The sequence below is a fragment of the Phascolarctos cinereus genome, unplaced genomic scaffold (genome assembly GCF_003287225.1).
Source record: "Phascolarctos cinereus isolate Bilbo 61053 unplaced genomic scaffold, phaCin_HiC Scaffold_5;HRSCAF=322, whole genome shotgun sequence".
Classification (NCBI taxonomy): domain Eukaryota; kingdom Metazoa; phylum Chordata; class Mammalia; order Diprotodontia; family Phascolarctidae; genus Phascolarctos; species Phascolarctos cinereus.
Window position 1 is genome coordinate 25,220,617 of NW_027555958.1, and position 72,089 is coordinate 25,292,705.

Genomic DNA, 72,089 nt, shown 5'->3' on the forward strand with positions numbered 1-72,089 from the left:
AAAGAGAAAAAAAGTCTTAAGTACAGACAGTTGTTTCTAATGAGAAGAGAGATCTATTTTAGTAGTAAACTGAAGGTTTAGTTGTGAGGTTCAGGTTTGTGAATTCCAGATGTTGTGCAGTGTTTTTTTTTTTCAAGAATAACAGCAACAGGAAAAAAAAAACTCCCGATGAATATGTACACTGGAAATGTAGTGGTAGTTTTCAGTATTGTAAAGAGATTGTTCTATGCCAACCTTTTTGGTGTTTATCCTGTATGTAATAAAGTCCTTTCTAGACCCTATGTGAAAAAGAAAAATGAAGCGGCAGGTTCTTCAGCATGTTCCTCATCAGCGGAGACTTCTTGTGTAATGTAAAGTGTGCCATGTTATTAAAAAATGTGAACTAAACGCCCCCCCGCTGATTTTTTGTGTGCAACGGCCATCTTTGCTCGAGGGGGAAGAGCCGTGCTTTTGTCGAGACTGGGCAGTCTGGGCTGTCGAAAAAGAATATTCAGAGCCAAGCCTGCCGAAAGAGAAGGTTGGCTGGCTGAGTCTATGTGCCCTAGAGCCCATGAGGGATGTGATTCTTAGCGGAGAGCCTGGGAAAGACCATGTTTCCATTAAAACCAGGTGGGGTGGGGGGGGGTTATATGCCTTACATTAAATATACAGCGCCAGAAGGTGGGGTTTTTGGTGTCTCGTAGGTGAATCTCTGTTCAATCAAGAACCCAGCAGCACTGTCTCTGTGTCATTGACTTCTTCCTTAAAGTCCCCGGTTTGATTTACAGTCCTTTAATAGAAAATTCATTTTGGCCCTTTGGCCGTGTTCCTCGCTGTTCATGGCTCTTTGGGTTTTAAGTGCTCCTGCATGAGCTGGCACCTCCCTCCTGGTTTTTTAAGTATGCTGATTTCTGTGTCTCTTGGCTTCCGTGGCAAACCCAGGTCTTGGCAAACTCCTTCCCTGCCCACCCCCTCCCCCCTCTTCCACAAGAGTCTGTCTGTCTGTTTCTGAGCTGTACCATGTTCACTTTCCCTTGTGTTGGCTTGATGGAGTGGGTGGGTGGGTGGAAGACGCTGTTTTTGGTCTGGTGTCTGTACATCCCTGGAAAGGCCTCCAGTGTCCAGTGGGACATGTGGGTGTTGACAAAAGAGACAGAGAATGGGGTAGATGAAAGAGATACTGCTGACTCTGAAACATGTGGGAGTCCTGGAAAGACTATCTTGGCTGTAACTGGTTTTAAAAAAAAAGTGGAAGAACAGAACGAGAAATCGCCTCATCTCCATGGTTTGGTTTGGTTTAGAAAGTTCCATTCATTCAACAAATGCGTTTGTAGCATAACCCCCTTTTTTTTTTGTTAGAAAGGCAACATGATATAGTGGACCATCTACTGGCCATGGAGTTGGGAGGACCAGAGTTCCAATCCTAAGCCATTATTGGGTGTGCGAACATGGACAAACCACTTAACTTTTGGGGGGAACCTCTATGAAATCAAGCCATTGACCTAGATGATCTTAGAGGTCCTTTGCGTACTTAAATCCCATGGTCTGGAAAGAGTGTTGATGAGTCAGGAGCTGGGGAAAGTCAACCTCTCTGGGCCTATTTCATCATCTGTTAAAAAAAAAAAAGGAGGGAGGGGATTAGACTAGATGATCCCTGAGGGTCCCATCTAGCACTGGATGGATGAGCCTGTATGGTCCAGAGAGACTTTTGATAATTCCAAACCACCCACTCTATGTCTGGCACTTGGGATCCAGAGACAAAACATGAAATAATCCCTGCTCTCAGGGAAAAACTAGGGAGTTGGAAAACAGCAAAACCTGGTACTATCAAATTGATCTGTGTCGTGCAAGCCCAGGATCTAAACGCTGCCTTGATGTCACGTTTCCAAACAAACCCTCCTGTCTCTTGTACTAATTTCCCCAGCACCATCTGTGGTGTCAGGAGCGAGGCAAAGAAAGCAGTCCAAACTCATGAAAATCGGTCACCGTTTTAGGAATCAGGTATCCCTTCCAGTCCCTGTGGATCTCAGCTCAGCTTTTGCATATTCTGCCTCTAATTATGCTTACTGCCTTTGCATCTGCAGAGAGAGAGCCAGACCCAATTTGATTTTCCCCTAACCTATAGATACCGTAATTATCTCCTGGATCTTTGGCTGACAATGATCTTGTTACCCCTTAATGGTACATGACAAGTGAAGTGGTGAGGATAATGATGCCGTAATTATAATTTGGATGGGTGTTCTCGGCTTTTGCTATTATCCCCTCCTCCTCTTGCCTCAATCAGGGTAGGATGATAAGTAATAAGATGCCATTGTTGGCATCCGAGAGGATTTATTTTAAGGAGAAATGACGACCTTAGATTTCAAAGTGGTTTTCGCTATAGGCTTGCAAGAAGCTGGAGACTCTTGTGTATTGGTATTTATAAATGTCCATCCACCAGCAATAAGCAATCTATGCTTTTTTGCAATATTATTATATTTATCATATTATACCAGCAGTTCTTAGCTTCTGAATGACCTTTCATCTCTCCTTCCCTTTGGAAAGGCACTCCTCCCTTTGGAAGTGTTTGGGAGTATCACAAGTGTAAGCAGAGACCTCTTTATAGCTGTCCTTTCCAACACTCCAGATTAGGGAAGCTGTTTAGACTCAGATTGTGAGACAGAATAAACTCCAGCAGAGACTGTCCACTGGGCATCCTGTAGGTGCTGATGGCAGCCGCAGGAGACAAGGCCGTTGGGAAGCCAACAGGGAAGAGGCCGAACATAAGGCACAAAAATAAAAAATAAACCCCACCACAAAACTCGTACATCTTAATGGACACAGGGGCTAATAAGGGTTTTGGGGAGAGCCTTACCGTCATTGGTGAAGGCCTACCAACATACATGGAGTGTATTCAAGCCTGTGGGGCTTAGCCTGGGAAAGCATCATAGATGAGGCGAGTTAATTCCATAGGAGAGACAAGAGCCTCTCCAAGTGCCCCCTGGGAGACTGAAAAAGGGTCAGAGTTTGAAATCCGGTGCTACCATTTACAGCCTGTGTGGCCCTGGACAAGTCACTGCCCTCTCTGGGCCTTGGGTCCCTCATGTGTGAAGTGAAGGGGTGGAGTTAGATGCCCCTGATGGCCCTTCCCAGCTCAGCTGTCATTATCCCTGCCTCTGGGATGGCTCCAGTGCCAGGCAGGCTGAGCCGACTTGGTTGGCTGATGGCTGTTGGGATTCTTGGCCTGTCTGACCTGTTGCTTCCGTGCCAGGCTGGCTGGGGCTTGAGAAATGGGAAGAATGAATGCTCCACTCTGGATATGCCAAGCGTGGGCCAAGCACCGCCAGCCACTCTTGTGACACAGGCATGGGTACCCGTTGGGTGTGGATGCCTTTGCACTGTTGTGCCCAGGGCTCTGGCAATGACTCCTACCCCAAAGCAGCTGTTTTCTCTGCTCTTTTCCTTCTCCAAGAAGGAAGGTAAAGGGACGGATTAACTAAAAGGAGTAGAAATTCAATTTACTGTTTCCTGGTAGCTTTGACTGGGGGGTGGGAGGAAGGGAATAAGCATTTCTATAGCACCCGCTATGTGCCATGCATTGTGCTATGTGCTTTCTACAAAAACCTCATTTAACCTTCATAACCCTGTGAGATGGGTGCTCTTATCCCCATTTTACATTTGAGGTAGCTGAGGCAGACAGAGGCTAAGGGTCGTTATTTTTCCTTCATTTTCTGAAAAGGACCAGCAGCATCACAAGGGGACGTCTTGACTCAAGCATGAGTTGGATTTAAGTGAGGCAGGGTTGCACAAAGTAGCCCTCACTCTCACTTCCCGAGCCTTCAAAGGCTAATGTCCAGGGTCACAAGCTAGTAAACATCGTAAGCTAAATTTGAACTCGGGTCTTCCTGAGCTCCAGGCTCAGTGCTCTATCTACTATGTCTCCTTACCAGCATGAAGCTGTCATTTCAGTTCAATTTAATTCAATTTGTGAAGCTCCATTTGGATTCAGTTTAAGAAACATTAAGTGCCTTTCACGTGAGACTGTGTACCAGTTGATGAAAGATGAACAGCCACTGACCTTAAGGCTACAGCATGTACATCCGTAAGTAACTACCCAGTCTAACATTATAGCACAAAGAGCGCTGGGCCCACTCTGCCTGAATCCCGGCTCTGCCGGATGCTACTTGTGTGACTGGACAAGTCACTCAGCCCCTCTAGGCCTCACTTTGCTCACCTGTAAAATGAGGGGATGGAACCGAGGCAATTCTAAAGCCTCATCCTGGTCTAGGTCAGTGATCCCATCCAAACAGCACTGGAAAGGCTTCACATAGGAGGTGGTAACTGAGCTGTCTAATAACCTCCCAGCTTTTAGATGATGTTCTCTAGTGATGAGAGGCTTTGTGGTGGATGGAGAACTGGTCCGGAAGCCAGGAAGGCTTGAGTCCAAGTGCCCTCTGACACACACACTCACTCTGAGACTAGGGGCATAGCATTTTACTCTCAGCTGGGAGTTCCCCAAGCCAATGAAATTGGGGTCGTGTCCCTACCCCACTAAAATGGTGCTGGCGTATGATGACAGTGAGTTCTATTAATGCTTACAAACCCTTTGACGTATTTATTCCAGGCAGGAACTCATGAGACAGGGAGTGTTAGTATTGTTGAAACTATCTTACAGTTACATCAGTCAGGAAGCTAACATTTATTAAGCAACTACTATGTGCTAAGCCCTGGAAATACAAAGAAAGGTAAAAGAAAGACCCTGTTCTCAAATGTTTTTTCCGGCCATGTCTGACTTTTCATGCCCCCATTTGTTTTTGGTTTTTTGGCAAAGATACTGAAGTGGTTTGCCATTTCCTTCTCCAGCTCATTTTTACAGGTGAGGAGGCTGAGGCAAACAGGGTTAAGGGACTCATCCAGAGTCACACAGCTAATAAGTGCCTGAGGCCAGATTTTAACTCAGGAAGATGGGTTTTGCTGACTCTAAATCTATCCACTGACTCTATTCTCAAAGAGCTTACAATCTAAAGGATAGCCAGCATTTACATAGTGCCTTAAGGTTTGCACAATGAACTCATTGATCCTCACAACATCCCTAGGAGGTAGGTGCTGCTATTATCATCCCTATTTTACAGATGAGGAAACTGAGGTTGAAGGAAGTTAAGTGATTTGCCTGGAGTCGAACTTCTAGCAATCATCTGAGCCAATATTTGAACTCAAGCCTGCCTGACTCCAAGTCTAGCTCTATCCATTGTACCATGTTACTAACCTAGAAGTTTAGTGATTTGCCCACAGTCACATAAATGGTAGAGTCAGGACTAAAACCCAGGTCTCTGTGGTTCCAAATCCAGTGTACTGTGGTAGAAAGGCCATCTGCCCAGCAGTCACCTTAGCAGGTATCATTCCTTCTTGGTAGCCATGGTACCAGTGCCATTCTTAAGATGCAAAGGTCCATGTCTTAACCATTAAAAGGATGGTCTGGTGGGTTGTCGGTTTTTCCCCAGTAGATTTTCTGTCTACTATGTCTCATATTTGTCACTCTCCATTCCCATAGTCACCATCCTATTTTATCCCACATGATTTCTCACCTGGATTACTATAAAATCCTTCCCTCTGGCCTCTCTGACTCTAACCTCCTTCCCCTTCTAGTCCATCCCATGTGTTACAGTCAAAATAAACTCCCTCAAATTCAGATATCATCGTACCATTCCTCTGCTCCAAAATCTTTGGCAACTTGCCATTTCCCACTACGTCTCAGTGAAACTCTCCTGGACATTGAAAACTCGCCATTCGTCTGGCCACCTGTATGTCCACCGTATTTCCCCTTGAGCCCTGACATATAACCTCCTCTAGGATATGGCCAGTTCCTCCTCCAACCCCAAATTCGCCCATGTTCCTTGTTAGCTCGGTCTTCAGGCCTGTTCACCTGGAATGTGCCCTCTACTTCCCCATCTTAAGTCCTGCCCCATGTGTTACCCAATTCAAGCACCAATTGCCCTGACTACTCTGGCTGTCAATGATCACCCTCAACTTGGGAGTTTTCTACAGCCTTTAAAATTCTGCCCAGTACAATTAGCAATTGTGCAGTATTTTCCATCATTGCCTATTGTTTTTCCTGAGATTGTCTTGTATCCCCACCTAGTCTGTAAGCTCCTTGAGGGCAGGGACTCCGTCTTGTATTTATTCCATATCTTCCAAGCCCAGAGCGCACAGTGAATGCTCAGTAAATACAAGTTAGTTTGAATGATTAGCAGGTCAGCAAGAAGTGGGTTGGCTGTGGTTGGCATGGAGCTTCACTGGCTGCCCACATCCTGCTTGTTACTCTCAGCCTAGTTTTCTCAGATTTCTCTGGTAGGGTTTTTCCACACCGGCCAGGGCACCCTCTTCATGGAATCCTCTTTCTTTAAACAGAATGATCATACTTGGAGCATTGGACCTGATGCAGCTGGAGCCCTCGGAGACTGATGGAAGCTCTAAACAGGATTCTCACAGGAAAATCAAATCAAAGAGCACACACCCCACCTTCCTGAGCCCTCTAATGTTCCAGCCAGGATGTCTGAATCAGCATTTGTGAGGCTCTGGAAAAAGGGAAAGGATGGGGTTGTGCTTTCTGGTGCTCATTCCGACTAGCCAGAGAACAACAGTAGCCCAAGGTTTTAGCTACTGCCTAAAATCCATTCTTAGGAACCTGTCAGAGTACAGGACGGTTAGTGGGCTTCAAATCCACTGGTTTGGAATGGCTGTAATAATAAGTTTTGGTGCATGAGATCTTGTTTTAGATTCAATGGTACTGATATAATTTTCTTTATTTGGAAGAGACAAGAAAAGTGTCTGAGCAACTTCGTTTGGCTGAGATTAAAGGCTGATTTCAATGGAAATCCCAACTGCCTTCTGCAACCTAGGGTAGAGAATGAGCCCTAGTTAGACTAACAGCTCTCCTGTGGACAATCTCTAGCCTTGTATGCCTGGATTCCATGAAGTGCCAACTGCCCTGAGCTTCTGCAGACCATATGAGCAGTGAGGACTTGGAGCCAGAGTAACTGGGTAACCCAGCTTCCCTGAATGTGGGAGAACAATAGTTTTCAAGATATCCCCATCATTAAATCCAAGAACTACTAAGTACCCGTTGTCCACAAGACTCTGTGCTAAGAACAAAGGTAGATGCAAACATTAGATCTCACATGGTCCCTATGCTCCTGGGGCTTACAGTCTAATAGGGTGCTATGATACAAATAGCAATAATATAAAATGAGACAGAAGTGCATCAGAAAAAAAAATCTAACTAAAGTATTATGTAAGGTCCAAGTGGAGAAGAGTTGTTACTGACAGGTCATCCTGGAAGAGGCACCATTTGAGTTCAATTCATAAGCATTATTAAGCACTTACTGTGCTTAATACTACGGTGCAAGAGTTAACAAGCATTTATTAAGCACTTACTGTGTTCCAGGCAATAGGCTAGGGACCAGGAATACAAGGACAAAAGTCAAACATCCTTTTTCTTCAAGGAGTTTACATTCTACTTTAGGGGGGCATTAATCAATCAACAAGCATAAATTAAGTGCCTACTATATACCAGGTGTTCATGATGCAAAGACAAAGCTGAACAGTCCTTATCCTGAAGGAGTTTACATTCTAATTGGAGATACTTTTTTTATATACATACTAGGAGGATGTAATGTATTGGGGTGGGGGGAGGGGATGACTAGTAGCTGAGGAGATCAGGACAAGCTTCACACAGGGAAGATGGTGCTAGAGCTGAGTCTTGAAGGGAACCAGGTGGAGGTAAGAAGGGGGAACATTCCAGGCATGAGAGACAATGCAAAGGCAAATGGTGATGAGTGATCAGGGTTAGAGCACTAGATCAGGGAGTCATCTGCAGAGAAGCTCAGGTATACTTGTTGTTAGGGGTTGAACATAGATGAAGACTCAAAAAAGGAGACAGTGAAGGACTAGTCGGACAAGGTAGAGGAGAAAGCCAGGTCATCAAAACCTGAGGGGAAGGGAGTATCCAGGATGAGAGGGTGACCAAGAGTATCCAGTGTTTCAGAGAAGTCAGGAAGGATGGAGATTGAGAATAGACCATTAGATTTGGTGATTAAGAGTTGGATGGTACATTGGAACGAGCATTGTCAGTTGAATGATTAAGTTGGAAGCCATATTACTAAGGGTTTAGAAGAGAGGCAGGGAAGGTAGTGAGTGTTGGCAGGGTTTTCTAAGACTTTGGGTTAGAAAAGGAGGAGAAATATAGGACAATAGCTTTCAGGGACGGTAGGATCTGGTGAAGGTTTTATTGTAAGGATGAAAGATACTTTGTCCTCTTTGTAGGCAGTGGGAAGGAATGAGTAGATGTGGAGCATAGAACAGGGGGACATAGTATGATAGAAGACTGGAAGGATAAGGTAGAAGTCTGCCACACTGTAGGGTCCTTGATTGTCAGGCGAAGGAGTTTCAGTTTTATAATAAGGACTCCCTGAAGGATTTAAAGCCAAGGAACATTACCCTACCTGTTCATAAGGATGATGTTTGCTAGCCATGGGAAAGATGGTCTGGAGGGTGAGAAAAGAGGAGGAAAGATACGCAGATCCAATGACATAAGTCTAGCAGGTGGTAATGAGTGCTTATATGAGGGTGGTGAGAAGAGGAATAGAGAAAAAAGGATAGATAGAAAAGATGTTGCCAAGAGAGGATGGCATCCCTATTTATTCTGCATAAGAATGTGATCGCCTGGCAAGCATGGTTTGCTCCATTCTTTGTATTTGTTATCCCAAGGCTTAATCTGTAGCCCCTGGCACATAGTAGACGCTAAATAAACACTTGCCGATTGATCGAAACACCTTGGTATTGACCTCACCCCAAGATCTCTACAGCACCTCTCTCTTTCATCTCCACCACCAGGGCTTTCTCAGATATGACGCAGTCACTATCGGCATAGACTGCAGGGGTAGCGGCTGCCCCTGGCTGCACCCATGCTTGCTGGGAGGCCACGTGGTCCTCCTCAAAGTGCTCCATTTCAGAGAAATAGCGAAAACTGCCAGGATCACCCTTTGCCCTTGAGATTCAGTCTTTTTCACCATCCAGGCAGCAGCCAATTGTCAGAGCTGTGGTACTGAGAGTGAAGGGGAATTATGGGATTCACCCAAGTCAGCTTTGCTCTGTCCTCTTGCATGAAACACTGTAAGGAATAATAATAAAAAAAAAAAAAAGCCCAAACAGACAGAATAGGAGCAGAGGCATTCATGTGCTACCCTCCAGAAAGGAACCAAGATCAGATTTATATGTACATTTATATAGTGCTTAAATGCTTGCCAAGTCCTTCACATATAATATTTCATTCAAGCTTCATAACAACTCTGTGAGGTGGATGCTATTATTATCCCCATTTTATATATGATGAAACTAAGGCTGAGAGAGGTTAAGTGACTTGCCCAGAGTCACTCTGGGCTAGTTAAGTGGCTGAAGTTGTATTTGGACACAGGTCTTCTCCACTCCAATCTATGTGCTCTATCTTTCTAGATATAGAGGAAGATAGTGTGCTATCCAGTTCTTTTCTGTGGAGAAAAGATGGGCGCTGATTACTGTATCTGACAAGATAAAGCTGGAAAAGAAAATTTTTGTCTAATATTATTAGTGAATACCAAATCAAAAATATAGGACAAAATACTGAGAAATAGGATACAGCTATATATTTTAATAATTCTCAAGTATGAGTGAGTAGAATTTATATCTGGAATCAAATACCTCATTTAATATTTCATTGGGTGACTGGGTAGCACAGTGAATAGAGTGCAAAACTTTATGAGTTCAAATGTGACCTCAGACACTTACTAGCTGTGTGACCCTGGGCAAGTCACTTCACCCTGTTTGCCTCAGTTTCCTCATCTGTAAAATAAGCTGGAGAAGGAAATGACAAACCACTGTAGTATCTCTGCCAAGAAAACTCCAGGTGGGGTCATGGAGTCAGACAGGACTGAACTGACTGAGCAACATGAAATATTTCATCAGTCTGTGTTGTCATTAATCTATGCCTTCCCTCCATTGGTAATGTCTAAACTGTCTGATCCGATGTAATTTTTGTCCATGTTCTTCCACAGAGAATCCACCCCATGATGCTGGAGGTCTTTCTCTAGAACAGGAGTTCTTAGACTCTTTTGGGTCCTGGACCCCTTTGCCCATCTAGTGAAGCCTGTGGATTCTTTCTCAGAATAATGTTAAGTGCACAAAATAAAACACACAGAAACACAGGGGAGAACAATTCCACTGAAATACAATATTCTTTTGACAAATCAAAGGAGAAATGAACAGACGGAGAGATATTCCCTGCAAATCATAACGTAGCAATAGAATGGAATGCTACTACCGTGAGATAAAAATCACAAATATGAAGAACCAAAGAATTGTGAATAGGCGTGTGAAATGATGAAAGGCAAGGTCTGCATAATCATTAGGTCAAAGCAATGTAATAAAAAATGCCGATATTTCCAGAGCAGTGTGTTGATTCCATGCATACTAACCAAAGTACCAATCAGCTGCTTTATCGAATTAGATCAATGACAAGTTTCATAGAGAAAAATAAACAGACAAGAGGAATTGTGTAGATTTGCTTGCTTTCCCTGCCTGTCCCTCCAACCTCATCTCTCATGAGACTTTGGGATTACCTTGTACAGGGTCCTAGAGGTTCTCTCAGGCGTGTAAATCACAGATGCCTGAGTAGGAGAATCTTTTCAAGGTAAAGGGCAAAGGAATGACAGGGACGAGGAGAAAGTCTCTCTCGATGACTTGATCTGTCTGTACAACTAGCCGTGACATTTCCAGTCTCACTGGTGGAGAAGAGAATGAGAGTGAGCAGTGCAGAATGAACCAAGCAGGCAGGCAGAAGCAGAGAAGCAGCCTGGGTGGGATCTCAGTTCCTTCAACCCTTAGAGTAACAAATTAGAAATTGAGATTTCCAGTGGTGCCCACTATTGCCTCCTTCTCATGCCAAGAGCTAGAACATTTATAACTCCATAGTTATTCCTTTTTTTAAGACATCAACTCTTTTTTCCCTCCCTAACCAAGGGGAGAGAGGGAGAGAGGAAGGTAGGAAGGAAGGAAGGAAGGAAGGAAGGAAGGAAGGAAGGAAGGAAGGAAGGAAGGAAGGAAGGAGGAAGGAAGGAAGGTAGGAAGGGAGGAAGGAAGGAAGGAAGGAGGGAAGGAAGGAAGGTAGGAAGGGAGGAAGGAAGGAAGGAAGGAGGAAGGAAGGAAGGAAGGAAAGAAGGAAGGGAGGAAGGAAGGGAGGAAGGAGGGAAGGAAGGAAGGAAGGAAGGAAGGAAGGGAGGAAGGAAGGAAAGAAGGAAGGGAGGAAGGAAGGAAGGGAGGAGGGAAGGAAGGAAGGAGGGAAGGAAGGAAGGAAGGAAGGAAGGAAGGAAGGAAGGAAGGAAAGAAGGGAGGAAGGAAGGAAGGAAGGAAGGAAGGAAGGAAAGAAGGGAGGAAGGAAGGAAGGAAGGGAGGAAGGAAGGAAAGAAGGAAGGGAGGAAGGAAGGAAGGGAGGAGGGAAGGAAGGAAGGAGGAAGGAAGGAAGGAAGGAAGGAAGGAGGGAAGGAAGGAAGGAAGGAAGGAAGGAAGGAAGGAAGGGAGGAAGGAAGGAAGGAAGGGAGGAAGGAAGGAAAGAAGGAAGGGAGGAAGGAAGGAAGGGAGGGAGGGAGGGAGGGAGAGACAGAGAGAAGAATGGCTAAATATTTTTTAAGCATTTACTACATTACTTTAGAACATAAGCCCCTTGTGTATGGAAGCTATCTCATTTGCTTGTGTGACTACCACTTAGTAAGTGATTAATGAATGCTTTATCATTCATCATGAATTACAATATTATGAAATAGTAATTATAAAAAAACTCCCTGATTTTGAAATTTTCCCAATGTAATGTAATGAGTTCTAGTCATTAAACTCAACGTTTTAACCAACATTTATTAACCCATCCAGGAAACCATACTAGGTGTTGGAGAGACAATGAGTGAATGAATGAAAGGATTCTTCCTGTGAAATCTAGCAGTGGACATGAGTCATATACATGTAACAGCCCTTCAGGGCTTACTTACTCAGATCACGGGTTGGTCTCCAGAGCTGTTACTATTCCAAAGTAACCCTGTGGGTGACTACCCTCCCAAACTCTAGCTCATGAGCCCACATTATTGTGTATACAGTGCATGAGACAAATAGTATGGTATATTGGATAGAAAGCTGTCCTCTGAATGAAGATCAAGTCCCAACTCTGATATCTCCTGGATATGTGACCTTAGGCAAGTCACTTAAACCCCAGTACCCTCAGGAATTTCTTTAAGACTATAAATTGCAAATAAGATACCAATATGCATTGGTAGGAGAAGTTCCTCACCAGGAGAAAGCTCCTTATACCAATAAAATCACAGGCCCAAATCAGAAAAATAAATAGAATGCTTGATAGGGAGTGCCATGACATAAGGCTAGCAAGGTTGAATAGAACCCCAAAATGCAAGACACTGAATGCCAGACTAAAGAATTTGTATTTTATTTAATAGGCAATAGGGAGTCACTGAAAATTTTTGAATAGGGGAGCAACATGATCAAGCCTGTAAACTACAAAAGTGCTTTGGCAGCTGTGTGGAGAATGAGTTGGAGAAGGTAAGACTAGAAGTAGAGAGGCTAGTCAGGAAGGCTACCAGGCTAGAGGTAAGAGAAGCCTCAACTAAGTGGTGGTTGTGTGAGAGCTGAAAGGGAGGGATGACTTGGCAAGAGTGTTCAGAGATGGAACGGAGAGGACTTATGAAGAAATTGGACGTGAAGGGGAGAGAAGGAAAGAGCCAAGAATGGCTGAGGTCTCAACTTGGGGTGACTGGGTGGTGACATCAATAGAAAAGGGGGATTATTGAAGGATTCCTCAAAAAATTTAAAAAGGAAATACATTTTCATTCCCTTTCATTAAAAAATGGATACAGTAGATCCCCTTTGCAGAACATATAATCAGACAGTTGGGCTCAGGGCTTATACCATACTTTTAAAAACACCGTATATGAAGTGATAGTTTTTCTCTTTTTTGACTGGCAATGCTCTACTGCAAAGAGGCTAAAGGTTAGGAGGTTTAGTTTCTAGTCCTGACCACACCAGAGAGCTATATCACTTTGGGCAAATCATGTCTTTTATTGATGGACATCAATTTCATCTTCATCTTCTACCAGTGGAAGATCATATTAATTCTAATCACTTCACGGGATTATGGCTGAAAAATAGATGCAGAATCACTTTGCAAAGTTCAAAGTGTCATATAAAAACCAAGGGAGGAAGAGGATTGATTGTTAGCATCATCCTTCAAATTCCTGTAATGGTGGGTGATTATATATAATTTTATTTATATATTTGCATATATGCATGTGCATGTGTATGTATATGCATGGAATGTATGGGGTGTTCAAGGAGCACCAGCACTTTTGCTGTGAGGGCTTGCTAAGCCCTTTTCAGGCTGATTATCACCCTTTGGTGCCCACCTTCACTCAACTCTTACCTGCGCCTCCAAGAAGCTGTAGCATGTGCAGCGCCCACATCCCAGTTAACGGTCTGATGGGCTAAACCAGGTTGATGGAAACCAACAGGGCTCAGACCCATCAGTGAATTAGGGTGATGTGTGTCCCATGTGAAGACTTCTCCCAGCACAATGGACAGATGAGAACAATTTGTTCCAATGAATGTGAAGGTGGCTGAAGCAGGCGCTGTGGGGCACTTAGAGCTCGGTCAGACTCTGAAGACGCTGCGTCTTGGGCCATCGTTAGTCATCCTGACTTCTTCCTGCCACTGGACTGTGAGGTCTAGATGAACGAGTGAGGCTAATGACTGTGTGCAGCTCTGCCTCACTTAAATCCAACTCAAGTAAGTCAAGGTATCACCCCAAGATGTCACTGGTCTTCTTTGAAAATGGAAAAATAACAGCATGTATATGCATGTGTGTGTGTATGTATATTTACATACATACATGCATACATGCATACATACGGGTGTGTGGTATGTGTGTATGTGTGTGTATGCCAAGCAGCCCTTAGCATCTGTAATGGGTCCCTGTAATTCTAAAGATTAACCACTAGATGGCAACCTGAGAACACAGATCAGAACCCATACCTGTAGAAACTCCCCAGACCTGGAGGAAATGTTGAATCTTAAATTTTAGAGTTGGAAAGAACTTTAGAGGCTACACAGCCCATCCTCCTCATTTTCTACAGATCAGGAAAATTAAGCCAAAGAGGAGAAACGATTTGTCCAAGTAGGAAATGGTAGGGTTTGAACTCAGGGCCTAGAATTTCCGGTTGAGTGTCTTTCCCATTGTGCCCCACTGCCTCCCTTTCCTCTTCTATATGAGGACACTGAAGGCCAGCAGGATTAAGGGACTTGTCCAAGGTCACACAGATAGTAAATGGCAAAGCCAAGATTCTAACCCAGGTCTTACAAATCGAAACCTTGGAATCTTTCCACTATACCACAGAAACTTGGGGTGTTGTTCCCTAGGGACAAACAAACAAAAAGTGGAGGTGTAGCCACATAATTTAGGAAAGACTTTGATAAATAAGAGACAAACCTGAGAAGGGCAACCAGGATGCCGAAGAGCCCTCCAACCATGCTGTGCGATATATTGGTTGAAGGAACACAGGGAATTTAGCCCAAAGAATAAAAATTGGAAGGGATCTCTTGAATGGATGAGAGATTAGGACTCCTCACTCCCTCCCCCCCACCCCCGCCCAATTTGACAGAGGAGAAAACTGAGGTCCAGAGAAGGGAGGGTCTCTTCTGAGGTTACTTAGATCATTAGTGGCAGAATTGGGTCTAGAAACCAGGTATTCTGGCCCCCTGGTCGGCGTGATTTCCATCGTTTTACTCTGACCTCCTGTAGGCTTGGGAAAGTCTGATTTCAACAATGCCCAAGGCAGTAAGACAGATTTCTGGGCTTTCCTGAATTGGCTTGCTGCTGCCCTGGCTGGTTCTCCTGTAAGTCCATGACCTCGCCTGTTCCAGTGCTACCATCCCTAGATTCCTCCCACAGCCTGGTCAGATGCATCTTAGCACATGCAGCATCATCCATCTGGACTTGTCAGGGTCTGAAAAAGAAAGCAATGGCTGCTCTTGTTCCATTCCAGGAATGTTTCTTTCAAATGGGTTTTCTTGCTGTGTTTCATTCATGACTTTCCATAGCTAACCTCAGGGTCTTTGCCCAGGCTGTGTCCCAGGTCTGGAATGTCCTTTCTCTTCATCTTCTCTTAGAATCCTATTTCCTTCAAAACTTAGTTCAAAGTACTGTCTACTACAGCAAATCTTTTTTAATCCCCTTAAAATTTATTTTGCATGAGAGGCAATGTGACCAGGTGGATCGAAAGCTGGCTTTAGGGCCAGGAAGACCTGGATTCAAATCCTGCCTCTGACACATACTGGCTGTGTAACCCTGAGCAAATCAGTTAACATCTTAGTGCCCCCAGTCAATTGTCTAATGGCAGAAAATGTCCTAGTCTTCATTGGTAGAAGGAATTTCGTTACTGAGAGCATTCCCTATAGCAATAAAATCAATCGATAAGCATTTATTACGCATCTAATATTCACTTTATCAGATGACAGAATATAAATAAATCAATCATCATTTATTAAGCTCCATTGTGCTAAATGCTGGGAATACAAAATAAGGCAAAAGACAGTCCCTGACCTCAAGAAGCTTACAGTATACTGGAGAAACAACATGCAAACAAATTCCTACAAACAAGTTATGTACAGAATAAATAGGAAATAAATTAATGGAGAGAAAGCATTGAGATCAAGAGGGGTTTGGGAAGGCTTCCAGTAGAAGGTGGGATTTTGGTTGGGACTTAAAAGAAGCCAGGGAGGGCAGTGGTCAGAGTGGAGTTAGGAAGAACATTCCAGGCATAGAGGACAGCCAGAGAACATGCCCGGAACTGAGAGGTACTGTGTTGTTTGTGGAACAGCCAGGAGGCCAGTGTCGCCAGATGGAAGAGGACATGTTGGGGGGAGTAAGGTGTCAGAAGACTGGACAGGCAGGAGCGAGGCTTTTAACGATAATCAGACATTTTGTATTTGATCTTAGAGGCAAGAGGCAGCCAGTGGGGTTTATTATAGGTCAGACCTGCACGTTAGGAAAATCACTTTGGCAGCTGAATGTAGGATGGATTGGAGTGGGGGGAGACTTGAAGCAGGCTGATCCACCAGCGGCTATTACAATAATCCAGGTGTGCAGTGATGAGGGCCTTCACCAGAGCGGGGAATGGGTAAGGGAGAGAAAGGAGCTGTATTTGGGAGATGTTGCAAAGAGAAATCAACAGGCCTTGGTGACAGCTTGGATATGGAGGGGGATGAGAGATAGCGAGGTGCCATGGACAACCCCTAGACTGTGAGTCCAAGGGAGTAGAAAGATGGTGTTGGCCTTTACAGTAAGACAGAAGGTGGCATGGAAAGGACAGAGTGCGTCTAGAAGACCTAGAGAGAAGAGAGTATCAAGGAGGAGAGAGTGATCAGCAGTGTTAAAGGCTGCAGAGAGGTCAAGGAGAATGCGGATTAAGATTTGGTAGCAGGGAGGTCCCAGCTCACTTTAGAGGACAGTTTTGAGGGCAATGCTGAGGTTCAAAACTGGAGTGCAAGTGGCTAAGAAGACAAGGATGAAACAATCGCTGCTCAAGGAGCTTGCATTCTAAAGGAATTACAAATCTGGTTCAAAAAAAGATTTTTATATCTTTACAGCTATACGTGGAGTCCCCACCAGTGAAATAAGAAGCTCTTTGAGGACACAGACAGTTCTCATTTTTGTCTTTGGTGTCCGGATCATAAGAGGCACTTAATAAATGCTGGCTGATGGATAGATGGGGGAGATGTCAGTTGATTGTTTGATCGATAAACTGGGATGGCCAGTTCAGTCTTTATCAGCCATTCCTCAGCTTAGCTTCTGCCTAGTCGCAGTATTGCAGTAGCAGAAGCTATCAGCAGATGGCAGTAAAATGAAGGGAATTGGATTAAAGGTGGGTTCCATTGCACAAAGCCTGACCGCCCTTGGCTTTCCAATTGACCCGGGCATCCTTTCAAGGACAGCTAGTAAAGTGCCATTTGCCATTCTCTGGGTCCAAGGTTTATTGAATTAGCCCATGACAGGCTATTTCATGGAAAATAAAGGGTAATTAGATTTTTGTGGCAGCTCCAGTGGTCTCGTCAGGTGTGGGTGAAATGGAACATCTTTGTTAACATCCTCTAGAACCCCAGGACACATAATAGGATTACTCTTTTAAAAAAGCATTGACTTAACTGTATTAGAGTGTAGGCTAATCTTAGGAAAGCTCTGCAGATATCCTGTCTTTCCTCTTTTAGAGTAGATAGAGTACTGCCTTTGGAGTAAGGAAGACCTAGATTTGAATCCTGTCCCAGACACTAGCTGTTTGACCGTGGAAAAGTCGCTTAACTCCTCTGGGCCTCAGTTTTCTCATCTGCAAAAGGAAGATGTTAGACTGGATGGGCTCTGTGGTCTCTTCCAACTCAAATTCTATGATCTTATAAGTTAAGGGATCCTCCTCCACCCCCAAGATAGATTAGGAGAAGAGAGAGGGAAAAAAAAAAACTTGGAAGACATTCAGAAGAGATTCTCAAACAGACAAATGCTACTTTTGTGCTTTGTCTAAAATTGCTGGTAGTGATATTACTATAAAGGTAGTGAAGGTGTTTTAATCAATCAATCAATCAATCATATCTGCTCCAACTGAAGTAACTAACAAGATATTACACCTTGCTCTGATACCTTTATCAGGTGAGAACACTTAGGGTATCTATTATTCAACCACAGGTAGTAAGCCAAATGGGAATAACCTAGTTAGTTGAGTTGGGGTATTGGATGAAGTAAAATGATGATAGATAGGGAATATTTTGGGACTGGTTGAAGAAACTCAGTTAAGCCCTGTAAGTTTTGGGCAGGAGAGCAAGCCGTTCAGAACCCAAAATTTCAGGGTCTGGGGGCCTAGAGGAGAGAGCAGTGCCAGGCAGGCCTTTATGAGAGAATTGCTTGGGGGTCAGGAGAGAGGAGACTAGAAGAGTCTCTGTCTCTGCCCCTCTTCACCCTTGACTGAGGATGACCTGGTGAACTTCTAAGGGTCCAAGGATTCAGACTCTTGGAGTGCCTTTTAGCACCAGAATAAATGAAAACAGAGTCTGTACTGAGAGCTGAAGGCAAACCAACTACTCTGAGGGAAAGCATTATCAGGAATCTACAGGGAATCAGCAAAAAGCTGAACTATACCTAAGGAGAGCTCCATGAAGGAAGAAAAGGACATTCAGAAACCAGCAGTTGTGAGTTACTCCTTTGCCACATGTATTTGCTAACCTTGAGCTCACTTTTCCATAGACTTTGTGTGTATTTGTGGGAGAGTGAGTCCCTGATTTGGGGGGGAGGGTGATCTTACTATACCACCTAAGTAAAAAACCTTTTTCTAAAAGCTAATTTAGATTGTTTGGTTAAAGAATATCAATTAATAATCACTGAAGAAAAAACACTAGTGGGTGCTCTGAGCTATAGTTCTAGGGGAAAAAAATCTTTAAAAGTCTCAACGTTATTTCCCCAGCTGTAGGGTAGGTAGCAGTGGCAGCATTCAGGGGATCTGAACAGCTAGTCTGAGTGTGAATTGGGAAAGCGCCCCAAAGGCTGTACTGCACTGTACTTATGAGAGGCAGAACGGGGGTGACACCATCATCTGTGATCATTTATTAAGTACCTACTATTATCCAGACATGGTAAGCCCATAAAGAGGAAAGCAAAAACATGGTTTCTACTTTCAAGGATCTCGGTCTAGTGGGGGAGATAATGTGCAAACAACTATGTACATATAAGACATGTGAAGGGTAAATGAGAGCTAATCCCAGAGGTAAGACACTTAGCAGTTTTTTTGGGGGGAGGGGTGCAGGGGAGAACCAGGAGGCTTTTTTTTTTCCCAGAAGATACAATTTGAGCTGGGTCTTGAAGGAAGCCAGGAGGCAGAAGTGAGGAAGGAAACATTCCAGCTATAGATGAGGGACAGTCAAAGAAAAGTCAGGAGACAGAGTAACAAAGGAATATGAGGGAGACTTAGTGTTGCTGGATCTTATATAGACTATAGGAAGAGGAGAAAGGTTTAAGACTGGAAAGAAAGGTTGGATGTGCCCAGGCTGCAAAGGGCTTTAAAAACCAGACAATTTTTAAATTGATCCCGGAGGTAATAAGGAACCACCAGAGTTTATTGAGAAGGGGAGTGACATAGGTCTGTATTTTAGAAAGATGTCTTTGGTAAGCTGAGTGGTGGATGGAGTAAGTGGAGAGGGGAGGAGAAACTTGAGGTAGGTAGTCTGACCACAATGATATTTTAGTAGTCCAGGCAGGTGTAGACCTGCCCTGGGGTGGTGGCAGCATCAGAGGAGAGAAGGAGGCAAGAGATGTTATGAATGTAGGACCACAGAGCTCAGCAACAGATTGGATATGGAGGGTCAGGTATGACAGTGAGGTCCAGATTGACCCCCCGATTGCAAACTTAGGAGGATGGCAGTACCATTGACAGTAATAGGGATGTTAAGAAGACAAGGTTTTAAGGGAAAGATAATGAATTCTGCTATGAACATGTTGAATTTAAGATGACCATGGGGGCATCCAGTTTGAGATTTCCAATAGGCAGTTGTGAGATGGAGATCAGGAGAGACTTCAGGGGCTGGATAAATAGATCTGAAAATCATGTACATAGAGATGATAATTGAATCCATGGGAGATGATGAGATCCACAAAGAAAACAGCATACAATGATAAAAGGGACAAAGACAGAACTTCACGGGGCACCCATAGGTAGTGGCCATGACCTAGATCAGGGCTTCTGCAACTTTTTGCACTCAGGACCCCTTCAGCACTGAGACCCCATGTGGGGTTTCGACTCACAGTTTAAGAAACACTGAGAGGTGGCAAAGGAGATTGAGGAGTGAGACAGGTAGGTAGAAAGAAAATCAGAACTGATCAGAGTCATGAAAACCTAGAGAGAAGAGAAGATGGTGATCAACAGTGCCATTGGTAAGTAAAGATGAGAACTGAGAAAAGGTGTTCAGATTTGGCAATTAAGATATTGTCAATGACTCTAGAAAGAGAAGATTTGCTTGAATGGTGACATTGGAAGCCAGCATGCAGAGAGTTAAGAAAAGAATGAGGTGGGAAAAAGTGTAGATTCTGATTTTAGGTGGCCTTCTCAAGGAATTTAGCCATGAAATGGAGGATGCTGGGTACAGGAATGTGGATTAAGTGAGTGGGGGTTTTTTTGAGGGTGAGGAGGCATGAGCACACTTGGAATCACTAAGGAAGTAGCCAGTAGACAGATCAAAGATGAGTGAGAGGGTAGGGATGATGGAGGTGACTCTGCTAGAGAAGACAGGACAGAATGGGGTTCTTGTGCATGTAAAAGGGTTTACCTTGGAAAGGATAAAGACTTTTTCATGTGAAACAGGGATAAAAAAAAAAAGACCTGTTTGAGGTAGTTTTAGGAGAGAAGAGGAAGCCCTTTCTCAGTGAATGGCCTCAAAACAGGAGGCAAAGTGACATAGTGGATGGTGAATTGGGCTGAGAAAAAGAATTCAAATCCTGACACCTATTGGCTCTATGACCTCCCAGGGCTCCCAGGTACTCCTATAAGGCTACAAATTGTTGGACAGTTGTTAATTTACTTTGGTAGAGGGAATTTTTTCTCTCGGGGTTGCCTACACCAGTGAAATCCCAAGTATGGTCCCCCCCCACCTCCAATGGGCATAATAATAGTACTTACCTCACAGGGTAGCTATAAGGATCCAATAAGATGTGTGCAAGCCTTAAAGCATATGTCTAAATGCAGTTATTCTTAATTTTTGGTCTGCTAGATGGCGCAGTGGAGTCAGGAAGCCCCGAATTCAAATTCTATCTCAGACACTCACTAGCTAGACTCTGGGGAAGTCACAAACCTCTCTCTGCCTCAGTTTCCTCAACTATAAAATGGGGATAATAATAGCACCTATCTCCCAGGATTGTTATAAGGATCAAAGGAGACAACCCTTGTAAAGCGTTTAGCACAGTGCCTGGCACATGGTGAACACTATATACAAATGTTGTTGTTACTCAGGTATTTAGATTTAGAGCTGGAAGAAACCTTAGAGGTTATCAAATCCAGCCTCTTTATTTTATGGATATGGGGAAGGGTTGATCGGGAGAGCCCAAATCAATGAAGTCCCCCTAAATGTACTTAACAAAATTCCAAGATGTAAGGGCAGGTAACAGAGACCTTGAGATGTAAAGGGAATGGTCTATTTGCATATGAAAGGGCTGGGAAACTCAGCTGAGGTTTGTCTGAAGAGTCAACCCTGCTGGCAATGGAGCCAATTAAGAGATAAGTCAACCAGAGAGGAACACAGCTCTTGAGAGAGCACCCTTTACTCTCCCCCCTGAGCTCCTAACAGAATGTCACAAGATGGTGGTGGAGGGGGTGGGGAGAGAAGGGAAGAGAAGGAAGGTTTCTGTTTCTTTCCCTTGCCCCACAGTTAGGAATGTCATCAGAAGCATGTGGTTATATGAAGTTCTCATCCTGACAGTGAGTCCAACTGAGGAGTCAAGTTAGTGAATGAAGTTGAGGGTCTAGTGCCTGGAGCTGAGATCCAAAAGAGTCCCAGAGCTGCAGGTCCTAGTGGTCCTAGGCTTCTTTCCAAAAGTAGGTAGAGGTACCCTAGGCCACAATGTCAGAAGCTAGCTGCAGTGGTGGTGACTTCAGCCCAGCAGCAAAATAAAATGTATCAGAGCAAAATTCAGCAGTGATCAGTGGAGCAGTGCCCAGCAGAGACTTAGATATCAAGGTCAGTGGTATCAGGACAGGGATGCAGATTAGTGGCCCTATAACCTCATGCAATAGAGGCATGGCCACATGGGTTCACCATGTGCTCATTATCTACTTGTGAACTCTATTTGTATCTATTCTCACTGAAGCTATTTGTATTTGTACAAGAGTGTGTAAAGGGTTATGGAGATGTTTTGTTGCTACTGTTCTCACTATATACCATACCTTTGCTTTGAGCTAATTGTGTCTTCTGGCTATTAGGGACAAGTCAAGCATGGATGGGGGTTCATGTACTGTAATTTTAGGAGTAAAGACCCATAGAAAACCTTGAACATGGGGTAGTTGTCCTGAAGGGGGATCTAATTTGCAAGTGTGAGTTAGGTAGAGGAGGTGAATGGTCTAGAAAAATACTACACTGATGAGGAAAATGAGACCCAAAGAGGGGAAATTATTTGCCCAAGATCACACAGATAATAAGTGGGAGAGCCATGATGTAAACTGAGGCCCTTTGGCTCCAAATCCACAGCTTTTCCTACTGTTCCAGGACACCAGTGTCTCTCCATCTCTCCCTTCCCTCTATAATGCTAGTTAAGGCATTCACTTCCTCCCCTTGGTTTTTCTATCAGGAAAGAATCAGATAGTCTCAACCTAACTGACTCAGCTTTAATTGAAATGCCCTTTGTAGCTGTGATGTTTTCACTTATTACTATGGCTCTGTTTGGGCAAGCAGTGTTTCATTATGAGCCCCAATTTCCATCCTGTCCATTAAGCACTGTGAAGCTGTCCTCTTCCCCACTGATAGTAAGCCTTTAATTTGGGAAGGGCTCTTGTCATTCCTAATTACCAGAGCCTTATCTCAGATCAGAGTGTTTAGGAATTGTGGCTGTGTCTTTGGAGGAGGGATGGGGATGTCACAAGTCTAGGGACAGATGGGCTGTGGGTCCAACTGTCCTGCCTTTATTACATGGTAGGTCATTGCCACTCAGTGGGATGGGATGTGTAGCAGAGTTATTTTCCTTGTTGATTTCCTTTCTCAGGCTGATCCCATTGGCTTTTTTTCCTGCCTGCCTGCCTTCAAGGCATTCCTTAATAGCAATAATAATGAACGTTTATGTAGTACTTCAAGGTTTGTGAAGCCCTTTACAAATATTCTCTCATTTGAGCTTCACAACAATCAATGATGTAGGTCCTATTTTTAATATCACCCTTTTATAGGTGAGGAAACAGGCTGTGAGAGGTTAACTGATCTGAACTCAGTTCTTCTTGACTGCATATCTGGCTCTCTAACCATTACATCTGCATGCAGAAGAAATGGCAAGGCAGACCCTGGGGAACTGTAATGTTCAAGATTCCCCATCATTAACTCACCATAGGTACATCTCTGATTTGGTCACTGTCCTCCAGCCAAGCCAATCCCTTTATGAGCTACAAGCTGGAAGGAGACAAAAGAGAAGGATGTATAGAATGAGAATCAGGAGAGCAGATATCATGAAAACCCAGAGAGAAGGAAAGTTTTCAGGAGGAGAAGGTGATCAACAGTGTCAAATAGTACAGAGGAGTCAAAAGGGAAGAGAATCAAGAAAAGGCCATTCGCTTGGACAACTAAAGAGATCACTGGTGACCTTGAAGGTGAGGAGCTGGGGTTGAGAGAGGGCTGCTACTGGCTGGTCCCATGCATGTAGCTAGTTTGGGGCAAAACTGGGGCTGGAACCTAAGGCATCTAAGTGTCAATCCTTTGCTTTTTTGATGGCACCCTAAAGAGAGCTAGAAAGAGAAAAAAATATATCTCTCACCTAGTCTGTGGTGGTCCAGCACACAAGGATTGCAGTGCAAAATTCACTTTAGCAAAAGAGGGAAGGGATTTGGACAATACAGATTCTTTACCATTAAAGAATCACAGAACCTCAGAGTTGGCATGGACTTTGAAGGCTACCTCCTCCAACCCATCTCAAGAAAAATCCTTCTACAATAATCTTGACCCAGGGGCATCCTGACTTTGTTTGAAGATGTCTTGAGGGGGATACATGGGGGATTGGGAGAAGAGCATTCAATACTCATCACCTCCTAAAGCAGTCCATTGCTACATGGAACAATCTGATAGATAGGGAGTCCTTCTCTTTCTCTATCTAAGGTATTCTAGATAGCCATGTCCCTTAGCCATGGGACTATAGTCCCATAGAATTAGAACTGGATTGGATCTTGGGAACCATTTAGTCCTGCCTCTTTATTTTATTGATGAGGTCCAAGGAAGTTAAGTGACTTGCCCAAGGTCACACAAATAGTGTTATGGGCAGGATTAGAATCCTGTCATTTGACTTCAACTTATCATTCTTTACATTGCCCCATGCTGCCTCAGTGGTCCACCATATTGGTTCCCTCTGTCCTGAAATCACCATGTTTCCAGAATTTCAGAGTTAGAAGAGACCTTGGAAGCCATCCCTTGTCTAGGCAGCTAGGTGGTACAGTTGATACAGAGTGCTGAGCCTAGAGTCAGGAAGACCTATTTCAAATCTAGCCTCAGACACTAGCTGTGTAATCCTGGCAAGTCATTGAGCTGCCCAAGTTTCCTCAACTATAAAATGGAGATAAAAGCACCTATTTCCCAGAGTTGTTGTGAGAGCAAATGAGATAATATTTCTAAAGTGCTTAGCACAGTGCCTGGCATGTGGTAGGTGCTAACAAATGTTTCCTTCCCCTCCCCTTTCTTTTTTTCTTCCCTCCTTCCCTGCTTCCCTCCTTCCCTTCCGCCCTCCTTCCTTCCTCCAAATAAAAAAACTTCTAGATTTCAGCACTGACTAGCTCATCTATTTCTCCTGCAATAGAGCTGTTTCTGCCAGTGCTGAGAACATTAACTTTCTATGAGGAGAAGAAGGTGAAAGGGCTAGACCCTTTCACCTTCAGACAGAACAGCTCTGTATACTTCTGGTTATCATTAATCCTTGAAAGAATGGAGGAAGTGCCTCAAGGATGCTTTCTTGGCTGGAGTAAATCCCATCCTGTAAAAGGAAATTGAGAGGTGGAAAAATGACACTGAGGAGGAAGGGAGTAAGAAAGAGCCCTCAACCTATGAAGCCAAAGAATAGGTAGGAGGCTGTTCCCCAACGGAGAAGGGATGGACTCTGTGGGAAAGTAGCAACCTCTGATGCTTCAAGGCAAACTGGTATGGAGTCACAAGTACATAGAGAGGGAGGGATAGATAGATGATAGATATAAAAGTAGATAGATGATTGACAGATGTAGAAATAGATGATAGATATAGAAATAGATAGATTGTTGACAGATGTAGAAATAGATGATAGACATAGAAGTAGATAGATGATTGACAGATGTAGAAATAGATGATAGATATAGAAGTAGATAGATTGTTCACAGATGTAGAAATAGACAGATGATAGATATAGAAGTAGATAGATGATTGACAGATGTAGAAATAGATGATAGATATAGAAGTAGATTGTTGACAGATGTAGAAATAGACAGATGATAGATATAGAAGTAGATAGATTGTTGACAGATGTAGAAATAGATGATAGACATAGAAGTAGATAGATGATTGACAGATGTAGAAATAGATGATAGATATAGAAGTAGATAGATTGTTCACAGATGTAGAAATAGACAGATGATAGATATAGAAGTAGATAGATGATTGACAGATGTAGAAATAGATGATAGATATAGAAGTAGATTGTTGACAGATGTAGAAATAGACAGATGATAGATATAGAAGTAGATAGATGATTGATAGATGTAGAAATAGATGATAGATATAGAAGTAGATAGATTGTTCACAGATGTAGAAATAGACAGATGATAGATATAGAAGTAGATAGATGATTGACAGATGTAGAAATAGATGATAGATATAGAAGTAGATAGATTGTTGACAGATGTAGAAATAGACAGATGATAGATATAGAAGTAGATAGATGATTGATGGGTAGATACAGAAATAGTTGCTACATGGGAAGACATAGAAATAGATATAGGGACAGATGATAGGTCTAGAGATAGATGATAGTATAGAGATAGGCGGTAGGTATGATAGATATAAATATAAATACGTGCAGAAATAGGCAGATGATAGGTAGACATAGAAATAAAGAGATGATAGGTATAGTGATAGGTGATAGAAAGTGAGAAATAGATACAAAGATAGACAAAGCAGATAGATACAGACAAACAGATGGACAAAAAGATAGATACACACATATACCGATGAAAACATATATGACGCCCTTACTCTATGTCAGGCTCTGTACTCAGTGCTGATAGTACAAAGACAAACAAGTAAGACAGTTGCTGCCTTCCTGGGGCTTACATTCTACAGAGGAAGACAACACAGAAAAGGGCCCCAGAAGAGGGAGTTGGCACTTGGGTAGTGCATGGGTGAGGAGATGTCCGGGAAATAGTGTGCAGACCTGGTTTCCTGCAAAATGAGGCCAAAATTCTCCTGTGAGAGTGGAAATAAAGGTGGAGTCCAAGGTTGTTGTGGGAGGGAGGGAAGGCCAATGGCTGGCCCGAGTGTTGGCAGCATGAGGAGATGGCCAGAAGTACCAGGGGCCAAGACCCAAGAAGTGTAGTAGTCACGGTGTGAGGAAGCAGAGGCAGGTGGCGATGAGTGACTCCCTCCTGTTTGTCAGCCCCACACAGTTGCACAGTTTGCTCTCTTCTGCTGGCGTTAATCCAGAATGTGACAGAGAGACTCAAACTGGTATCTGGTGACCATTACTCACACCTGGTGATTCACCTGAGGATAAGTGATCTGCAGATTAAATGTGATTCTTTGAGGCTGGAATCCTGGGAGACCAGATGCCTTAGAGGGGAGAAGGAGCAGACTGACCGGCACTTGTGGTCAGAGCACAGACAGGAGACTGGGTCCTTGTGACCTGCCCAGGCCTGACTCTCATCCTTAGTCATAAAAGAACCGCCCAGACCAAGAACCTGCAGAGTTTGCTGCCCAAACTCTTCATTTGCATAAGTTTTTCTAAAAGAAAGGAGAGCAAAAAAGATCAATTATTTCTGAAGACCAACATTTGCCGCTTTGGAATTAAAGATGGAAAGGTGGGAACCCTGCTGCTTGCATTCATCCCTTTGTCATTAATAATCAACTGTAAGGTTTCTGTGTGGCTGGGTTTATCTCTAGTATGCAGCTAACTAATGTCCTAATCCCCTAAAAGGCAATGTGGCATTTCTTCATGTCCTTTAGCTTTCCTTCCCCCTGCTGAGTGGCACAGGAGTCCCATGGAAGGACATTGCTCACTGCTGGGCAGAGCGGTTAGGTTTCAAATATTGCTGCTTCCTTAGAGAACAGCTTGGCTTTCCCATTCCAGTTAGCAAGTTCGAGGCATCCTACCAAGTAGAAAATGACAGTGGATTCTAGAAACTTACCTGCTTTTTGCTGTCACCACAGGAAAGCATTGGTGGGCTCTGAGTAGTTAAAAATGGTGACATCTTGGCCGACATAGCCCTCTTTACTACATGTTGGGAGAGAATGACCTGTGATGAGAATGACGTTCCTGTTCACATTTTACCCACTCTCCATGAGGTGGTATCCAGACATATCAAAACATATGGTACAACAAGCTTTCTTCTTTCCCAAGCCCTGAAGTCTAGACATTGTGTCTGTAAGCCCTGACCCAGGGACCTTCACTTTGGGGCTCTTGTATACTATGCCTTTTCTTGGTGACAGCCCTAAAAGTCTTTTTGACCTGTTGTGTCCCACTCAGAGCTTCTTCTGGAAAATCTCTGAATATGGCTTATGAAAAAGAAAAAAAGCATTGACCAAAGAGAATAATTAGTGTATTAGCTAAGGCAATAATTAAGATAATAGCTAAGGCAATAATTAAGGTAATAGCTTAAGACAATATTGGATTAAGATTGGTGGGCTGTTGGATAACAGCTCACCAATGCCTTTCTGTGGTGCCAACAGAAAGAGGGTAGGTTTCTAGAACCCATTGTTATTTTTCTTATTAAAAGAACAGAAGTTGCATGTTTTAAGATACCCCTTCACAGTTCTAATGAGATGTTTCAAGTTGTTTTGGCTAATTTTTCTGTTTATGCACCTTTATAAATAATAGTTTGCTTGCAACTAGGTTTACATAGATGTTGGTAACAATACCCGCATCTTCTGTACAAGCACTCCAGGTAACAATGGTATCAAATATAGGATAGCTCCTTTATTTTATCTCACGTACAAAATGCAAGACTCACAAGATCCCATAAGCAAATGTAGAAAACGCACAGAGGACTCTCCATAGCTCATAAACAATTTATATTATTTTCTTTCCTCTATAATTGGCTGCATTTTCCCACAAGGTCTTAAGAGTTTGCCCATACTTATAGGACCACCCTGTATTTTGGACACCCCTGGAAGGGGAAGATGCTTTGGTGGTATTAAGCCAGCAACTCCCCTTTCCTTGGGACATTGTTGGAAAAAGTTACTATAATAATTGGACTTTTGCTTTTCCATGTCATGGCTTTAAGTCCATTACTGCCCTCCAACTTTGGGACAGCATGGGCAATCCTCTTTTCTCTCTTGGGAAATTCCCCTTCTTTGTATAGAGGGATAGACTGCTGAACTCTTGAACTCGGGGTTAGGGCTGCCCAAGAAATTTCCCTTCTTTGATCACAAGACTAGATTCTGGGGTCATTTTGTCTGGGAAATCTCTACCCCATCTCTATACCCCTTTACTGGGAGCAAGAGTTCAGAAGGGATATTGTGCGGGAACTCCTCTCTGAGGACACGTGAGTGTGAACATATAATACCTATGTGCTTTTCTAGGAAGCTACGTCACTGCTTTGGCCATTACCACCTCTTGTACTAGCAAAATCTGTTTTTGCGTCTCTGGTATCTTACTTTTGCTCACAATGGAAAAATAAAGGCAAGAGGCAGCTAAGAAACATTTCTTTCAGCCATAAAGGCTTAGGTGACCATATGAAGCTCCATGTTCTTTTGTCCCATGCTGGCCATTGATGGCTCTGGTGTTAGGGAGAAGGATCTCTCCTTCCCCATCTGCTATGCCCTGAGGATCTCTACAGAAGTTAAGCAGATAAGAAAAGGCAAAAGACATCACGAATCCCATATGGACTCCTTTTACAAGAGCAATTCATCTACAGAGTGAAGTCCCCTCCAGTCACTGAAGCCCATTCTCTAGGAGGTACCAAGGGAAATCAACCAATTCAATTTGGGGCAGACCTAGGGACTAAGATTTAATCAGGAGTTGTCTTTTGGCTTGCTCACAAGGAGCCAAAGGGCATGTTCATAGTTTTAGAGACAGAGGGGACCTTAGTGTTTAAGTGGCCAAAGTCGCAGTTCTTAAGCATGTGAGGTTGAATTTGAACCCACCTCTTCTTGAACCTCATCCAGTATTCTATCCACTACACTATACTGCCCATATGGAGAAAAATGTGAACAGTCAAAGGCTCCAAACAATGTTCTACCTCTGAATAAATGCAGCAAAACTGATCGGGGAGGATCTTTGATCAGTCTCTTACATGTCCCTGCCTTACTTGTCATCCACAGGGATTTTTCAGCATGACATAGTTGAGAGAGTAGAGTATCATCAGACCTCCATTCTAGTCCTGGGTCTGCCTCTAACTTGCCTTGTGGCCTTGGGCAAATCCATTCCTTGACTCTGTGTCCTGTCTTCTGCAAGACAAGGGGGCCAGACTCCATTACTTCATAGGTCCTACCAAACTTAACACTCTTATGATTCGGTATTAAAAGGAAGATGTTTCTCTGCCTGGACTCATTTGTAAGGAATTTGTTCCGTAGCCCAGAAGAGTCACTACTGGGCCCTAGTGCCAGCCTAGCGTGCATCTTTGGTGAATATAGAGCAGGGAACCAGGTGGAACGAAGCTTAGGAGCCCAGGTGCAGCTAGAATGACTTAGCCTCAGTCACCTCCTTTTGGATAGAGCTGGACAATCACATTAAATCACTGAACATTTATTAAATGCCTTCTGTGTGCTAGGTACTTTTCCAAGCACTGGGAATAGGGTCAAAAAATAAAATGGTTCCTACCCAAGGAGTTTATATTCTTATCTAGGAGACAAGAAAGATAAATAGCAGGTAAATACCAGGCTTGGGATGAGGGAGATCCTTTGTCCTACTGCTGTCTGTTATGATCCTTTGTTCAGGAAATACGGGAACTGTACTTTTTTGTTTCTTTGGTAACTATACTTCAAACATCAAAGCCAAAGTGGCCACTGTGGGGTTTGGGGGCGTGTTTATCTTCCTTATCCTAGTCAAAACTCAATTAAGTGCAACAAATATTAATTAAATGTGCAAAGTATGGTAAAAGGTAGTGTGGTGCTATGAAGAGAATCAGCCCTGGGGTCAGGAGTCAGACTGGGAGAGGGTGTTGGCCTGGAGGAGCTTTAAGGTCCCTTTCATCTCTAAATCCTATAGGAATGGGAAGAGAAGAGTGGAAAGGAGTAGACAATTCAGGAAAAATTGTGAAGAAAAAAATCTACAGGACCCCATGACTCCAAGGATTTTAGCCCGAAAAACTGGGAGAAATTGAATCATTTCACGTATGTCTATCTTGTTTCCCCAGACAGAATGTAGACTCTTCAAGGACAGGGACTCTGTTATCCACAGTTGACCAGGAGTAGCAACGAGTCTGCCTAAGTTCTGGTCCTAGTCAGGTGGCATCACAGTGGGTTAGAGCTCTAGGGTTGGAGTCAAGAAGATCTGAGTTCAAATCCAGCCTATGGCTTACCAGCTGTGTCACCCTGGACAAGTCATTTAAGTTCTTTTTGCCTCAGTTTCCTGAATTGTAAAATGGAGATAATAATAGCACCTACATTCCAGGGTTGATGTGAAGATCAAATGAGATAATATTTGTAATAAGCTTAGCCCGGCACATAGTAGGCACTTAATAAATCCTTCCTGCCCACCAGCCTCTGACAGGTCCTGGCTGTGTGACCTTGGGCAAGCCATTAACCTCTCACTACCCCAGGCAACTTTCTAAGATTAGAAGTTAAAGAACAGGTGCCAATATGCATCGGTGGAGGGAGTGTCCTCATGTGAGAGTCCCCAGTATCAATGAACTCCCAGTTCTTATCCCCAGTCCTCAGTTCTCAAAGATGTAAGGTCCTGTACAGAGACTTTAAGATAAAAAAAAATACCTGTTCTTCTTGGGGCTCACTTTCTATGGCAGAGAGAAAGAAAACAATATAGATACTCATAGAATTGGGGTTTGGTTCTAGGGGGATTTTGGGTCTTGTTTTTGGTTTTAGGAAACTCCTTGGGTGGAAATTCTTTCCAGTGATGCTGTTCGGCAAAATATGTGTAGCTTAGCCTTGGAGGGCTGGCTGCCTGGAACCCTGAGAGGTTATGACACACGTGGGTCACACAGCAAGTGTCGGATGTAGCACTTGACCCTAGATCTTCCTGATTCCAACACCAGCCCTCCAGCTCCTGCCTCTTTGTCCAGATCTTAGAACCCAAAACAAAGGCAAGAGAGCATGAACAAGAAGGAGGGTGGGGGAGGCTGCACTCCCCCATCCCTCCCCCCTTCCCTGCCCCCGCAATCACAGTCATTGCAAACATCCAGAGGAATGACAGAACACGTGCAGTCTGTCCCAAACCATTCTGCTTTCTGTTCTTCTCTGCCCAATTTTGGAATGGCTTCGGAGGTGGGTGCCTGGGAGAAAAGCAGAGGAGAGGTCAGGCAGAATCCCTTTAAGGCATCCTTTGCCCAAATAATAAGCAGTTCCAGGAACGTAAACTGCCCCCTGCTCTCTCTCCCTTGGCGGTTGTCACATCTTTCCCTGAACCATGCTGGTGATGAGGCATTTCAGCAGAATGACAGCTCCTTCGACGGCCTGCTATTTTCATCGTACACACGCCTTTCTTTTCCATTTCTAACATCAGCGTTTCACCTTTGAAACCCAAGAAGCTGTCTGAGAGATGGTGAAAGGAACAGGCAGGAACACGGCACTCTGTGGACAGGCTATCAGAAGACAAAGTGATGAAGGCCAGAGGCAGGGAGGGTGAAGGGTGGGACCAGAAAGGCTGGAGTGGGAATTTCAGACATGTACTCTTTCATGTTTGGGGTTTATAAGTAAAGGAAAATAGCTGCAGGCTAAGGTTGGATAAGAGTCCTCAGCCTAAGACCTCTTTTCCTTTCAAATTTTAAAAAGTAGCTCTGTCCCCTGATACATCTAGTGCAACTGAGTTCAATCAAATTCCTAAGTATTTCTTAAGGAACTCCTATCTGTCAGGCTGTAGAGGGACCTTATGGCTCAGAACTCCAGCTTTGGATTTAATCTAGAGAAGTTCAGTCCTGTGTGTTGGTGGGGAATGGAAGAGAAAGTCCCATGAATCATCAGGGCTTGCTAGAATTAGCTTATCGAGGTCTCTATAGAAAGAGTAAAAGTGTCCTCAATATTCCACCCAAAGCACTTAGTCTCAAATGATTTTAAGTGACTTGCCCACGATTATTACACGGGTAGTGAGCATCAGAGGTGGAATTTCAATTCACATCCTCTTTTTCCAGGGATTCAGTTTCATTTCTCTTATTCATCCAATAAACTCTGCCTTCTTGAATATGTGTTATGATGGTGTGGAGTGGAAATCAAATGGAAAGATGATGTTAATCTTCTGTGTGTTAGGCATTTCTTTTATGTAGAGGAAACAAATAGCTGTCCCATACCTGATTTGTGTTATGCAATGGTATGCTGAGTACTTTTCTTATCTCCACTATGAGGGGGGCCCTAGACATTAGACAAATATAAGTTTTAAATAATCTTTCTCACAATGGGAGCATAGTGTGAATAAAAAGGAGTCTAATTTCTTTCTCTAGAGATCAGGGTCCTCTAGGACTGAAACTAGTCTTATCATGTGCATTGGTTGAGAGCAGAGAAACCCCTTAGGGAACGGGAAGAGAGCGCAGTGCCCCAGACCATTGCGTCCAGCAGGGGTAGCTAATTGTTGAAAACAAAGTAAAAAATTTAGAGACAAAAAGGGCCTTTGTTGTGGTCAATCTTTTTTCAGTCCTAACTCTTTGAAACCCTATTTGGGGTTTTCTTGGCAAAGATCCTGGAGTGGTTTGCCATTTCCTTCTCCAGCTCATTTTATAGGTGAGGAAACTGAAGCAAACAGGGAAAAGTGACTTGTCTGAGGTGACATAGCTAATTAGTGTCTGAGGCTAGGTTTGAACTCGGGTCTTCCTGACTTCTAGCCCAGCACCCCTCTCTTGGATCACTCACCCCTGCAGCCCTCTGGTCACACAAAAACCTGGGGAGTAGGGCTCTGGTCATTCTCTCCACTCAGGGGAATTTTTGCCTCCAACGCCAAGCTCAGACACAATTACCAATCTCTCTGACACCCAGAGAAGGGTATCTTTTACCCACAGGAACATTCTCCACCTGTTCAGGAGTGACAAAGCACCCCGTCATCTATCTGATTATCTTTCATCCAAGCTGCAAGTGGCAGGCACTCCTAAACCAGAAGCAGGGAGGAATTCCGAGGTGGCACCTGAGGGAGCAAGGTAGAAATGACTGGCCCCAGGGGAGCTGCCATGTTGAATGCAAGGGAAAGGCAGAGTTAGGGAGGCTGGTGCCAAGAGGCGCACTGAAATATTCATAGAGTCCTAGGATCTGGAGTGGACCCCTAGCCCATCTTGCCCAAGGATTCGTTTTGCAGATAAGACGCTGAAGTCAAGGGACAAGAAGTGACTTGTCTAAGTTTACATAGGTAAAATTACAGGTGAAAATTGAACCCAGCTCCTCTGACTCCAGAGCCAGAAATCTCCAACTCTTTCCACATTGCAGGGACTTTTAAAAAATGTGCATTTTATTTTTCCCCCAATTGCATGTCAAAACAATTTTTTTAACATTTGATTTTTTTTTAAATTTTGAGTTTCAAATTCTGTCCTTTTCTTCCTCCCCCCCTCCCTGAGACCTTTTTTTTTTTATAGATGTTGGAAATTTATTAATTTTTGTGAAGCAGTCCTATAATTTCCTTGATACAGAAAAGTACTGGTGAAGAAACTCTCTGGCAATGCAGATCACCACTGGCTTTGAAATCTGTAGTTTAATTATAAAGTTTTGTGGAACCAGTGAAAGGTTAATTGACTTGCCCAGGGTCACACAACTGATATGTCAGAGGCAGGACTTGAGCCTAGGTCTGTCTGACTTTAAGGCCAGCTCTCTATGTACTACAATTTTTTTTTGAGGCAATCAAGGTTAAGTGACTTGTCCAGGGTCACACAGCTAGTAAGTGTCAAGTATCTGAGGCCAGATTTGAACTCAGGTCCTCCTGACTCCAAATCCATTTCTCATTCCAATGCTATCTCCTCAACTGTTGTTATTGTTCAGTAACTTCAGGCTTGTCTGACTCTCTTGACTCTATTTGGGGTTTTCTTGGCAGAGATACTGGAGTGGTTTGCCATTTCCTTCTCCAGCTCATTTTACAGAAGAGGAAACTGAGGCAAGCAAGGTTAAGTGACTGGCCCAGGGTCACACAGCTAGTGTCTGAGGCCAGATTTGAACTCCGTTCTTCCTGACTCCATGCCTGGTGTTCTATCCACTGTGTCACCTCTCTGCCTATTAAAACAATTAGGGGGGCAGCTAGGTGGTACAGTGGATAGAGTACTGGCCCTGAAGTCAGGAGGACCTGAGTTTAAATCCAGCCTCAGACCAAACACTTGACACTTATGAGCTGTGTGACCCTGGGCAAGTCACTTAACCGGACTGCCTCACCAAAAATAAAACAAAACAAAACAATTAGTACTCTTTGATCTGGAAAGACAAGGTGGAGGGTCACGTGACTGAAACTGATCAAAAACAAGTATGAATGGAGGAGCATGAGTTCTCTGAACCCCAAACCTCAGGAACTAGAAAGTGACCTTTGGAAAAAAGCTGGCAAGAGAAACAGATTAAACGAAAGGAAGTCTGTAACTACATAGGGGGTTATAAGTGTAGGAAGCAATATGGCAGAGTGGAAAGTTCACTCTCAGTAAGACTCAAAAGCCCTGAGTTCTGTTCCCTATCCTTTCTGTTTACTAGCTGTATTATCTTGGGTAAGTCACTTGCCTTCTCTGAACTTCAGTTTCCTTTTCTTTAAAATGAGGAGCACAATTTCCAAGTTGAAAGGGGCTGCAGAGGCTATCTCAACCAGACAGAATCTGAAAGAAGTGCAACATGCCTGCCATCCAGCCCTTACGTAATGATCTCAAATGAGCATGTAGGGTGGTTTTTCCCGGCGCTAGATTGGACTCTTTCCAATTTCTACCCATTGCTTCTCTTCCTACCCTCTGGAGACAACCAAGTAAGTCGAATCCCTCCTTAACATGACTGTCCTTCAAAGCCTTGGAGATAGCAAGTCTATGTATTCTGAGTCTTCACTACTCTAGACTAAACATTCCCAGTTCTGCAGGGGGGTTCTCGTATGAAAGATCTTGAATCCCTTCACCATTCTGCTTGCTTTCCTCTGGACATCCCACAGCTTTTCAGCATCTTTCCAAAAATTTAGCACAAAGAACTGAATACTGTAAGGCAGACTCTGGCAAGGGAACATTACAGCAAGATTATTTCCTCCTTACATGAGGCTACTTGCTACACATCTCTCTCTTTTTTTTTTTAAGGCACTTGGGGTTAAGTGACTTGCCCAGGGTCACACAGCTAATAAGTGTCAAGTGTTTGGTCTGATGTCGGATTTGAACTCAGGTCCTCCTGACTCCAGGGCTGGTGTCTATCCACTGGGACACCTAGCTGTCCCTTATACATCTTTTAATGTAGCCCCAAATGACATTAATTTTTCTTGGCTATTCTACTGACCACACTATTGATTCACATTGAGTTTGTAGTCTACAAGCACCCCAATTTTTTCCCAGAAGAACAATTGTATATCCATACCTCCCTCACCCTGAACTTGAGAAGTCAATTTTTTGAACCGAAGTGTGAGACTTTGTATTTGTTCCTATTAAATTTTATGTGATTAGAGTTGAGCCAGTGTTTTACCCTGTCGTAGCTTTTGTGAATCCTAGCACTGTCATCCAGTGTGTTTGCTACTCCTGCTCAGAGTTGTATCATCCGCACATATGATAAACTTTCATCTATGCCTTCATTCAAGTCATTAATAAATGGCAAACAGCATGGGTCCAAACACAGACACCTGGGCCACTCCACTGGAGACCTTCTTCCAAGTTGATCTTGATCCATTAATGACCACACTTTAGGTCAGGTCATTAATTCAGTTAGGGAAATTCTTCTAATCATAATATTGTCCAGTCTAGATTTTTCTGTCTTTTCTGCATTAGCAGCACAGAAGAGCTACAGATGGTCGGACTAAGAAACAACAGAGCTAATAGATCCCTTCCCACGGGTGGGGGAGTGGTCCATAATGGGCTCTATATTATGAAGGAGAAGCGGTGTAAAGCATGTCACCAAAGAATAATTGAAAGAAGATGGCTACTTGTGTTGAGAGCTAGGGATCATAAATCTAGGATTATAGGAGAGACTACATCAAACGTTTTGATAAATTCTAGACAAACCATAGCTATTCATTTCCCCTGGTCTTCCAGGTTTGGATATGGGAGTGAGGGAGTTAACAACGAAAAGAGCTACAGGGGGATTCTGTGGTTAATGAACAAAAGTTTTAATAGACCCCTTCCCCTTACTAGCTCTGTGACCTGGGCAAGTTATTTAATTCTGTGTGTCCCAGTTTCCTATCTATTTAAAAATGATCTGGAGAAGGAAATGGCAAAGCATCCTAATATTTTTGCCAAGAAAACCGCAAAAGGAGTCACAGAGAGTGGGACCCAAGTGAAATTACCGAAGCACAACAGGTCTCTTCCCACAAAGTCCAGTAGCAGCAGCAGCATCAACATCAGCAGAAAGGAAAGAGACACAGCAACATGCATGTCCAATAGTGATGTCATCCTGCAGGAAGCGATGGGGCAGAGAGAATAATTCAGAGGACCCTCGTTCAGCTTGCCGGATGACTTTCCTATGGGACGGCAGAAGCTTTGTTGTGCTGAAGGTGCCAATTCCCCCAAACATGCATAGATCATGGCTACAAGTGTTTTCAGAGCCTGTGTGTTCCCTGTACATGTGCCTGTCATTTGTGTTCTCGGACCATCCATGTTCTTATATGAGTCTTCTCTCCCACTAATGCTATGGTAGTTTGATGGAGGACATATCCCTATTTACATGAGGAAATCTTTGTTGGCACTAATCTTGCTAGTCTAATTAATTAAACATCTTTGACTGGGAGCTAATGTGTCCTCTAACTGGTTGGTAAAAGACACATATCAGTGGGGCTCACAAGCTATGGTTTCAAGCGAATGATGACCCACACCTACAAGTGCACCTCAAGCCTGTGGATATCTACTTGGATCTGGGGTTGAGGGGGCTAGCAACATAGAAGAGCTACAGATGGTTCTTGGGCCTAACAAACTAAAGAGCTAGTAGACCCCTTCCCACTTATGGGGGAGTAGGTACTGCTCATCCATCCATCCATCCATCCATCCATCCATCTGTCTGTCCACTCATCCACCCACCCATCCACCCAATCATCCATCCATCTGTCCATCCATCCATCCATCCATCCATCCATCCATCATCCATCATCATCCATCATCACCTCATCCGTCCACATCCACATCCATCCATCCATCCGTGTCACATCACACCATCACCATCATCTGTCCATCCATCCATCCACTCATTCATGGGCCATTGAAGTCCAGAGGGAAAACAAAGACCACCGACAACAACAACACAACCTTTAAGGGCAATGCCTTCGCGTCCGGGAGAAGCAAATCTGATGCTTCAGACACAAGTTGAAGAAAACACCTCTTTTATTTTCAGCTTTTGTTCAAAAACACTACCTACTTCTAGCCTGCTCCCTTATACCCACCTTTTCCCATTCGCCTCAATTTCTTTAGCACCAAATTCTCAACATGAAAAATCAGTTAGATGATAAGGATTAGAACCGAAATGCGTTCGCTTTCCTAGGGTGAGGAAATTCACAGCGTCTGCAGGAATCTCTATCATCAAGCACTTGAAGGGAAATTGAACCAAACGCCCATTCGTGATGGCGCAGCGCGGAACTGGATGCCTGAATGTTGATAAGGTGTAGTCAAACTTGGATTAAACAGAACCTAACCAATTGAAAATCTCAATTAATTGGAATTCCTTTCCACACCTGACTTCTAGGCCAAAGAGATAAATGAAAAGAAAACAAACTTAAATTAAGGAGAATCTACTCCCAGAAAAAAATCACCTTGGGGTCAGTATAAGAAAAATCTAGATTCCCAATTCCCCCTTCTACACCTACATGAACAAGAAGTGTCAGATGAAGAAGCAAGAGTTGAATGATGTGGATTGGAAGCCTGGCTTTCTTGCTACTATCTGTATAACCTCAGGCCAATCCCTTCATTTCTCTGGGCTTCGATTTTGGTTTGTGTAAAATAAGGGACCATGGGATGGTAAGACCACAGGTCTGGAGCTTGGAACGACCTTAGAGGTCATCTGTTCCAGCCTCCTAATTTTACAGATGAGGAAACTGAGACCCAGGCAAGTGACATGATACCTATTACTGTATTTTTTAAACTCTTAAGCACACTAAAAAAAGGCCCAGAAAAATTTTCCAGGCAGCTAGGATAGATTCTGGTTTATGGAAAGTGTGAGAGGGCTTAGTCCTTGGTCTGTGGGACTAACTTCTTTCGGGGGCTCTGTAAGTGGGTTCTACCTCCCTGGGGGTCTTCAAGCAAAGAGTGGATGAAAACATATGTTGAAGTGGGTATGAACTGGGTTTGTTACCACCTGAAAAAGTCTGCGTCTAGAGTTGCCAGCCTAGATTTCCAAGGTCAGAAAAGGAGACTGGATTTCCAAGGTCAGAAATCGAAGGAAAGAAAGAAGAAGGGAAGGAAGGAAAGAAGGGAAGGAAGGAAGTTTTGGTGGTTGTTGATGAGACCAATACAAGCTCAAAAGGATCTGCCACAATCAGTCAATAAACATTTTTTTAAGCATCTACTATGTGTCAGGCACTATGCTAAGCGCTAAAGAAACAAAAAAAAGGTAAAAAGACAATCCCTGCTGTCAAGGAGCTCACAGTCTGATGGGGGAGATAGCGTGGACATACTTGTGAACAAACAAGATTTATTCTGGATAAACGGGAAATAACCAACAGAAGGTGGGGGCACTGGTAGAGCTGGTGCTGGTTGGCCTTTGCAGAGAGAGATTACTCATTGGAAGTTCCTTATAACAATGACATTGAAGGCCCCACCTCTCCTGAAAAAAAAAATTACCAGGCATTCCTGGGCTACAAAAAGGAAAAAAAAAGATACAATCTCTGCCCTCAAGGCGTCTACATTCTGGTTGTAATTACATTCTAGTGTTAATGTATCAATTAATCAATTATGCTTCTTATCCCTTTCTCTCCATAATTTCCTAATCAAGACCTTTGTTCCTGGAAAGCCTTCCTTCTTTTAGCTCCTGGTTATCTTGGTAATTTTAAAATGTTCTATCCTGTTTAAAAAAACAAAAGAGAAAATTAAATCACATTTCTGCCAGCAGGTTCAGCTCTCAGTTACAGCTGAAGGTTCCCCCAGGACAAACAGATATTGCTTTCTTTAAATGAAACACTTCCTTCTTGTAGCTTTTCCCCTGGGTTGGGCCAGCCATCTCTGCTGGGAGCTGGAGGCTGGACTGAAATTTTGGAGAGGGGAGGGTTCATCAGGGTATCTGAGGACCTTACACTGAGAGAAGAACTCGACAAAGAGGTGGCTTTAAAAAAAAAACAGATGGGTGATTTTATTGATGTAGGAAACTACCAGTGAGGAAAATTCCTCTTCTAATTCAAATCCATCCTTGCCTGGTAATTTATAGCAATTTGTAGGCTTAAACGGGGGAGTTTGAATGACTTGTCCAAGGTCACACAGTCAGTATACATCTGAGTTGGGTCATCAACTCATCTCCTCTTGATTCATAAGACAGCTTTCTTTTTTCAAAAAAAAATTATTTTATTCTGCCCCATCCATCGAAAAGGCAAGAAAAGCAAAACCCATTACAAATATGTATAGTCATATAAAAGAAGTGCCCACTCAAGATGCGTTATGGGAAAGGGGGACAAGAAAAAGAAAGGAAGAGAAAAAAATATGCTTTCATTTGCACTGAATCCATCAGTGCGCTCTCGTGCTCTCTCTCTCTCTCTCTCTCTCTCTCTCTCTCTCTCGTTCTCTCTCTCTCTCTGGAGTGGATAGCATATTTCATCATGTCCTTTGGAATTGTCTTGGATCATTGTCTTGATCATTGTAGCTAAGTCTTTCAGAGCTGGTTGTCCTTACAATATTGCTATTACTATGTAAATTGTTTCCCTGGTTCTGCTCACTTCACCTTGTATCAATTCATACAAGTCTTTGGAAACCAACCCCTTCATCATTTCTTACAGCACAATAGCATCCCATCAGATTCATAGACCACGACTTGTCCAGCCACTCCCCAATTGATGGAAATCCCCTCAGTTTCCAATTCTTTGCCACCACATAAAGCTGCTATAAATATCTTTAAAAATATAGGTCCTTTTCCTTTTTCTTTGATCTCTTTGGAGGTACAGACCTATTAGTGGTGTTGCAGGGTCAAAGGGTATGCACAGTTTAATAGATTTTGGGAGTGGTTCCAAATTGCTTTCTAGAATGGTCAAACTATTTCATACCTCCACTAATAGTGCACCAGTGCCCCTATTTTCCTATATCCCCTCTAGCATTTGCCATTGTCCTTTTCTATTATCTTAGCCAATCTGATGAGTGTGAGGTGATGCCTCAAAGTTGTTTTAATTTGTCTTTCTCTGATTATTCATAATTAAGAACATTTTTTTTCAAATGGTTATTGATAGCTTTGATTTTTTTCCTCTGAAAACTACCTGTTCTTATCCCTTTATTATTTATCAGTCAGAGAATAGCTCAAATTTGGCATAGTTCCCTATGTATTTGAGAAAGGAGGCTTTTATCAGAGAAATTTGCTGCAAATATTCTTCCATGTTTCCTGCTTTCCTTCTAATTTTAGCTACATTCGTTTTGTTTGTGAAAAAATGTTTTAATTTTGTGTAATCAAAATTATCCCTTTTACCTTTCATGAACCCTTCTCTTTCTTGTTTGGTCATGAATTCTTTCCCTATCCATAGATCTGACCAGTAATTTTTTCCATGTTCCACTAATTTGCTTATAATGTCACCTTTTATATTTCAATCATGTACTGATTTTGAATTTATTGTAATATATAGTGTGCAGGGGCCATCTGCATCCACTACATCGTATTGCCTTTTCCAGCAATCATGGGATTACAGATTTAGCACCAGAAGAGATCTCAGAGGCCATCTAATTCAACCTCTTTCTCTTACAGAAAAGTAAGCTAAGGTCTGGAGAGGTTAAATGACTTGCCCAAGGCCACACAATTAGCATTACCAGAGTAAGATTTGAACCCAAGATCTGATTCCAGACCCTCTTTCCTCTGTGTCACATTGGGAAGAAAAGACTGAAGAATAGAAAGGTAAAGGAACAGGGAGTGAAGGAAAGAAGGAAAGGAGGAAAAGAGGGAGGGAAGAAGGGAGGGAAGGGAAAGAAGGAAAGAAATGAGGAAAGGAAGTGTGACATTTAAAAAGTTCAAGAGATAGTTTCTGGGTAATTAATCATTTTATTAATCATGCTAGCATATAATTAGCAAAAGGGGTCAGTGACACTCTCAAATGTCAAAGATGCCTCATGGAACAGACTCAGCACTTATATGCCCTCGGAAGAGTGGGTGTTCCTGAGGGTGGTGGGTGACTCTGATTGGTTACCAAGTAATGAGAGAGAATGAATATTATAATGAGAGGTGGACCTAGTATAATAAGGAGCTGGGATGTGACTTTGATTATGTTATTTACTTCCAAGCCACTCACCCCCTCGACCCCCCCACCCCCACCCCCCAGCCTTGGACAAATCAAAGGATTTATCCCCACCCAAACCTGAGTAGAACACAATGGGCTTCCCCCACTCTGGATAGGTTCACAGCAAGATTGAGGAGGAAGTTAATCCAATCTCATTATCAGCAATGTCTTTCAGATGCTAGTAGAGGGATAAATCCTGTGTCTCCCTAATAGTAACAATTAATGATTTAATAATCATTTCTCTCAGAAGGAAGGGAAAGGAGGGAAGGAAGGGAGGGAAGGGAGGGAAGGAAGGAAAGAAGGAAGGGAGGGAGGGAGCAAGGCAAGAGGAAAGGAGGGAGGAGGGAGGATTATACTTGCTTTGCATGGTGCTGGCTTCTTGCCACTGTCACCTTGTTGTGGCTCTCTGCTGCTCCTGGCTGTGGTCTCTGTAGTTATCCATGTACTCTGGTCACCAACCACTTGGCTCACATCTTCTTGAAGGAAACCCAGATGGCCAAGTTAGCGTAAAGAAGACAGCAATCCAACAGTGGATGCCACAGCATACAAGCTGCATCTCTCCTATCATGTCTTATGTCCTGCTGCAGAATATGCTCAGGGTGGGATACCTTCAGTTGTCTTCTCTCTGGCATAGAGAGGGTTGGTGCCCTCTCACTTCTGGTGGTGTGTTTCACAAATTCTACTTTGTCTTTCTCAAAAAGCTGACTTCCCGGTCACCACATAGATGAAAAAGCCAATGCAGAGAAGCATGAGCTACTCACAAGATTTGGCGTCATAGTGGATAGAGCACTGGACATGGGAGGAAGAAGTATTTATTAAATACCTACTATGTGCCAACTAATGAGCTTAGTGCTTTATTATTAAATATTATTACATAGTTATTATAATAAATAAATAGTTATATTTATATAAATATAAAATTATTAAATATCATCTCAATCCTTATGACAACCTCAGGAAGTTGGGGCTATTATTATCTCCATTTTACAGTTGAGAAAACTGAGGCAAACAGAGGTTAACTGACTTGCTCAGGATCAAACAGCTAGCAAGTATCTGAGGCAGAATTTGAATTCAAGTCTTTCTATCCGCAGGTCCAATGCTCTATCTACTGAACCTACCTACTGCCCAAGGAAGATGTTGGTCCAAATTTTGCTTTTAATACTAGCTAGCTAGCTGGCTTCAGGAAGTCTTTTAGCTTCCCTAAGCCTTAGTTTCCTCATCTGTCAAATGGGGATTTCCCAATGGAACATGACATTCTCCAAAAAATTAAAGTTGAGGATCACCTAATGGACAGTGGACACATGGACATGGTCATGAGTAGGATGTAATATGTTACCAAAGGATACATGAGAGGATTGTTATAAAGGAGGTCATCATACACATACATGCATATATACACATACTTACATATGCACATGCAGTTGAGATGAGAATGAGCAATAATCAGTGGGCAGCCTATGCACACCACTGGCATTCTTGAGTAGTCAGGAGAGCTTGAAGAATAAGTTGAGTGGACCCTGTGTAATAAATGGATGGGGTGGAAGGTGTAGGTACATGGACAAGAATAGATGGATAGTCATCGATGGTTTGTAATCTATATCATTGGAAGGAATGCCAACATGACAGAGATCATAGATCCATCTGAGTATTGACATATAATGGAAATAATGATGCTATTAGTGCCTACCTGGGTTTTTATGAGGATTATATGAGATAATGCATATAAAACACTTTGTAAATGTGGCACCAAAGTACATCACCCAACTTGCATGGCAGGTATCCCAGATAAGGCTACCCCACATTCAAGATATTCTGTGGGTCTGCATCCACTCCGAAACTATAGCCCTCACACATAATTCATCTTTTCTAGTCTGCCAGAGGATACAATTAGTTCTTAACAAATTGCTTTGAGCAAAAATATTTTGTGAAATAGCATAGTAAGAAAAGCAACAATAAAACACTTCCACCATAAACCTGTGGCATACTGTCCCACCAGTACATAGACTGTCAGTGAGAAGAGTGAATGAACAAAGCCACCCACGTGGGGAATATGTGTGGCCAGTGCTGGGGCATGGAGGGGACACAGGTGAGGGAATGTGTAACCAGAGCTCATGTTTGGAATGATCCCTCGTGTCCTTGACCACACAGTAGGATGGCAGTGGTAAGGAGAAGAGCATCACTTAAAGTGATGCAATCCTACCCTTATTATTTACAACCTGTTTAAACTCCTCTTTCTTCTTCCCCCCCATCTCTTCTTTTCCCTCTTCCTTTGGCTCCTCTTTTTTCTCCTTTTCTCTTCTCCTTCTCTCTCTTTCTCATCCTCCAAGAGATCCTGCCAAAGAGTAACTTACGGTGTTTTGTGGGGAAGTGGACAGAAGGATGTACTGTTCAAAGCTCAAATGGGTCACCTTATTCCCCTGCCCTGCACCTGCTCCCCAATCTTCCTTCCTTTAATTTAAAAAACCTCCAACCTGCCCCTTGTCTAGTCCATCTGCAAAGCTCAATTGGAGAGGTGACTTTTGACTTGGAGCGTCACAAAGAGAGGAGATCTTGGGGACCAATGAACAGCTTAGGACAGATCCCTCTGAACCTATGGGGGTGAAGGTGGCAGTATTCAGAATGGAGAGCTCTGAGGCAAAGCCTTCTCTCTGAAGGGACATCCTAGGATTCTATTTTCTCCAGAGCTTCCATTACATCTACTTTAGACTTCCACTGGTAACAAATAGGAAAGCCTGTAGCTTGGTTCAAACATATTAATTCTCAAATTGAGTTTCCTTCCACACTATTTTTAAATCCCTGTTTGGTAAGCATTTCAAAAAGCAATGGCTCTGAAAGATTCAGATTACTTTCCCATTAGCCAGGCTTAGCACAAATGCATTCTTATTCGAGTAAATCAAAGGGAAGACAAATACTGTGGGAATCAGAAAGACTCATCTTCTGGTGGTCAAGACTTACATGATCCTGGGGACCACCCAGAAGCAGCAGCATTTACAAAATGTACTAAGCATCCACGCACGCGCTGTTGACCCCTTTTCCAAGCAATGGCCCAAGCCCTTCTCACCTGAAAGCCCTCTTGTGTGGAGGCTTGGAGAGAGACACTCAAATGGAGAGAAATTCAAGTTTTCAGAAAGCAAGGACATTTTATCACTTTATGACAGTATCAAATGTAATAATGTTTGCAAAGTGATTCATAAACTTTAAATGTTATCATCATCATCAACATCATCATCATCATTCCTTTATTTTCAAGAAATATGTGTCAAGTACCCAATATGTGTCAGGCACTGTGCTAGACTGGGGAGAAGATATTTAAATAGTACACACATATGCTGAGTATATGCTGTTTCCTTCTAATTGAATATAAACTCCTTGAGGACAGGGACTGTTTCATTTTTGTCATTGTTTCCCCAAGCACAGTGTTCAACAGTTAGTCAACAAACATTTATTAATTGCCTGCTATGTACTAAGCACTGTGTAAAGAGCTGAGGATGAAAAGAAAGGCAAAAGACAGTCTCTGTTCTCGAGATGCTCACAATCTAATGGGGAGACAACATGCAAACAATTATATAGAAACAAGCTAGAGAGAAGATAGGAAATAATCAACAGAGGGAAGGCAGCAGAATTGAGAGAGGTTGGGAGGAGCTTCCTTTGGAGGTGGGATTTTTGCTGGGACTTGAAGGAACCTGAGAAGCCAGGAGGTAGAGATGAGGAAGAAGATCATTCCAGGCTTGGGGGACAGCCAGTGAGAATGTCTGGAGCTGGTAAATGGGAGAGTCTTCTCTGTGGAACGGCAAGAAGACTGGTGCACTGGGGAATGAGAGAGAGGTGTAAGAAGACTGGAATGGGTCAGGTTATGAAAGGCTTTGAATTCCTAACAGAGGACTTTGTATTTAACTCTGGAGATGATAGGGAGCTGCTGGAATTCACTGAGTGAATGGGAGTGAGGAGTGGGGGTAATATGGTTGAATCTATGTGCACTTTGATAACTGAATGGAAGCATGGACTGGAGTGGGGAGAGACTTGTGGCAGAGATATCCCCCCCAGGCCGTTGCAGTAGTCCAAGTGTGAGATGAGGACCTACACTAGTGGGGCAGTGCAAGAGGAGAGAAGGGGGCATCAGCCAGAGATGCTGCAAAGGTGAAATCGACAGGTTGGATTGGGGAGGGGGGCGTGCTGTGAGACAGAGCGAGGAGTCAAAAATGACATCTAGGTTGTGAGTCTGAGGGGTGGGAGGAGGGTGGTGTCCTTAACTGTAATAAGAAAGTTTGGAAGGGTTGTGGGGGTGAGGGAAGATAATGACTTCAGTTTTGGACATGCTTTGTTTAAGACTTTTTGAGTGAATTGAGTGGTGGGCTAGGGTTCAGGAAGACTTGCCCTTGATCCTTGCTAGCTGTCTGACCCAGTGCAGGTCACCCAACTCCCATAAGCTTTGGCTTCCTCACCTGTAAAGGGTTATTGTGAGGATGAAAGGAGATAATGTATATAAAGTACTTTGTAAATGAACTCTCTCTCTGTACACACACACACACACACACACACACAAGTTGGGGTTTTAGTTTAGTTTTATTTTGTATTTGCTTCCTCATTGTGTTTGACACATAGTGAGCACTTCATAAACACTTTCCATCCTCTCAACATTTACAGGGAGCCTTTCTTCCAGGCATGTTCTCCTTTGGACACTGTTCTTCTGGTTATACAGCCCCTGAGTTGGTAGATAGGAGTGTTTTTCTGCTTCCAAATTCTGACTCAGCTGACATCCTTGACCACCTCTTCCTCAGAGGAAGAGTGAAGGTTGTCATGCTCTTTCACTTATGTATGTATGCATGCATGTAGATACCATCCCTCCATTTATTTATTTTTATCCTTTGAACTTACCCTTCCCTCCCTTAAAGACAGTTAATACCTTGACATTTCTGGCCTCCTGTTTTGGTCAGGGCATAACAGATTGCCATTCATCCTACCGAGTTCCACTCCCAAAGCAAAGGATTCCATTGTCTTGAGAGATTTTCTTTTCCCTTAGAGCTTAAGGGAGGTGAGCTTGATCTGTGACTGAGTCTACAATGACCAGAGCAGTAGGAGAGCTCTGATTGGGTTGTCTCCCTCTAATATGTGGTACGGGGAGACATAATAATAAGAGCTAACATTTACATAGTGCTTTAAGAGGTGCAAAGTTTTGACATATACTAGTTTCTTTGATCTTTACAACAACCTTGGGAGGTTGGTGCTATAATTATCCTCCTTTTACAAGTGAGAAAACTGAGGCAGATAGAGGTTAAGTGAGTTATCCAGGGTCACACAGCCAGGAAGTGCCTGAAGCTGGATTTGAACTCAGGTCTTCCTGACTTCAGGCCCAGTGCTCTAACCACTAAGCTGCCTCTATTACATATGACATACCTTGAATGCTGGAATGAAGCAGGAGGTTTGGCGATGCCTGTGCTCACAGAAGGTCTCTTTAATTTTTTAAAGATGAAAATAATTTCCTGTGGCCCCAGTGACCTAAAGCAGTGTATGATCCCCTTTTAGTCCTCAAATAGTAAGTCCAAAGACTTGGCTCCCTGGTATCCTCTTCTGCTCCCGTCACCTGTATCACCAAACAATGGTCCTGGGGCATCACACATCCTTCATTGTTCTGCATCAGTGTCTGCCTGTTATAAACCATGTAGGTAAAGTGCTGTCATGGTGGTGGTGGTGGTCGTGTGTGTGTATGTGCGTATGTGTATGTTCGTGTATGTGTGTAGATTGTATATAGTAGTTTATTCACTGTGTGTGCTCAGACATTTGCCAAAATCTTTGTGGTCTTAGAGTCACTGAGGCTACCCAACACTTAGCCAACTTAGGAAGATGAAACCCAAGATAAGTAGAAAGACACTTATTTTTATTAAATTTCTAGTTTCTTTCAAAGAGTTGAGACCCTAGGCCCAGATGAGCTACATCCCAGAATATAGAAAGAAGTGGGGGATATGGCTGCCCAGATGCTGTTGCTGATATCTGAAACACCCCAGAGAATGGGGAAGGCATTGAAAGACTGGAGATGGTGAAGTATCCCAATTTTTTAAAAATTGAAGAGGATGGAGTCTATACACTATAGACCCAAGATCTTGGCTTTGAGTCCTGGCAAAATTCTTAAATGCCTTATTTAAAAATTAAATTTTTTTCATATCTCTTGTTTTTATATCATCTAAATTTCTGAACATAGCACTAACCTTATTTTACTCAGTGACATGCTCCTTTGTGGCAAGAATAAAAAAGAAAGAAAGAAAAGCACTTCAACAAAAAAAAGGGTTATCAAATAGCTGCTGAGTTTGACAGTACAGCATATATAGTGTTTCACACCCATAGCCCCTCACCTCTGCAAAAAAAAGGAAGGAGATGCATTTTCTCATCTCTCTGGGTCCAAGGTTTCTAATTATAATTCTGCAGCATTTAGTATAATGTTTTCTCTCTATTTCCATTGTTGACATTGTGTGTCTTGTTTTCCTGATTCCATTTACTTCACTCTGTATCAGTTCAGTTAAGTCTACCCATGAGTCTCTGAATGTTCATATTTGTTGTTTCTTATGCTACAAAAATGTAGAATACATTGTTAAATGTGTAGCTCATGAACTTTTAGAAAGGGAAGTATTTATAACTAAAATTAAACCTGGCTTTACCAGATCATTCCAAACTATCCTTACTTAGCATACTCAGATTTCAGTAAACCACTGACAAAATCTCTTGTGCTATAGTGGTGGACAGGATGGTACAAGATAGGTTTGTCAGTATTTCCATTAGTTAAATATGGAAGTGACTGAATCAGATCCAAAGAGTGGTCCCTAAACAACAATAATTACTGGCATTATGTAGCGTATTATGGTTTGCAAAATACTTTACAAATATTATCTCTGTTCACTGCGATGCCTTTACAAGAGAAGTATGAGCAAATGAGAGGGTCAGGAAAGGGTTCATGTAGAAGGTGGTACTTGGGGGCAGCTAGGTGGTGCAGCGGATAGAGCACCGGCCCTGAAGTCAGGAGGACCTGAGTTCAAATCCGACCTCAGACCAAACACTTGACACTAGCTGTGTGACCTTGGGTAAGCCACTTAACCCCAGTTGCCTAAAGATATATATATATATATATATATGTGTGTGTGAGAAAATTAATTAATTAATTAAAAAAGAAGATGGTATTTGAAGGAAACTAAGCATTCTCAGAGGCAGAGGAGAAGGGCATCCATTCCACACTAGGGCAAAGATAAGGAGATTGGAGATGTAGTGTCCAGACTAAGGAGTACCATTCAGTCTCCTTGCCTAGCTGCCTTCTGGCCACTTTGTATTCCGACACAGTCAGCCATGGCCAAAAGTGGAACTTTGAGGCGCATGCTTGTGTTCCAGTATGAAGAGCATTAAGATGAAAGATTATCTTTATCCCCACGAGGACCAAGGCCCCTCCAAGAATTTGTGTTTTTTTGGCACCTCCAGAGAATTCATTTGGTCGCCGGCTCTGCCGACTCCTCATTTCCTGCTCAGCAAGATGGTGTTAAAGTGAATTAAGCAGATGGAAGAAGAGAGTGGGATGTCAGGCAAACTTTGAACTTTCCGTCGCCTGACTCAGCACAAAGCGGGAGCCAGGAATTGGATTTGCAGCACCCCCTACGCTTCTGACAGTGGGCTGGCCATGGGTAATGTTCCTTGATGTTCTCCTAGCGTGAGGCCAGATTTTCTAATAAGTGCTGACAGGCACCTTAACGGCAACTCATGGGAACAAATCCAGGGAGAGCGAGTTGACAATGAGCAGACTCTGTAGACAGACTTACATTTTTCGTGCCCAGCCTGAAAATCATTGGCGGGAATGTACTTCAGAAGGGAAAACAAACTCATTAAAAAGCTTCTCCTGTCTGCCTCTAAATGAAGCCACATGGGGGATCGTGCAGCAGAAATGTTATCACGACTCTTCCCCTGCTTCGGAATTTTCATTTAAAGGACAGTGTTTGCCTGGATATTTGCAGGCAAGGATGAAGGTAATTGATGCCCTCTCGTACAACGGCAGCCCTTTTACTAAAGAAAGGTTTGCTTCTATTAAGACAAACTCCAAATTGTTTTGTTGCGGCGGAGTCTAGATATAATGAGCCTATTACTAGAAATCACATTCCCAGCCTGCCGATAGAGATGAAACCTCGAGGATGCTCAGCTGCTCTGTAATGAGATACCCAGAGGAGAGAGGTGGGTGTTGTACAAACACCTCCCCCACTCCATCTAGCTCCTTACATCCCTCGGGGGTCCCCTTTCTCCTTTTCCCCAAGTTCTTACCCGGAAGCAAGGTCACGGAATTGGCCATCTCTCACATCCATCTTCTCTTCACTCCCACAACCCTCATCACCTTTCACCTGGGCTATTGCAATAATCTTCTAATTGGGTCTCCCTGCCTCATTTCTCTTCCTTCTCTAACCCAATCTAGGTGATTTTCTTAAAGTACTAATTAGATCGTGTCGTGCCTGTACTCAATAAACTCCAGTCTCTCCCTATTGCCTCTGAGATTCAATACAAACTCATCTATTGGGCACTGAAATCCCTTCACCCCCTCCTCCAGCCTACCTCTCTAGCCTTCTTACACTTTGCTCCCCGTTATGCATGCTATCTTCTATCCAGACAGGCTTTCTTCCTGTTCCTCACACACGGCATTCTCTCCATGCCCTCATGCTGACTGTTTCCCATGCTTGGAATGCCCTCCCTCAGCATTTCAGTCTCTTTGAATTCCTAGTTTCTTTTAAGACTCTCTTCAAATGCCATCTTCTAGATGAAGTCTTTTCTGATCCCCCAGCTGCTAGTGACCCCACACACCCACCTATTGTGGTGTTATTGTTGTTCAATTGTGTCTGACTCTCAGTGACCCCATGGACCATACTGTCTGTGAAGTTTTCTTGGCAAAGATATTTCAGTGCATTGCCATTTCCTTCTCCACTAAGGCAAACAGAGGTTAAATGACTTGCCCAGGGTCACAGAGCTAGTAGTATACTTCTGTAATGATATTCTGGAATTATTCTCTCAATCTACATATGCATTAGCAAGTTGAGTTCCCAGAACAAGACATTTCCTCAGAATCCTAGGAGTACTCTTGAAGGGCTATGTGCTATCTTTCTAATGTTATTAGCTCAAGCCCCCATTTCAGTGTGTTCCCCCAATACCATTTTGACCACTTAATATCTCCTCAGTGACCATGATGACCAGTAAACACCAATGAGATTTTATAAAGGGATATTTACAGAGAAGATATAACAGGAACAGAGGTTACAAAACTTCTTGTCCACTCCCAACATCAGGGGCACACTCTCCCTTCTACCATCTTGGTCCCAGGGGAGAGTGGACTCAAACTTTAAGTGGTTACTACAAAGTATTTGTCCCTCAGATTCTATTCTGAATGCGGAGCAGTGACTGGACGAGCTGCTGCCACAGTATAGCACATAATGTCTTGGCTTGGGGGCTAACCCAGTGGTGGGCTGGATCTTCAGGAAGCACAGCTGTCATTAGACTGGCCAATTGGATTTTCTCTGTGGTTCCTGTGCTCCTCTTTATACCTTGTGGCCTTTAGGAAAGGTGCCTTTTGTATGCACTCCCAGTTCTAACTCAGCAACCAATCAATTAACACTTTCCTCAACACCCACAGCAGTTGGACCAGAAAGAACTGAACAAAAGCCTATGCCCACTTTGAAGTGCAGAGCTGGTCTCCTCCATTCCACATTATCTTGAACTTCGGCCAGCAGAAAGGACACACGAGCAATGTTCCTAAGACTGCACTCTCATTGCCCTCATTACACATACATACATACATACATACATACATACGTGTGTGTGTATGTGTGTGTGTATACAGGTTTTCGTTCTCAACTAGATTGAAAGCTCCTTGAAGGCAGGGACTGTCTTTACAAATTTGTAATTTGTATTTGTATCCCCAGGGCTTAGCTCATGGCAAGTGCTTAATCAGTCCTCCTGTCTTTACTTCTCTCAAGCATCAGAGCCTAGATTTGAACTTCTGTCTTCTTACTCCAGGACCAGTAATCCTTCTACATTATCATGCTCTTTCCTAAACCTTGTGTAGTTAGGTTGAAAAAAGAAATGAAATGATAGAGAACAAGAGAAATGCTGCAGGATTGGAAATGGGCAAAGAGTATTCTATTTTCACAAATATAAAGGAAGAGTGTGTGAAATCAGAGATGCTCACAGTTGGAAAGAATCTCAGTGACCATTTAGTCTAATCTTTATTAGAACAAGGGCAACAATTTCAGTCAGTGGTATTGGATCAGATGATTCCAGCTCCAAAATTTCATTTTTTAAATAACATTCAATCAGCAAGCATTTAGAAGTGTCTACTGTGTTCCAAGCACTGGGTTAGGGGCTAGGGATACAAAAATAAATATGAAAGAATTCCTGCCCTCAAGTACCTTGTAATCTATAGAGGGTGAATATTCTCTGGATAGGAATCAAAGAAAGCGTTGATGGTATTGGTTTAGTCTTTGTAGAGATTTTTTGTTAACTAAGTAAAGATAAACATAGTGACCTATGCACTAGGACCCAGACAGTGCTTTGCTATATAAAATCTGCATCTGTAAAGACATTGGCTACAATGAGAACTTCCCTATATTTTCCTTCCATGTCCTTAGTATGGTGGTGAGAGCACTAGGTCTGGATTCAGTGGACCTCAGATCAAATCCCAGTTTTGATTTATAATTACTGCCTGTGTTACATTGGGTAAGTCACAGTGCTTTTCGAGGCTCCAGTTTCATCTTCTGTTAAATGAGGGAGATTGGTGGCTAGGTGGCCTCTAAGGTCCTCTGTAGATCTAGACTTAAGATTGATTCATAGATCTATCAACCTATGATCTCAGGGAAATGACCCTTAATTTCCTTATCTGTAAAATGAGAGGGTAGGTGAGCATCAAACTAGATGGCCTTTAAGGTCCTTCTGGCTCTAAATTTATGGTCCTATGTGTGACCCACCTTGGGCAAGTCATGTCACTCTTTGGGCCTCAGTTTCTTAATCTGTAAAATGAGAGGTTCAGAGAATATGGCCTTTAAGGTCCCTTCTGGCTCTAAGTCTATGATCCTATGATCTCAGAACAGCTAAATTTGGTCTCTGCTAACAGCTAGATTTTGAGAGTTCTTATTTTTATTCCAAAGAAAATTGCCTTTCATCTACCTTCCCTACTTCCCTTCCCACCAATTCTCTTAGGGTCATAATCCAGCAGCTTAAAGCTGTAGAGAGTTTATGTAATACATCTGACCCTGTTCTTGGTTTTTCCATTATGCTAAAGCATTTCTTCTCCGTGTCAATGAAATTACCAGGGCAGCTCTAAGTCAAGCTACAATTACTAGCCAAAGTTCACTGTTAATCCCCTGTGGAAGGTCCAAACTGCTGAGATCACTAGTATTTTCTTGAGTAAGAGCTCCAGTTGGAATTTTTGAGTGAAAGATCATCTGCCCTTTTTCTCTACATTGTAACACACCCGCTCTGGTTAGCCAAGCTTTAAATAAAACTTCTGGACAAAAAGCAACCCCTTAAATGTAATTGGATCCAGTTTAGAATTTCCCTTGAAGAAAAGGCATGATGGAGAGGCTACCCAGACTGGTGCAGAACAGTGTACGATTGAAAATCCAGCTCCATTTTTAAAAAAAACCTTCTCCCTTCTTTAAAGATATGGAGAACCGTGGATTCAGCATGTCGCATATACTATAACTTAATTGATGTGTTAGTTAGTATTACTGAACTACTTCCTACCCCCCACCCCTTTTTTCTTATTTTTTTGTTAGAAAAAAGTTGGCTTTCTGGATAGGAAGGGGGGAGATACATTGGGAAAAGAAGATGATATAAAAAACAAAATTTAAAAATCAAATCAGGGGCAGCTAGGTGGGGCAGTGGATAGAGCACCAGCCCTGAAGTCAGGAGAACCTGAGTTCAAATCCGGCGTCAGACCAAACACTTGACACTTACTAGCTGTGTGACCCTGGGCAAGTCACTTCACCTTAATTGCCTATTCAAAAAAAAATCAAATCAAATCCAGCTGTTTTTAAATTCAGCTTCCTATTAGCTGCACCGATGTTTCAATCAATCACAATGAACATTTATTAAGCACCTACTATGTGCCAGGTTCTGTGAGTTATTTAACCAGGAACAGAAATGTCATAGTGAAAGACCAGTGGGGTTCTGCCATAGCTCACACTGTTCTTTACTGTTAGTCAACTTCCATACACTGCTGCTTTCCTTCCCGAAGAGGGGATGGCCCAGAACCAAGGGTCAAAGGCAAAGTGGCCATGTCATGTGTGCCCTTGGCCAAGGCCAGCTGGTTCAGCCTCGTCAGTGCTGAAAGCCAACAGCGCCTCCTTCTGGTGACGTTCATTGTTGTCACATGTCGACTCTAGGATTAAACTTGTCCTTTATAGTTTAGATTATACATAGGATCCTGGACGTATACATGGAAAAGACTTTAGACCTTCTCTAGTCCATCCTCTTCACTTTACAGCAGTAAACTGAGTTCCAAAAAAGCGATCTGAACGTCACACAGTTAATAAGCAGTGAGATTTAAATCCAGGTTCCTTGACCAGAGGCTGGTTACCTTATAGGACTATTATGCAAAGTCTTATTCTTTCCCCTTGGGACATCAAGGGAAGGTAAGATGGCAGCCGCTGTCTTGTAGAAGCCTGCTTGCTCAGCCATAAGTGGGAATGTTTTTAGTTATCAGTAGATATCCAGTAATCTTCTAGCTGTTTGGAATTGGGGTGTGTGTGTGTGTGTGTGTGTAACTCCCTTGTTTCTCACTCAGTTCCAGCTAGTGTAAATGGTTTCAGAAAAAAGTGGTTGCCAGTGGGTCATGTTTATTGGCTTGAGGAGGAAGGGCAAGACCTCACTAATTTAAAACTGACTTGTTTCTTGCTGTCCCCACAAGTTATCGTCCCATATATGGCCTTCTTTTTATTGCCAAACTCTTAGGAAAAAGGTATCACTATTTGTTATGGTTTCTAATTCCTTATTTCTGCTCAATTTTTCAGCCCCTCGCAATCTGCCTTCTCACCTCACCACTCAAATGAAACAGCTCTCTCCAAAGTTACCAAGGCTCTTTTAAGAAGGAAGCTTTTTCTAGGAAATCATTCTCCTTGACCTCTCTGTGACATTTGATCCCATTCATTGCTCCTTTCTCTTAGACACTCTCTCCTCCCTAGGTCTTCCTGACTGTTCTCCTCCTCCTTGGCCCATGATTCCTCTGGTTGATCTTTGGCCATCTCCCTTCCCCCATATGCGGGTTCACTTCGGTTCTCTGTCTTCGAGTCTCTCTTCTCTCTATATACTTTTTTTATTGACCTTATCAGCTAGCATCAATCCAATTATCATCTCTATGAGCATAATCCCCAAATTTACATCTCCAGCTCTCACTTGCCTCCTAGGTTGCAATCATACATTTCTACCTGCATATTCCATAAATATCTCAAACTTGACATGTCCAAAACAGAACTCTTTCATTTCCAAATGTGGTCTTTTTCCAGGCTTTCTTATTTCTTTTTATTTTATTTTATTTTATTTTTTGGGAATTAGGGTTAAGTGATTTGCCCAGGGTCACACAGCTAGTAAGTGTCAAGTGTTTGGTCTGAGGCCGGATTTGAACTCGAGTCCTCCTGACTTCAGGGCTGGTGCTCCATCCACTGCGCTACCTAGCTTCCCCTAAACTTTCTTATTTCTGTCAAGGACATCACTGTCCTTCTGGTCACTCAGGTTTTCAATTTTGGAGTCATCTTTGCCTCCACTTTTCCTCACCTTCCATATCTAATCAACTGCCAAATTCTGTTGATTTTGTTTCTACAACATATCTCATGAGTCCCTTTCTTACCATTCATTTGAACATCATCCTTATTCATCTCTGTTACCTTTTCATATAAGTATATGCAGGTGTGAACTCTTCCAATAGCCTCCTAATTTGTCTCTCTGCATCTCCTCTCTCCCCTCTGTTATACATCCTTCATGCAGCCCCAGAATTCATGTCACTCCCTTGCTCAAGAAACTTCCATCGTTCTTTCTTTCCTCTAGGGTCAAAGACATACTCTTTATTTATCAAAGCCCTTTGCATCATGCTGCAATCTATCTTTCTAGACTATTCTCATTACTTCCCCTTATTATCCCAACATTCTACCCAAATTGGTCCAATTGGTGTTTCCCACACACAGCATTCAAGGAGGAGAACATACAATAGCATAAACTACTGCCCATGACAGGAAATGCTCCATCCAGAGCATCCTCCATCCTCCATTCACATTCCAGAAGCCTTAGCTCCTTCAGTGCACTGTGTAGGTAACACTTCCTACAAGAAGGCTTTCTCCATTGCTGCAGCTTTTAGCTCTCCTTCAACATTGTAATTACTTTGCACTTATGCTGCACATATTTTGCATATTCTTTTCTGCATACATGTGATTTTTCTTTAGTAAAATGGAAATTCCTTGGGGGCAGGATTTTTTTTTTATTTTTGTCTTTGAAACCGCAGTACTTAGCAAATCGTAAATACTGGAGAGTTAGAGAATTAAATGTTGTTTAATATTAATTTTATAATTGTTATTTCCTTTTTATGTTTTTTATTAATGAATTTATTTTTAGTTTTCAACATTCACATCCACAAGATTTTGAGTTCCAAATTTTCTTCTCCTCGCTTCCCTTCCCCTACCCCAAAATGGTGTGCATTCTAATTACCCCTTCCCCCAATCTGTCCTCCCTTCTATCACCTCCCTCCTCTTATCACCTTCTCCTATTTTCTTGTAGGGCAAGATGGATTTCTATACCTCATTGCCTGTATATCTTATTTCCCAGTTGCATGTAAAAACAATTTTTAACAATTGTTTTTAAAACTTTGAGTTCTAAATTCTCTCCCTTCCTCCCTCCCCACCTCCCCACCTCATTGAGAAGGCAAGCAATTCAATACGTTATACATGTGTAGTCATGCAAAACACTTCCATAATAGTCATGTTGTGAAAGACTGACTATATTTCCCTCCATCCTATCTCGCTTCCTGTTTATTCTATTCTCTCCTTTGACCCTCTCCCTTCTCAAAAGTGTTTGCTTCTGATTACCCCCTCTCCCAATCTGCCCTCCCTTCTGTTATATCCCCCCTCTCTTATTCCCTCACCCCTGATTTCCTGTAGGGTGAGGTGGATTTCCATACCAATTGAGTGTGTATGTTATTCCCTCCTTAAGCCAAATCTGATGAGAGTAAGGTTCACTCATTCCCTCTCACCTTCACCCTCTTCCCCTCCACTGTGAAAGCTTTTTCTTGCCTCTTCTATGAGAGATAATTTATCCCATTCTACCTTTTCCTTTCTCCTCTCCCAGTACAATCCTTTCTCAACCCTTAATTTTAATATTTAGATATCACCCCTTCATATTCAACTCATCCTGTGCCCTCTCTCTATGTATTCACTCCAACTCCCCTAATACTGAGAAAGATCTCATGAGTTACAAATATCGTCTTTCCATGTAGGAATGTAAACAGTTTAACTTTAATAAGTCCCTTATGATTTCTCTTTCCTGTTTACCTTTTCATGCTTCTCTTGAGTCTTGTATTTGAAAGTTGAATTTCTATTCAGCTCTGGTCTTTTCATCAAGAATGCTTGAAAATCCTCTATTTCATTGAATATTTGTTTTTTCCCCTGAAGGATTATACTCAGTTTTGCTGGGTAGGTGATTCTTGGTTGTAATCCTATCTCCTTTGACCTCTGGAATATTATATTCTAAGCCCTCTGTTCCCTTAATGTAGAAGCTACTAAATCTTGTGTTATCCTGATTGTGTTTCCACAAAACTTGAATTGTTTCTTCCTGGCTGCTTGCGATATTTTCTCCTCAACCTGGGAAATCTGGAATTTGGCTATAATATTCCTAGGAGTTTTCTTTTGGGGATCTCTTCTTTTGGTGATTGGTGGATTCTTTCAATTTTTATTTTATCCTGTGGTTCTAGAATATCAGGGCAGTTTTCCTTGATAATTTCTTTTTTTTTTCAGCCAAAGACAAGGTTTATTAGAATATCCATCATACTGGAGAGACTCTTAAGGAGTCTGACCATTAGTAAGTTATGGGCTAGATTTTAAGAATCTGAGCAGTGGCTAGATTTTAGGAATCAGAGCAGTGGCTAGATTATAAGAATCTAAGCATGATAATTTCTTAAAAGATGATGTCTAGGCTCTTTCTTTTGATCATGGCTTTCAGATAGTCCAATACTTTTTAAATTATCTCTCCTGAATCTATTTTCCATGTGAGGTATTTCTGTTATTTCCTCTAATGTAATGAGTGAAAGTATGTTTGTTTTCTCCAACTTTTTATCTGTCCTATCTGGGTTGGATTCCTGGTTTGCTCCCAATTTATTGCTATTACAAACAATACTATTAAAACATTTTTTATACAAATGGATCTTTTTTCTTCTAATAATAGCATCCTTGGGAAATAGTCTCAATAATAGGTAAGGTCAAAGAGTACAAAAAATTCAATAGCACTTATTATGGAATTCTATATTGTTTTCCAAAAAGATCGTTATCAACTCATAACCTACCCGGAGTACAATAACAGTATGGTCTATTCACAGCCTCATTAAGTGTGCATTTCATCATTTTAAATGACTTTTGCTGATTTGACATGTGTTAGGTGGAATCTCAGAGTTGTTTCAATTTGCATTCCTCTAATTATCAAAAAATTTGAACATTTTCTTATGTGACTATTGACAACCTGTGTTACTTCTTTTGAAAACCACATGTTCTGATGCTTTGATCTCTTATCTTTTGGGGCAATGGGCCTTTTATTATTAACTAGAGACAGACATAAATGTGCTTTGTATCATTAAGAACCATACTCTGAAGATAATAAATGCTGCAGACTGTTGTTGGTTGAATATGCATAGTTTTTACATTTGGGAATGATAATGATCTCTAGGTATTTTCAAAAGGCTGGAATTTGGAAATATCTAAAAGTGGTGTTAAAGGAACTGCTTAGAATTTTTTTTTACATGGCATTTGGGAGACCACTGGGAACTCTGTCACCTGGACTTTGTTGTAACTTTTCAGGATTGCAAATATCAGGCTTTTCACATCCCTGGGGTCAGGATTATCCAGTAACAGCCCACAAGCATAGTGGTGGAAGGTTCTCTAGAAGACTTTTCGGACCTTACCACCAAGGGGTATGAGGTAGTCAGAGTAATAGCCTATTGAGATGCTCCAATCCATACCACAACAGATAAGCCAGTTGCCAAGGTGAAAAAAAAGGGAATATCAAATATTGTATTAGCAGATCATAAATGTGAACATACATATACGTAGATATAAACATAGAATGTAAGTTTATTTTAGTGCAATGAATTCATTATTATTAACTTTCATTTTTCACATGTAGGCTTATCTAAACTGTCTATTTTTGTGCTAATTTTAAATACAGCTTCAGATTTTTAATTATTACCTTGTTTTCATGGGAATCCATTTTATACAATTTTTTATTTTTTATTTTAATTTTAGGCAATTGGGGTTAAGTGACCTGCCCAGGGTCACACAGCCAGTGAATGTCAAGTGTTTGGTCTGAGGCTGGATTTGAACTCAGGTCCTGTTGACTTCAGGGCCGGTGCTCTATCCACTGTGCCACTTAGCTGCCCCCATTTTATATAATTTTTTAAAAAATTAAACAAAATTATGCTTGTTTCACCCTTCTATAGTAAAAGGTAGCTACCATTGATTTCCTATGTCATTTCAGGGGTAGAACGTCTGCCCCTACCATCTGAAAGTAGCTGGCCAACAACGTTAGACTCCACTTGTCCTGGTATTGATTTTCTATTGTAGAGATTTCTTCATGAACACATCCTGTGTACTCATTGCAGATTTTGCTGAGGATTTCTGGGAAGAAGAGCAAATGAGAATCCAAGAAATAGATTTGAGTGACATTTTATATACCATGACTTAATGGGTTCTGAGAAATTCATTGATAATTTCTTGGTAAATTTCTCCCTTGTAATTTGCCAAAAAAATTCTTTGTCCCTTCTTAAAAAATGGTCTTTATGTTGTTCTTTCAACTTCAATCAACTGTTCTTCAAAATATTTGTCTTCCATTACTTGCCTTGTTTCAGGTCTGGAACATATTTCCTCTTTCACTGTAGTGATATTGATTCTTGGAAATTTATTTCTCAGATAAAAAAGTGTATCATTTGCCTCAATTGTTCATTTAACCAAGGTTAATGTGCATTCCTCTTCTTCTCACAGGATCAATCAGTACCTGTTTTGCCACATTTTTATTTTCTGGCACCCAGGGATTGACTTTGAGGCCAATGTTGTTGGTGGTGTTTTAAAATACAGCTTCCTCCCCATCCCACCCCCTTCTCTACTGTCCCACTCACAAATAAATTTAGAGTATTTGGCAAAACCAAGTTGCCATCTCAGTGAAGGGACAGTCACTTTTATTGTTCCATTCTTTTTCTTAATTTTTCTCAAGATAAATTTCACATAGTGAACTTACTTGGGGCCTCTCTTTCCAGGAGATTTCATCTCTTTTAGCCTCATAGCTAAGAGTTTAGGTTGATTTGGGGATACTTTAAGATTGGGAATGAGGTCATAAGAATGGGTCTGCTTGGGTTTATCTGAGAGTAGAAAAGTTGCTTTAAATGGTGGGTCACCCATTTCAATCTGCCTGAATCTGAGTCTACTTAACCGCACGTTAGGAGACAGACTTTTCTCACTGGTCAATATATAATACCAAAGCCAAGGGTGGTTCTGTTTGTCCCAATACTGGTACATGTCTGAGGCAGCTGACCAAATCTTTAAAAGATTGTTTGCACCTCTGAAGGCCACTTCTTGCTGGGTTCTTACTTCAGGTCTGCCTTGGACCTCTGGGCTTCTGACCGGTGAGCATCTTCTGGAACTAGCCTGACCCAGAACCATGCAGACACTCCCTGGCCATTCCCATGCCTTCCTTCCTTGTGCATAACCTACTCTCTCCCATCACCCTCACCTCCACTTCTTGTTCTGGCTACAGTAATTAAAGATTAACACTACCATTCCAGGAAACGACATGTCAGTCAATTGCTTGAAGACACTATATACCAGCCCTGTGACTTCCCTGATCAAAACCACCCCCTCTCTAACCACCATTCTCCTATATATGTTTTCTTCTTCTATCAAAAAGTAAGCTCCATGAGGGCAGGGATTATTTTGCTTTTTGTACATGGATCCCCAGAGTTTTGCACAGTACCAGACACATAGTATGTATTTGATAAATACTTTTTTTATTCATCCATTTTGACTCATTCATACTTACTATTCATTTACACATTTTTATTCATTCATTATGGCATAGAAGATAGAATGCTGGGCCTGGAATTGGAAGACTTGAGTTCAGATCTGGCCTCAGATACTTCCTAGCTGTGTGACCTTGGGCAAGTCACTTAATCTCCATGGTCCTCCATTTTCCCTTCTGTAAGATGAGGGGGTCTGCCTAGATGGCCCCTGATGTCCCTTCTAGCACTAGTTCTGGGATCCTATCATCCATGAGTGAGTTGCTGAAGATCTTAGCAATGATAGTATAAGTTGTCACAAATTGCTGAGAGTTAGCCATCCTAGAAAAATCTTTAGTTCTCAAAGATTCTTTGGTCCTAGCCAGCTGGTGAGCACCCCTACCTTCCCTGGGTTTGTCCTCATTCCCTGAGCCCCCTGTGCTTGATAGAGACTTTGCAGTCCAACACTCTCTGTAGTCTTTCCTCTTATTTTCAAAGACAATGGAGTCATCCAAATTCATCTCACAGAGAGTTCATGTAACCAGCTTTTCCATGAGCTGGTGAAATGTGGTCTGTACCCTAAGACTGCATGGGACATATATTTGAATGAGTAGAATCCTACTTGACATATTAGATCTGTCTTTTCCTGTATTCTTCTGCCCTTGGGGTCTGACTCGGGGCTTCCTCAAGTCTCACCCACATGATTAAAACATCCTCCTAATTGGTGCCATCCTGCACATGGCAGCCAAAGTCACATTCCTAAAGCACAAGCCCGGCCGTGTCACTGCTCTGCTCAAGAAGCCTTAGTGGCTCCCAATTATCTCTAGGATCAAATACCAATTCCTCTGCTTGACATTTGAAGCTCTTCATAGCCTACACTTCCAGCTTTATTGTTCATTGCTTCCCTTCTACTTTCTAATTCACCCAAACTGGTCTTCTTACTGTTCCTCACCCAGGCTTTGTCACACGTGTAGGCTGGATGGCCACTCAACATGCTAAGTGGGTGCTTTTAGTTCTCTTCATCTTTTAAGTTCTCTTAATTTGGTTCTCTCAATTAAAGCCTGGTAGTCTACACATACTCAAAGCTCTCCAGTCTGGAGAAAATAACCAGGTATAAGTAGTTTGGAAGTTGAATTCCTTGACAATGCCAATAGGATCACGGAGGGTGCCACCCCAGCTCTCAACTACTTCCAATTTCATTGTTCCTAATTCCTTTCACCCCAGAATCATATGACCTTGTGTGTCAATGATATCAGAGACTGAAGAAGTAGGGAGTCCTGCTATGGTGGACAGTGGATCCCAGGATGTTATGAGACTGAATATTCATTGCAAAAGACTTTTTTTGGACTCTATAGGAGTAAGGCTAGTGTGGGCTAAGTGGGCAGGATTATCCATACCTGGGTTACATCAGCATGAGCTTGCAGTTCCTTAAGGAAGTCATGGCTATTACCAGAAAAGCCAACCTTGGGGTTCTGGGATGGCCAGAAACACGTTGAGGGTATCATCATTGATCAGGACCAACTCCGTTCTCTTCAAAGTATTAGCAGATTACTGTTGTCAGCAAGCTGGGGCTTAATATTTTCAGCCTCCTTGATAATCCATGCCTCCTTGGCAGAAGCATATGAGAAAAGAGAAGCCAGTGGTGACAGAATGCATCAAAGGGGCACTGACTCCTTCACCATGATGGCTGACACCATGACATTGGACATTGGTAACTCTTTTGTTGTGCAGTTATTTTCTGCCATGTCTGAGTCTTTATGATCCCATTTGGGGCTTTCTTGACAAAGATATTGGAGTGGTTTGCCATTTCCTTCTCCAGTTCATTTTACAGATGAAGAAACTGAGGAAAATAGTGTTAAGAGACTTGCCCAGAACTAGTAAGTGTCTGAGGCAAATTTGAACTCAGGATGCTCGGCACTCTATGCACTACGGAGCCACCTAGCTGCCCCCAACTAACTCTAGTGCCCGACAGAGAGAACAGCCATATTGATTATATCCAATTTATCCTCCACACAGTTTGTTTGTACATTGCTGTTTGCATATTGTCTCCCCTACTGGGCTGTTAGCTCTTTGAGAACAGGGGCTGTCTTTTGCCTCCTTTTGTATCCCCAGCACTTAGCCCAGGGTCTAACACATAGTAGGTGCTTAATAAATGCTTCCTAACTGACTGACTGAATAAACTCTGGGAATGGACCAGTGGGTCACACACATAGTGTCCGAGGTGGGCTTTGAACCCAGGTCCTCCAAACCAAAGTTGGGAAAGATTGAAGGCAAAAAGAAAAGGGGCTGGCAGAGGGTGAGATGGTTGGGAGGTGTCATGGAGCTTGGGCAGACTTAGGAGTCAATGGAGGAGAGAAGGGCCTGGCATGCTGTGGTCCACGGGGTCTCGAAGAGTCAGACACGATTGAACGACTGAACAACAATTACAAACCACCCATGCCAGAGCTAGCGCTCTCCCCATCCACTGGTGAGAATGATGACGCCCATTAAGAAAACATATTACACACTTCATAGGCTGCTGATACACTGGTTGGCTTTGCTGAACTGCTTTTTCTCCCTTATTCTTTTTTATTCTTTGTTGTGGCTTTCCAGGTGTGTGGGAACAGGGGGAGAGCAGGATACATGAGGAAACGAAGATGATGTAAAAATAAAACAAAATGGATTTTTTTTTTAAGAAAAAGAACAAAGCATATTATAGATTAGAGCTAACTTATGGATCAGGAATTTCTTTTTGAATGTGGAATCCAAGCAAAGAGAGATGGTGATGTGTTTGCTTTTGCTAGGTAGCCAGAAGACGCATTTAGTTCGAAGCAAAGGTGCTTAATGTAATAGCACAATAAGAAAATAAACTCAGGCCACACTATCCCATGGCTCCATGCGCCATCACTGGGGAGAATGGACACGCATAGGGATCACACATAGTGGCCCATTCATAGGGAGCATGTGACCAGGATACCCACGTGGAGAGATGTGCACGTTGGGAACACACAAGGTTGGACAACAAGTCTGGAAGGGTGGCTCATGCCTCTGATGCCGTGGGGCCACCCATGTTCTCTGTTGACAGCATTGCACTTCTCTCTGACTTAGACCTTCTACCTTCTGGGGGCTATTCTTCCTCAAGGAGGTGTATTTTTGCTGCTTCTCTCCTCTTTCTCTTTCTTTCCTGGGCTTCTAGACTCTTGTTTAATGTGTCACCTTGCTGGCTTCATGGTCACTGCTAGGTATTGCTCCTGGCTCTGGGTTGGGCTTCATCTCTTCAGGCCCCCCTACTGGTCATCTCAGCTCCATTTTGCCAGGGACAGCCTCTCTCTGATAAAGACAGGCTGGATACTCTTTTCATTAACAACATGAAAACGAAGCTTTTCCTGAAGAAATTTATATTCTACTGCAGAATAAACATATAACTGGAAGAGTGAATGAATGAAAGAATGAATGAAAAGGCATCTACTATGTGCCAAACAGATGGAGCAGGGGATAGTATTGGGTCTGGAGTTAGATTCATCTTCCTGAGTTCAAATCTGGCCTCAGACACTTGTTATCTGTGTGACCCTGGGCAAGTCACTACACCCTGTTTGCCTCAGTTTCCTCCTCTGTCAAATGACCTAGAGAAGGAAATGGTAAACCACTCCAGCATCTTTGCCAAGAAAATCCTGAATGGGGCCATGATTAGTAGGACACAACTGAAACAAACAAACGAAAATTGAAATTAGATATGGAATTGATGCTGCTCTGGGAGGTTTCACTGCTCCCACTAATGCCTGGATTATAGTCTTGAAATGGTCTTCCCTCTTCCAAGCCCACACTTCTCACATGGGAGCAACTTAATAGTCAGCTTCAAGACACATTATTCCTATGGTGACTTTTGTTTCCCATGGTTCAGTTACTTGCAAGTAAGTGTCTGAGACTGTATTTGAACTCAGGAAGAGGAGTCCTCCTGACTCCCAGCCCAGTACTCTATCCACTGTGACACCTAGCTGCCCCAATTTCAGTAGGAGGGTAGGGGAAATCTCAAACACTCCTAAAACCCTGACTAAACATAGCGTGTCATGAGATTTTTCTCCCCTCTGCCTTATCCTCTCCCTCTTCCACTTTCCCCCAGTGTTGTATTTTAAACTCCAGTGTTATTTTTTAAACCCTAGCTACTAGGAGCTTATCCAATGAGAATCCAACTTGAGATTGTGTCATCAGTTGCTATGCCATTTACACTGGTTTTTCCCCCAATTCTGATAAAACTTAGAAAATATTTTCATGAATCATTATTCATATAAAGAAATGAGACCCTTGAGGAGTAAAACATGCATCACTACATCACACCCTGGGAACCTGTAGGGTAGATTTATGTGGGAGATGGCCAAGGTTAAAGGTTAAGACCAAGGCTTAGGAACATGTGAAACTAACTGGTCCATGTAGACCCATGACCTTGGTCTTAATGTCATTGTGGCCAAAGCAGTTGAACTAGTCGGTTCCAAACAGTCCTTTGCTTGAGTATTTTGAGGGAGTGAGTGTGGAACAGGAGAAAGTGATCAGGCTCTGGAACCAAAGAACATGACTTCAAATCTTCCCTCTGGTTGTAACTGCTTGTGAGACCTTGGGCAAATCACCTGACCTTTGGGGGCCTCAGTTTCCTCATTTATAAATGAAGACATTGGAGTAGGTGGCCTCCAGCTCTAGAGCTATGATTCTAGATGCAGGAATGATTGAACAACAACAAAAAAGCCCCCCCACATTTCTGTGAAAATGAATTGGGATATAGACAGCTGCGTGATGCTAGTTTCTTTCTATGAATCTTGCGTAATAGGATTATTCTTCAGGGAGGAAAACTCCTCTTGAAGCATTTTTCAACAGAGCGAAAATAGGAAGAAGGAAAAAAAACCCTTCACTTTTCACATGTTCTTTAATGTGTTAGTTGGTGTGTGTGTACAACGTAGTGGCAGGCATATGGTGCCATTCAAGCCTCAGGCTGTTGCTTCGAGTTCGAGGGGAACTGTAGCTTGAGATCAATTACCTGCCCCCCACCCCTTTTTAAATGTCCCATTTTGTCTCACTGAGAAGGATTTGTAAATATTGGGAGGTTTCTGGAGGAGATGAGTAACTGGGCAGTGAGGAGTCATGTTAACCTCCTAGAGGTGGCTTAGTTTTCAAATCAGGCCCCCTTTGGGACTTATTTCCCTGAAATGGCAATTGCAGTTCTAGTTACAATTTTAGGAGGCCAGGTTTAGCTGCCTTTGAAGCTGGATCCTTTCTCCTCTTCTCTCTTTATGTCTCCTCTCCCCTTCCCATTTTAGCATGTGTTGCCTGCCCTGCCCTGGCAAGACAATTTATTTTTGGTAACCCCATCTCTATTTTCTATCTTCTTTACCCCTTTTCAATAACCTCCTCCTCACTCCCCTCCAGGCAGTCTGGTTCCATCCTATCTCTGTCTTCCCTGTTATAGAAGAAAGGAAATAAATTAGCATCTGGCTGTCTAATCTGCTTGTGAACAAGGCCTACCATACCTAGGGACTCTGAAAGCTGCCAATGTTCTACCTGCTCCATTGGAAAGCCCTGTAATTTCCAAATGGGAACACCAAACGGCTACATACTCAATTTATTCCAAAGCAGTAGGTACTACTAACCATATGCTATTCTGCTGTATGAATGATGCACAGTCAGTCAAGAAACATTTATTAAACTCTGTACCATATACTATAAGGCACCATGCTAAGCACTGGCAATACAAAAAGAAAAAACAAAAGAAAGAGAGAGAAAGGAGGTAAGGAAGGAAGGAAAAGATGAACGATAAGAAAAAAGGAAGAAAGAAGGAGAAAAAGAAAGGGGGGAAGGAAGGAGAAGAAAGAAAGAAAGAAAGAAAGAAAGAAAGAAAGAAAGAAAGAAAGAAAGAAAGAAAGAGAAAGGAAGGAAGGAAGGAAGGAAGGAAGGAAGGAAGGAAAGAAGGAGGAAAGGATGGAGGGAAAGATGGTAGGAAGAAAAAAGGAATAAGAAAAAGGAAGGAAAAAGAGAAAGAAAGAAAAGAGGGAAGGAAGGAAGGAGAAAAGGAAAGAATGAAAAGAAAGACAGTCTCTGTCCTTAAGGAGCTTACAATCTAATGGGGGAAGATAGAACAGAAAAGGGAGAGGGGAAAAGTGATCCATATAATGGAGAAATCTAGAGGACTGAGACCTGGGTAGGAAATGAAGAGATGATTGGCCTGGACCCCCTCCCTAAATGGAGGAACTCTCTAACTCTGAGCTCTCCAACTCCACTCTCTCCAATCAGAGGGAAGAGCCGCTGGGGCAGGGGTTATTCATGAGGTGCTGAGTCCACAGCCAACACACGTCAATAGTAGACAGTAGAGGATGACTACAAATGAAGCTCTCTAGGTTCTGGTTTATTTATTTTTCCTTAGTTATTTTTCCTAATTAACAAGCACTTATTCTCTTTCTCTCCCACTCTCCTTTCATCCCCACAGATTGAACAAAAAAGAAAAGGAAAATGATACTCTACTAACAAATACATGTAATCATGCAAAACAAATTTTTTCCATTGGCCACATTCAACAACGTAAGCATCACCTGCATTTTAAGTCTATCACTTCTCTGTCATGAGGACTGTATAATTATTCATTATCAGTCCTCTGGAGCTGTGGTTCACCACAATTGCATTGGTTAGAGTTCTAAAGTCTTTCAAAATAGTTTTTCTTTGTTATCTCTGTTATTATTTCTACGTTGTTGCCATTGTTCAAATTTTTCTAGTCCTGCTCCTTTGCTTGACATCCGTTTATAAGGGTCTCCCAAGTTTGCTCTAAAACTGTCAATTTCATCATCTTCTAGCTCAATAATATTCCAATACATTCACTAACCACAATTTGTTTAACCATTGTGCAGTAGGTGGGCACTCCCCTTAGTTTCCAGCAAGAAGAACTGCAATAAATATTTTTGTGCACATGAGCCCCTTCCCTCTTTCTTTTATCTCATTGGGGTACATTTGGGTCTGTTAACAATGACATTCAGAGTAGGAGAATATGTAGTGCCATTGTATTTATACCCCTAGGGTCTAGCATAATGCCTGGTACACAGTAGGTGTTTAATAAATATTCTTCAAATGGTTGAAAGGAATTGGAGTTAGATGACCTGGTTTGAAATCTGGCACTATGACTTATGTCCTATTTGACCTTGGACAAGTCACATTTGCCTTCTGGGCCTCAACTTTTTCCTCTAAAAAATGAGGAGGTTAGATTAGTTGGCCTCTGAGGTCCCTTTCAGTTCTAGGACCTATGATCCTATGATCCTACCTGTGTGATCTTGAGCAAGATGCTTGACCTCCCTGGGCCTCAGTTTCCTCCTCTGTAAAATAAGAGGTTGAGCTACATGACCCTTTCCAGCTCTAGATCTTGACCTCTAGAACTCTGTAAAATGAGAACCAGAAGAGACTGGCTCATTCTTACATTTGAAAAGGTCACATTGGATTCACACAGGGCTCTTTGACTGCCTAAGAGAGGCCAGCAATGAGACTTTACTTGATTCTTGGTACTTTTAGGATTTTGTTTTCCAAAAGCCTGGGTCAAGTCTTGATCTAAGTCTTGAGGTAAGAGAGAAGGGAGCTGACCTTAATGTCTTCCATTTGGTGGCACAAATGAAAAGGCTCTCATTCCCTCCTCCATACCTCCCCTTCTCCCACCAGCCATCTGCTGCTTTGGGGTTGGCAGAAGGAGGAAAAGAGAATGGAATGAAAGTCAGCACAAGAAAAACAGAAGGTTACTCTGCTTCTCCTCTCCTCCTTACCCCTTCAGACTTGCCCTGCGCTAAGCACTAGGGACAAACAAAAAGGCAAAATCAAGGTTGCCATCATCAAGAAGCTCACATTCTAATAGGAGAGACAACCTGCTAAAACTCCTGGGCATACACAATGTATACAGTGTAAATGGAGGTGATTTCAGAAGGAAGCCACTATCAGTGGTAGGTGATGATGATGATGATGATGATGATGATGATGATGATGATAACCAACATTTTTATATAGCACCTACTATGTGCCAGGAGCTATGCTAAGCACTTTACAATTATTATCTCATTTGATCTTCGCAACAATTCCAGGAGATAGATACTGTTGTTATCCCCACTTTGAAGTGGAAGAAACTGAGGCAGGCAGATGTTAAGTGACTTGGCCCAAGGCTATACAACTAGTAAGTTTCTGGGGTCAAATTTGAACTCAGATCTTCCTGACTCTAGGCCCAGCATTCTGTGAACTATGGCATCCCCTAGCTGTCACCGGCATTGCTATTTTAGTTGCTCATCCTTTTGTACTGAAAGAGGACCAAGGATGTCACTATGTTAGGGTCAGGGCACAGTGTGTGTTCACCTGTGGCTGATTGGTCCAATATGAGCTCAGAAGGCTCTACCACAGGTCAGCACAAATAGTCCATATGAACATTCGGGATGGAGATGCCTCTAGATTTGCCCATCTCACATTTCCCTCGAGCTACTATGATTCTGCTTTGTTCATAGAGCACAGCACCTTCTTTGATGCAGGCATGCTATATTTGGTGGTCTTGTGCCAGGGTCTCCCTCGTTTCACAGTCAATACTAAAAGTTCTTCCGGGAGATCTTGAGAATGTCTTTGTATTGCTTCTTCTGACCTCCATGTGAGTGCTTACTTTGGGAGAGTTCTCTAAAATAGTCTTTAGGCAAACATATATTTGGCATTTGAAAAACATGGCCAGCCCATTGGAGTTGGGTTCTCTGCAGTTGAGTTTGAATGCTTGTCAGTTCAGCTCTAGAAAGGACCTCAGTGTCTGGTGCCTTATCATTGCCAAGTGATCTTCAGAATCTTCCTAAGACAATTCAAGTGGAAGCAGTTTTAGTAAGACTGAGTTGAATGTGACAATGATAATTATAATAGTGAGAGAGGCAGTGTCGTATCAGGAAGATCTGAATTAAAATCCCACCTCTGATACATTCTGGCTGTGTGGCATCGATCAAGTAGCTTAGCCTCTCAGTAGACTAGGCAACGCTCTAAGATAAAGATCAACCTTTTTGGTATCATAGATCCCTTTTGAAATCTGCTGAAGTGTCGGGATCCCTTTCCAGAATAATGTTTTTAAATGTATAAAATAAAATCCATCAGATTACAAAGGAAACTGACTATATTGAAATAGTTAACATTATCAGTCCCTGATAATTATAAGTTGCAGAAAAGATGCCAATCTGCAGTGGTAGAGGGAGTTTCCTCACTTGGGAGTTCCCAGTATCAATGAAATCATAGTTTTGGTCTGTATCCCTTAATAATAATAACTCACTTTTATATAATGCTTTGAGATTTGCAAAACTCTTTACTTGGCAGAAACCTAAACTGCTGTAACATTTCATAAGCATTTGCCCACAACCTCCATTATCTCCTCCATCCATTTCCCTTCTTGATGTGGATTCATATTTTCAGGCAGGAATCCATTTAAAATTGGGCATTGAGCACTTTAAAATCAAGCAGGTTCGTTAGGTCTCCCCTTCTCTGTCTGTGGAGGAAACTCATTTGCAGGGCAATTTCAAAAAGCTTTTTACATAAATCTGATTCCAGAAACGAATATTTTGATTTCTCTAAGAGGTAAAACTTGAAAGGTAATAATTACTTTTTTCTACTGAGTGTAAAAACATGAGCTCTTCAGATTTATGGGCTATGGCAAGGAGGAAAGGAACAGGAAGGCTCTTGTCAAACCAAGTTGGATAGAGCAGTCAAGAAAAAGGGATGGCGAATTGAAGCACTCTAAAATGGAAAGGGTCCATGTGGGATCATGTGGTCTAATCCCCAGCCAGTATACAATTGTACACTGTCTCCCCTTTTGTCACTGAGAGCTGTTAGCTGGTTCAAAGACTTTGCCAGCGTATCTTTTTTTACTATAGACCCATGACCTTGCCAGGCAGCTCCTCACTCTTCCTCACAGGAGCCTGACAGGCAGTCAGTCAAAGAGCAGAATTATGGATCTGGGAGGGATATTAGAGGTCATTTAACAGAATCTCTTTGTTTTCTAAATCCAACAATTCAATAGCATTGGTTATGTACCAAGCACCAGGTGTGTAAAGTAAAAAACAAGACAGTGTTAGTCCTTAAGGTGTTCCCAAGTTACTGGCAAAGGAAGACCTAGAACCCAAGTTGAAATGGGAAGCTGTGGTCAGTGTTTCAGTGTCTTCATGGTGGCCTCATTCTGGTATCTATGGGTCTATTTCCTGCTCCTCTCAAGCGCCCTTATTTTGTTGATTGTCCTTGGCTGCTTCCAGAGGGGCAAATATTGACTTCCAAAATGTCAAGTTTTTGTTCTCTTTAACATGGCTGCAGCATTTGGCAGTGTTGACTTCTCTCACTCATCCCTTGTAGCCAATAAACTGCTGACTCCTGCCTATTTTGCCTTGGCAATGTCTCCCATCTGGCTCCTTTACTCAACAAATACTACTTCAGGCCTTCATTACCCTTCCAAGGTCTATTGTAATAGATCTCTTCGAACCCAGGCTCTTCACTCTCATAGACTCATAGAATTGGAAGGGAACTCAGAGACCATCTAGTCTAGAGGTTCTTAATATTTTTTTACGTCATTGGACCTCTTTGGCACTCTTATGAAGCCTTTGGACCTCTTCTCAAAATCATATTGTGGTGTTTTTTTCATGATTGAAGGAAAAGCTAAATTTTAGGTTAGTAAAAATAAATATGTATTTTTTTTCCTATCAAGTCACAGATCCCCTGAAATCTAAACATGAAATCTGTTCCAAGATCAGTACACCCCAGGTTAAGAGCCCCAATCTATAAACTATGCATACTGTTTGATCCAGCAATACCACTACTAGGTCTATATCCCAAAGAGATCATAAAAATGGGAAAAGGACCCACATACAAAAATATTTACAACAACTCTTTTTGTAGTGGCAAAGAATTGGAAATTGAGGGGCTGCCCATCAATTGGAGAATGGCTGAATGTGCTATAAGAAATGATGAGCAGGAAGATTTCAGAAAAAATCTGGAAAGACTTACATGAACTGATGCTGATTGAAGTGAATAGAACCAGGAGAATGTTGTATACAGTAACAGTAACACTTTGTGATGATCAATTATGATTGACTTAGCTCTTCTCAGCAATACAATAATGGAAGACAATTCCAAAAGACTTATGATGGAAAATGCTATCCAAATCCAGAGAAAGAACTGATAGGGTCAGAA

At 42.5% G+C, this 72,089-nt stretch overlaps 1 protein-coding gene across 1 annotated transcript in view; it reads left to right on the forward strand.

Annotated features, from left to right (window-relative positions):
• The window catches only part of AUTS2 (activator of transcription and developmental regulator AUTS2), a 1,261,165-nt gene extending 1,260,778 nt beyond the window's left edge, over positions 1–387 (forward strand). The window contains 1 exon segment of the mRNA XM_021006938.2: positions 1–387. This exon segment is cut by the window's left edge and continues 2,595 nt beyond it. The gene's annotated coding sequence lies outside the window, so the exon portion shown is untranslated.
• The last annotated feature ends 71,702 nt before the right edge of the window (positions 388–72,089 follow it).